Below are 72,089 nucleotides of genomic sequence, written 5' to 3'. Positions count from 1 at the left end.
GGATTGTGTGTGATTGAACAATAGCAATTACTGTTTTTCGGAGGGAATTTTGGTTTTATCCTTTGTGTTGTCAAAGCTGGTACCTCGTTGTTTTTGTTTTGTTCGCGTATGCTTCGTGAAAGTATTCTCATGGGCCCATTTTTCTGGTTGGCCCATTCGACTGTTTTGCCAGGCTAAAATGTCACTTGTTATTTCCATGGGCTTGAGATGGATCAAGGCCCACTCTATGTCACGACGTCGTGTTGATGCTTGTCAGTTTCTCATACATGCGGACGGTTCCATTCTCGAGAAAGACAGGGAAGTTACCTCTTGTTCAATCTTTGAAATTTCTTGCATTTCTTTGCTGTTCTTGTGCTTTATTTCTCTAATTTGCGCTTTCACCCCTCTCGACGGTTATTTGTGTGGCAGTTTTCCTCAAATTATGTTCAAAAGGTTGGTACCAGAAGCAGGATTAACACAACCATTCCTTCTAAGAAAGAGAAAACCACAATAAGGGGAAAGATGTCAAGACAAGGAAGCCTGGACAGGAGAGCAACAGGCACGGTGTCAGGGTACGAGGATTGCGATCCAGTGAACGCGCCGATGGTCAGGCCGGAGGTGCAATCACTGGGTCATCAATTCCTCCTGAGAATCCCTCACTCTTCGCCGCTAGAAGTGCAATGCTCAAGAAAGCCGCTCTCTCAATCACAGACATTACCGGAGAAGTAAGCTCCAGCAGTTCTTCTGAAGTAGGAAGAAAAGATGAAGCGGCTCCTGAAGAAGAAATCCACACTGGAGGATCTCCCATTGAGAGCCCTCACAAGGTTGTACAAGGTAACCCTGAAGCCTCTTTTACCCCTGTTGATAATCCTAGGGACAGTGAAATGTTGGATTCGCTCCTCCATTAACAAGAGCCTTATCCAGTTGATGCCATTGGTGGCATTCTGGGTTTAAGTGGAGATGTCGCGAAAGATGTTCCAACATCTTCTTCTCTGAGGCAAGAGAGGAAGACTGATCAAGTCCAGGATGATGGAGAGGATACTCTTGCCTCTCTGAAAGAGAAGGTTCAGAAAGATGACAATGTTTGCATTGCCACTCTTCTGTCGGAGAAGAGAAAGAAGAAGAAAAAGTCTTTGGAAGAAAGTGCTCCTGATGCTCCCATCCCTGCTAAGAAGAAGAAGAAAGAAAAGGTGGGCATGTTAAAGAAGCGTGTAAAGAAATCGACTAAGACTCATATGTCTCCTATTGACGAGGTCCATGAGGTTGAGGAAGAGGAACCTGTTATTTCTCTTGGTTTAGGAAACAAGAGATCTGTGGAAGGGCAAAAGCTCCCAAAGAATGTCCATGCTGCTCCTATGGACAATGTTTCATTCCATAAGGAAGACAGTGTCCTCAAATGGAGGTATGTGTATCATCGAGGCATCTTTCCTGAAAAGGAATTGTTTACTGAGGCGCTCAAGATTGATGCATCATTGAGCTCCTGCACGATGCTGAGATGCTCAGGACTGTCATAAGCATTGGGGTTTACTATCCGGCTTTGGTGAAGGAATTTATCGTCAATCTCTCCTCATCCTTCGATGCTCCAGACGATGCAGAGTTCAGGAAGGTTTACGTCAGAGGACATTGTTTTGAGATCTCTCCTGATGTCATCAACGAGTATCTTGGTCGAGGGAAGATCATCACTGCCGATCGGGTTCCCTCTCTAGACATCATTGCTCAAGAAATTACCGGTGATGAAACCAAGGTCTGGCCTTCCAAGGGGACTTTGACATCAGCTGATCTCACTGCCAAATACTTCATCCTCTATCGCATCGGCATCGCTAATTGGGCTCCCTCCTTACATGGGTCGAGTATCAAGGCGGATCTGGCTCGCCTAATCTACCAGATAGGTATCCGTTCCTCCTTTGATTTTGGTGATTTTGTGCTTGACCACTTGGCAAAGCATGCCAAGTCGTTTACAGTGAAGCTTTCCATAGGTTTCCCTTCCCTCATCACTGGTATCCTACTCAAGCAAAACAAGAACATCTTGCGAAGTACATATGTGGTGGGCAAAAGACCTGGTGTTCTCAACTTCAGTCACAAATTGTTTGAAGGGAAACATGCTCAAGACCTTGTAAGACCTTCTGTCGCGACATTTGACATCTCAGGGAGCAAACTTCGTTTGGGGACAATGACAGAAGAAGTTCAGAGGAATGTGATGAAAGAACTTTTTGAGGAGATTGAGACTCTTAAAAAGACTATCGAGACTCTCTCCAACCGGAAGTCCAAGTGCGAAGCTCTTGTCCGAGATCTCAGTGCTCCTAATTCAGCTACCGATTCTCAGCCTGGCCACGCCAATGTGTCTGATGTTTCTGATGCTGCTGAAGACTCTTAGGATGCTGACAAGTCTGAAGACGATGAAGAAGGTAATGGCAGTGCCTGGGATGATGTTGGTGACGATGGTGATTCGGCTTAAATCTTTCTCTCTCTCTCTTTGTTCAAGATCTAGTCTGTTTTTTTTCAACTTCTTTTCAGACTTCTTTATGTTTGGCTTGTGCTACAGTTCATCATGTGTTTCAGACTATGTTGTGTTGGTGTGTAAAACTTAAACATCTTTCTTTTGATGGTCTATGTAATGTTGTTTGTTCAAGTTCTCATCCTTTTCAGGCCGTTGTTTGTTCATTCCTCTGTATTGGTCGATCCTTGCCTTTGGTATTATTTTTAGGCAATCAGGGGGAGAGGCGTCATGAAGTCATTTATTTTGACTCTCTTCTTTGGTCATTACGCTTGTTTGAGAACTGTTCCTGGAAGTGCTTGCCTAAAAAAATAGTCAAAGGGAGAGATTGTTGTTACGTTATTTGTTGGCTTTATTTTTTAGTGCAAGTTGTGTGGAAAGATGTTGTCGTTATGCTTCTACTTTTGGTGTGACATCTTTCCTCCTGTGAGCAGACTTTATTTCAGGCAAGTTTCCAGTTTTGACAAATTGCCTCACTGGTGACTTGATTATGAGATATTGCCTCGCTACTGTCTTCATTGTGAGATATCTGCCTCGCTGGTGACTTGATTATGAGATATTCGTATGAAGCTGGGTAAGGAAACCCTAGATTCTCTTCCAGGCTTGTACAGCTACTATATAAGCCATGCGCTTCCTCCTAGCAGCCTTGACGCTTTTGATAAAACACTTAGAGCTCTTAGACGTGCAAGACCGGCGGATTGGGAGGCTTTATGTTTTGTTGATCACAGTGTTTTTCTCTCAAACACTATTCCACAAAGATTGAGTGTATGTGAGTGTTGGTTTTTTGTGTTCACGTGATTGAAGGTTCATGAACAGCTGAAGACTAAAAGTCATCCGAGCACAGTCGGTTGCTCGAAGGGTGGAATTGAGACGGAGCTCAAATTCAGGGGGAGTCCCTGACTAGTTTTTCACTGGTGGTAATAGTCTCTAGGTTTTATGGATTTGTCGATTGTAATCATATATAAACCTTGTGTGTACTATTGACTACAAGATAGTGAAATCCTTTCCATTGGCGGAGTGCCCCCAGACGTAGGTGTGTTTCAATGTATTGGGTAACCATATCATGTTTATTTTATTTACTGCACTGTTTGTTGTTTATCCATAATCTGTGTTCAAGCAAGTTGTCGAACACATTGTCAACACATTGTCTGTGACATCTTGTCTTTATGACTAATCAGAATTTCAATTACTATAATTTAACAAAAGTTATTCATCGCCACAAACAAGAATTGTTCCCGTTCTTAAGGGATTTAAAATCAACCTCTTATAGCTCCTCTCAGTTGTGGCGGTTAAATGACGACGAAGCACACATTTTAGATAATTGAAAATACATTACTAACGATGAAACAAACTCTCAGGATATTCAAGAAGAAGAACCGGAAGCAGTCTGTATGAGTCCACTAATCATGATGGCAAAAAAAGCGTAAAAAAATAGTGGAAGTGCAACCTTCGATTGTATTGAGACCCAAAATAATTCAGAAACGTTTAGCGGTGACTAAAACACCCTACACAACGGAAAAGAAAACGAAGAAAAATAACGAGGAACGGTCTAGTAGCCAACCAAATTTTGACTTGGGAATTTAACCATGTTTATCGGCTGTTTAACATTTTTTTATCTTTATTATCTTTTGTTTTTCAAAGCATTGTGCGATTAGCTTTAATAAATGGTGCTAACACAATATGCTTATGGGTTGGGTCTGTTTTGGAACCTTCTTAGTTTGGTTGATAATTATCTTTTGTAATACAAAGCATAGTGCCATTAGCCTTAAAAAATGGTGCCAAAACAATATGCTTAAGGTTTGGGTCTGTTTGGGAACATTCTTAGTTTAATCCGTTTATAATAGTTTATAGTTATTTGAAATACCCATCATCATCGGTTTCGGTAAGTGTATGTTCCTGTTATAGAATTTGGTTAATAACTGTTAATAAGACATTCAGATAATAATTAGTAATAAATAATAAACTCATTTAACTAGTCTAATTCTCTGATATCTAAAAATGAATTTGTTGTTTCTATTTCGACCTAAACTAATTTTTAAAAACAAGACCTTTTATTTAAAGATTGCAAAATTGTTAAAAATGTAGATGAAAAATTGTTATTAGAAGGTAACGATTAGACATCCATTATCATTGAAGATTAAACAATAACTTATAAAATAACATGAAAAACAATAAAATCAAAATGACCAACCAAACAAATAACAAAGTTTAAAAAATATAATCAAACGACAACTAAACAGCTTTGCAACCCCTTTTGTTGTGATCCGGCTTCCCACAACTTCCACAAATATGGTATTGTTGATCGATATATCTTCATCTTCGGACGACTATTTGCCGCTTTAAAATTGGTGGTGGAATTACTTTGTAGTCATCCAACAAAGTCATTTGACATGTTTTGTGTCCTATTGGAAACACATCTTGTGAATAGATAGCTTCGTAGTTCTTCTGTGTATAGTAATCAGGCACAAAGTCAATTGACTTCAAATTCCTCCGATACAACGCAGCGACCGCATGAGTGCAAGGAAAATCATCTAACTTCCAAACACAACAAGTACATGTTTTGTTCGCAATATCAACAATCTTGTGGAAACTACCCTTGATCACCTCGAACTGGTTATCATTAATGATATTGACCTACAATTCCGGAAACAATTAACAATTAATATGCGTAATTAATAATGATTTCACAAAATTGTCACAGAATTATAGTTACCTCCATTGTTCTTGAATATTCTTCAGAATTGAATAAAGCTCCAAAACCAAGTTCGGTAAGACCTGATGACAACGCCATCTCTTGGAATCAGTGCCCTTTTTCATTGAACCATTTTTTAACTTTACCATGCCAATACAACACTAAACAAGCCACGAGATAGTTGCGAGCTTCTTTTAGGACCGAGTTTAAACATTCGGAAATGTTAGTCATCATAACATTGAATCTCCAACCCGGGAATTGACTTCGAGACCATAAAACATGATTTGCATTCAGGAGATAATTATTATGTTAGAGCTTGTGCGTATAAGCCTTAGCACACTTATAGAACAGTAATTGGATAAAATATTTACAAAACTTTTCTTTAACGTTTGCCCACAAGTGTTACATACAAACAGCATAGGTTACCTCCGGAAATATATTGCGGACAACTTTCGGGATCGATGAATTCCTATCAGAAAAAATTACCAATTCATCTCTAACACCTAACGCAACACGAATGTGAGTCATGAACCAATGCCAAGTTCTGTTATTCTCATAATCAACGATCGCAAATGCCAAAAAAAAAATAAATGATTATCTCCGTCTTCAGTCGTGGCCAAACGCAAAGTCCCATGCGATTTTCCTTTGAGAAAAGTGCCATCAACAGATATTACCGGGCGGACATACTTCCATCCCTGTATAGAAGTACAAATGGCTAAGAAAAAGTATTTGAAATTCCAATTATCATCAGTTTCAGTAAGCGTGTATGTTCCTGTTACACGTGGGTAATAACTGTTAATAATACATTCAGATAATAAAAAGTAATAAACAAAAAAAGATCATTCAAAACCTTCAGATAAAAAAAAAGTAATAACTATTATACCTGGATTTTTTCCCAAAATCATTGATCCCACGGTAGGTAAATGTGAATATGACTTCTCAAAATCACCCCGAAGATCATTCAAAACCTTCGCACGCGTATTCCATGCCTTGAAATAACTAATCTCCGCTTTGAATCGGATACGCATAATCTCCGCCACACCTTGTGGTGTAATCACGTTTTCCATACAACCCGAAGAATCAGGTTTGAGACACTTACTGATCCGGGACGCTAAAGCTTATTTGTGGCGATGAATAATGTTCTTCCCAAAACAAGAATGCACTTTCACAAAATCCCTAATAACCCAGAATTTAGAATTCAAACAAACATTAGCATTTAACTTCCAGGAATAGTTGGAATTAATACATGTGACACTATACCGAGTATTGCTCGATCTCCTGACTCTAAACTGAAATTGTTTCTCATCGCCATAACCAAAATATTTTTACTCATAAACAAATTATTGACATTAAAATCAACGTTCATGGGTAAATATTTCAAAGTCTTGTCATCAACCAAAATAATATCACCGTGAATTTCATCATGATCATAGAATAATGAATTGGCTTTAGACAAACATTGACGATCAAACATCTTCACTGCAAAAAACATGAAACACAAACAACAAACATTAATAAAAAAAAGCCTTAACTAATATACATCACAACAACAAAAAAAGGTAACAAGAACATACCTACCTCGATAAATGAACTACTTGAACCATCCATCGTGAAAAAAACTGAGATGACCTTACTGTTGCGTCTGGCCTTTATTTTTTTTAACGGAAAAAAAGTAAACTTCTGCTTTGAGTTTATTGCTAGTGCTAGTGTGGAAAAATGAAATTAAATGTTCAAAATCTAACTTCTGCGATTATAAAGGAAGAATTCAAAAAGAAACAAAACAAGAACGTGTTGCGATTATGAAGACCGAATTAAAAAAAGGAAACACAAAAATAATGTGTTAACTGAACGTGTGTGTAATCTCTATAAAAAAATCAGTCAAATAACCACGTAATACATTTTCATAAAATCTTAAACGCATTTTAAAATCAATAAAATATACACGTAATACATTTTCATAAAATCTTATAACGCATTTTAAAAAAACCAAATGAAAATCGTTTAAAACAGGAAGGATATAATTGATATTTAAATCTACCAAAATCGATGACATGTAAGCGATATGGCTATTTTTCAAAAAAAAAAAAAAAAAAAAAAAAAAAAAAAAAAAACTCAAACGTGTGACAAGTTGAAATTGATATGTTTTAACTGGCTTATTACGTTAAATCTCTAAAAAAAATTACATAAATTTCTAGTTTTTCATAGAAAAAGAGTGCATTATCACTGAGAAGAAAGGACGGCATTAATGATGATTCTGAAGTTTTATTATGCCTTGATCTTGAAAATGCAAATCAAAAACCAACTCTCGCCGATGAATGGAAAATGTACCAATGGTGGATTTTGGGGGAATTCCACAGTAGTAGGTAGGATTTTTCATCCAGTGCAATGAGTCTATTTTTGAAGCTCTCCTTGCCACAAATTCATAGGATTTAGAATCACTCAATTTCGAGTTCACATGAAGAAGATATGGATTTTTTGAAATTTTGATGAAAAAAAACGTATGAGGGAGATGGAGCGACAAATCACTGTAGCAAAAAAAAAAAAAAAAAAAACCACCAAAAAAAAAACTGTTATTTACTAAGGACAAAATAAAAATTCAAATGGTTTATTCAAATGCCACCTCATCCGTGTGGCCATTTTTTTAATAAGTTTTAAAACATTGACTATATCTCAAACGTGATATTTGAAATGGCCTAATAAGTTAGAAATTTCTTTTTTATATTGTTAAAATGGAAGAAAAATTAACATATAATAGAACTTATGTTGAATGATTTCTAAAATTATAAAGAAATTAAAATTTTTATTATTATATTTTGATTCAGAATATAAAGTGAAAAATTATTCAAATAGAAAATTAGATTATAAAAATAAACTTCAAAAATCTTCTAATCACCAATGTACATCTTATATTTATTTAATAATTGAAATTAATTAATTTTAAAAAAGTTATGCATAAATTGATGAGAAATAGTTGAATTTAATTATATTTAAAATGTGTTTGTGTTTAAGACTATTAAAAGAAAAATATTTGAAAAATTGAAACTAATATTCAACATATATATATATATATATATATATATATATATATATATATATGAAATACCATGTTTAAGATTACATTTAAGCATGTTAAGATAAAAAAAAAACAAATAATAAAGTAAATATAAAAAATAAGAAGAAAAAAAACCGCCGAAAAGGAAATTGAACGAACACATCAAGGTTATAGGTATACCTATGTCAAAGAGAGAAATTTCATTAATTGGACTTAAAAATTAATTAAATATCAAAAGTAGACCTTATTTTTTTTAAATATCCAAAGGTAGACTTCTTGACAATAAAAAAATAACAATAAAAAACAAAAACAAAAATACTCTACTGACTATATAAACCTCTCCTCTCTTAAACCTTTTTCATTTTAACTCTTCAATATTTTCTCTATCTCTCAAATCTTCTCTACTTAAGTGAATTCGTGGAATCATCATAGCTAAGACTACTTACCTAGTTATTTTAAATAAGTTTTTATTGAATAGGATAGAATGTAGGGATAAATACCTTCAAAAATCTAAAGTACATAGCAAAATATCTGGGTTTTAACATTTTTGTACGATGGTATACGAAAGGATATGATGAGATTTAACTTTTTCGTACGATGAAATTGAAACAAATTATTGATGGTGTACGATGTTGTATGATATGGTACGATAGTGTACAATGTGATACGATGCCTTTGATGTACGATGGTGTACGATGTTGTATACGATACTTATGCTAATTTTGCATAGTTTGGCGGTTTTTTACAGTTTTTTCTTGGTTAACGAAACTTGGGAGAAGAAAGAACATTTATGGATGTTCACGAATGCAATTACGCATGCTTAAGAAGTTTCGAAAGAGATAACTTACATAGAGTTACTGGATTTGATATAGCAGAAGATCGATGCAGACAGAGTCACTTTTGACTTAAAACGCGAAATCCCATGCGCAATGGGTACGATTCCGATGGCTCCTGCTGTTTTGAAGGACGATGGTAAAGTTTTATATTATATGAATCACAAAAATTGTAAGAGATTACCACTTTGTCCAACCTTAGAAACGAAACAGATCATGGCGCCAATTACGCATCGAGGAGCATGTAAAGGAAATGATGTGATAGCTGGAGAGTTGTCTCGCAATGAACCGAAGAAGAAACAAAATATTCTTATTATCGAGGACGGACAAAATGATCCTATAATCAATAACGAACACAATGGTGCTGAAAACGAAGTGTATAGGCATGATAAAGATGACTATCACAACAGTGACAAAGATGATGAACTAAGCAATGACGGAGGTGATGAAGACAACAGTGATGGAGGTGATGAACATAATAGTGACGGAGATGATAGAGATAACAATGTTATAGGTGGAGAATTCGAAGAATTCGCGGATCCTGAAGAATATGATGACTTTGTGGAAACTTTTACTGTCAATCGTCGTGTGAGCCTCCGATAATAGGATCACCAATTGGGCCTTATTCATGGAAAGCGCCCGAGTTCACACCATGTTGTGAAGGAAGAACAAAGTCATTATTCAAGTCATTCTTCTACAAGTAATAAGAATCTAATGTGCTTGAATTCGTAAATGAAATATATTAAGTTATTATTTTTTTTAACTAACCATTGAAAATAACAGCTAGCTCAGAAGAAATATATATCGGGCAGCAGTTTGAGAACAAGCATGAATTAAAGAAACATATCCACTTGTACGCTCTAAAACATAATTTCGAATTTAGAGTGAAATCTGTTGGAATAGATCTAGGAATAATACAAGATTTATCGCTTCTAGCAAGTGGCGAAATATAAAAATTTCTTTAAACAAGTAAAAACGATTTTTTACTAACCTAGACAAAGAGCAAGCACGTGTTATTTTAAATCAAAACTATTGAAGAGCAATTACTCGTTTACTAACCTTTACGAAGCTTGATCGTTGAGAAGCTTGTGGAGGTTGAATCGCTCGTCTCCCCACGTAGCTCGCCTTTCTTCGTTCTTCGGGAATTCGAGTAACCACAAAAGTTTCGATCACATGAATCACTCGAGAGAAGAAGGATTTAGTGTGTGGGCACTTTTAAATACGACGACTCAAGAACAAGTCTTAGAGTCGAAGAGCTAAAACAAAATGCTAGGTCAAATGTGGACCTAGGTGCAAAAAACAAAAACGAATAGGGAATTCTAGAGAGAGAGAGAGAGGGGCGGTCATAATGAAGAGAGAGAAAGGCTCTCCATCTCAAAATTGTGTGTTGTGAGTTGTGAATGAGGTGAAATATTTATAGGAGGAGGATTACCTTCAAAAGGTAATTTCCTCTTTTCTATAGAATATCACATATTCATGAGCAAATATTTGCTTCTCCTTCCTCATTTCACACGTCCAAGGCATGCTTCTAGAAGGCCTTGGATTTGTTTCCTCTTTTGCTTGTCCCTTGGTTGGCCGCCCATTTTATTCCCTATAGAGGAAATTTGTTTCCTTTTTTCTTTTGACAAGTATCTTCATACATCAATACACAAAATAAGTCTCTTATTCTCTCTATGTTTGACGGTTTCTTAGGGCTTCTAGAACATGTTTCTAGATATCTGACTTGTTCATGACAACATAAGAAAAGTCCATTAAGAATTTTCACATAAAGTCCATGAAATGAAATTCAAACCTCAAGGCCCAATATTTCTCAATATGGCCGAGTGTTTTAATTCAATTATCATCATATGACAATGCGAAAAAAACTTATTTATTGACATTCATACCATCCCATGTCCAAAAGGACATAAATATCTTTTAGACAATTTTCGTAAAAGTTGCCTAGTTCTTGTTTTGACTTAGCTTCTAGTTTAACTAATCCTACTAGAAATGACTTGTGGCAGTGACCTCATGGATCCAAATGAACAAAGCTTAAGCTAACATACTTGGACTCAAAAGTTCACAAACCTTTTCCAAGTTTAGCTTAATGTCAACTTACTCCACTAAAGAGTTGACACTGAGAATCTCTCGGTTCAAATGAATTTATTTTCTACTCAAGAATTCAACTTAATTTTGATGAGTGGATCCATTGAATATTATCTATGTTTACCATTCATGAATATCATCAGCTAGATGGGATTTACAATATTACCATTTTACCCTTCTAGCTGTTATCTCTTCAACTCCTTTGTCGCTTGTGAATAAGTTAGAAACAATGTATTGAGATGAATCAAGTCACATTGATTCATCCGAAAGAGTCATGACTCAATTTGGACACTGACCAGTTCATTTATTCACATTCCAAGGAACAAAGCATGAGTTAATAATACATTGTATTTCAACAATCTTATACATGAATTCCATATCTATGAGATTTTCACAAAGTTATTCATGACATCTTAATAACTTAGTACTTAACCAATAGGTCATGTCTATATCACATAGTGAATCTAGAACTCTGACTTTCTCAAATGAGAATACGTAAGATATGAAATGACGTGTCTCATTTCAGGATTGAGGTAAGCACGATGCAATTCATACGTAGTGACTTCGAGACATAAGAGGTTAAATGGTTTGTTCTTATTCTGTCTCTAGAAGTGCACTGGTCAATTCAGTACCTTCATAAGATACCTAGAAAAACTATAGAGTCTCCAACTCTCAATGTCCCATAATCAGACATCATAGATTCTCCTAACAATCTTACTGGGACCAATATCCCTTTGACCCTTAGATTGCGAATATATTGTTTTAAGCAAACCATGAAGAGTTTGTTCATACAAATCTATATTTGACTCTTCATTTGTTGTTAGGTTTGTTTAAGGACTAAAGACTATAGTTTATCATAAAGCTTCAAACAAACAAGGAAGAATGAATGAACGTTTCAACTTTTATTAATAATTCAGCAGTTGCAAGCAAGAGTCTTCGCGAGACTTTATTACATCAATAGTACATAAGTAAAGACTACAACTCTTCTTGTGGGCACCATTGAAAACAAAATCTTCTTTGAAAAAAAGATGGTATGTTCTATGCAAAGATGAGAAATGCACGTTGAGGCTGAGGGGTGTCGTGCAGTGGTCTGATATGCGGGAGATTACGTTACGAGAGTAGACACTCGTGTTCGCGTGTCGTTTGAACAGAGGGTCATCGAGGAGCTGTACCATGGGTCATTGCTCACGTATTTAAAGATAAATATTCCATGAGCTCTGTCTGGCAGAGTATTCTATGCATAAGGTCAGGGAAGAAGACAAGATGGGGTGTGAACATATCGTATCTAAAGGGTTGGAGATCCAAAGAGAAGTTATTGGATATGTGCGGGGTACATTAGAACAATCCTATAAGAAGTTACCATCTTGGTTATACACATGTTACAGCAAAAGAATCTTGGTACGTTAATTGACTTTGTGCGAGATGGTGACAAATTCAAGTACGCTTTTTTTTTCCTATTAGGGCATGTCGTAGAGGATTCAAATCACGTCAGTTGGTCATATCATTGGACGATGCATTCTTGAAGACAAAACATGATGGAAAGCTGCTTTGCGCAATTGCAATGGATGCGAATTCACGATTATATCCACTTACATTTGGAGTTATAGATAGCGAGTGTCATACTTCTTGGATTTGGTTTTTGAGAAGATTGCGAGAAGCTATCGGTGAAGACGTACCTGATTTGGCGTTCATATCCGATTAACATGTTAGCATCATACATGGTGTCGAAGTTATGTTCCCTGGTATCCCTCACGGAGCATGTTACCATCATTTACAACTGAATGTCCAACATAAGTATAAGACTGATCATTGTCGCTATGAATTGTACAACACTGCTTACGCCTACAATAAAACAACATTTGAAGCTAATTTAAGACAGTTGAGATGGCAAAGTATCTCGAAGAAATTGGTTTTGATAGGTGGACCAGAGCGTTCTTTCCTGAAAACGGTAAAATTCTACAACTTTGTTTGTCGATTTGTATTTATTTCTTAATTTATAACGTTGTTGATTATATTAAAGTTGCTCTATTTGTATAGGTACGGCCTAATGACAAGCAACAATGCAGAAAGCTTCAACAATAGAACAAGGAATGCTAGAACGTTTCCAATTACAATGTTGCTTGAGTTTTCGATTCACTCTCCAAACTTGGTTTTTCGATCGAGAAGAGATCGCACACAAGTTGAACACAAAATTGACACCAATATGAAAAAGTGATCTCGCAAATCTAAATAATAAGGCACACTATATCAATGCGTATGGACTCGATCTACATGGGTGTCATGTCAAAGACGTAAGATGTGATTTTGTTGTAAACTTGATAGCGAAGACATGCACTTGCGGATTACCACAACAACTAGGCATCCCGTGCGAGCACTCCATTGCATTAGCCCAACATTGTTTTGCATTCAATTCTATTTGAAGGAGACGTGGATTGAAATGTACAAGGAAGTCATATATCTGGTTGGGAATATCGAACAGTGGAACGTCCCGGATGAGATAAAAAAAACATGAAGGTCGCAAAACCACTTGAAATGAAACAAGCCAGTCGATCGAAGAAAAGTAAACAAGGAAGAAGAATAGTCAATTGATACCCATCTCAAGGCGAAAAGTTTGTTATCCATAAAAAATGCGAAAATGTGGTGGTTGAGCATGCAGTTGGAGGGATTGAAAACAGAAGTTTAGAAGAAAAGATTTTTTTAAATTTAAATATTGCTATTTTTATTTTAGAAGTTTAGAAGAATATCATTTGAAGTTTTTTTTTCTTTTTCATAACATTAGAAGAATTGTTTTTTTTTTAGAAGTTAATTTGACCTTTATGTAATTTTTTATTAGAACATTAGAATCTTAGAAGTTTATTTGACCTTTATGTTATTTTTTTTTTTTAAAAACTTTAGAAGAATTGTTAATTTTTTCATAACTTTATAAGTTTAAACATTTATTTACTTTTATTTTTAGATTAGTTTTAAATTTTTTTCATTGTATTAGTTAGAAGAATTGTTAGTTATTTTTAGATATGAAATCGATTGTCAGAAAAAGATTACAAACTAATTTACAAAAATTATATTACAAAATTAGTTCATTCACTAGTATATTACAAAAATTTAGTTCATAGGACAATCTTTCCATAAACTAAGTCGCAGCACCATTTCTTCATGAACGTCCTCATATGGACACTTCGATTCATTGACTAGTATGTGCTCGACATACTTCACTGCAAATATCTTACAACAACCGCTACAAAAAAATAAAAACATACAATTTATTATAAAAAAAATATTGAAACATGTTATGGACTTGTCAAAAAATTTTGACAAGTTACATGTCAACATATTGTGGGACGTTTTGATCGACTACCCATGTGAACGTCCTCATATGGACACTTTGCAGCATCTCAAACGATTTCGTTGACTAGTATGTGCTGGACGTAGTTCACTGCAAACATCCCACAACCACCGCTACAAAAAAATAAAAACATACAAGTTATTGTAAAAAAAATATTGAAACATGTTATGGACTTGTCAAAAAAATTTGACAAGTTACATGTCAACACATTGTGGGACGTTTTGATCGACTACCCATGTGAAAGGATTTAATTCTATTTGGCTGCCGACTAGCTCCCGATATTTCATACGATGCTCGCTAAATAAACCACCCAAGGCCATAACCCTAGGTAGTGCTCGACTCCAATTCTGCACGATTATAAAAACATAAGAATCTTATGAACTATACATGTTAATAAACTTGAAATTCCTAAATACACATGGTAATAAACATGTTAATAACCATAAATATATTTTTATGTACATCCATCAACTCGTTAAAATCCTTCTGATTACCCATCGTCTGGACGAGGTCCTTCTGGCAATCTAGGACGGTAACGGTCCACTCGTCTAAGTCGACCTGGAATGTGAATCAATGAAGGTTTTTGAAGTTGACGACGAATAAGATCTCTCATTCTCCCGTCCATAGCAATATTTGGGAGTCTCTATATCCAGTCATCGAGGTTAACACTGACTTCATATCTCATTCCACAAGCTCGGGCTCCGTCCCTAGTTCGATGAACTTTTTCTTATTCTCCGCTTCCTTCAGGTATCAATTGCACACGTTCTCGACCCATCGAAAATCTATGATTCGGGTGTCTTGACGATATCCGTCGAGTTGTAGCTGGCAAGTCCAAAGCATACATAGAATGGCATCAATATGCTGCGAACTTGTACGAAATAACAAACATATTAATTTACTTTAAAATAAAAGAGAATATGTATTATAACATATAAGTATTCATTTAACGTATCGAATCGTGTAGCTATTTCGTGTACTTTAACAACATGGTGAAAAAAGCAGGATGAGCGTCGCGAGTCTGAGTCAAACCAAAGCCATGAAACGGTCTTCATATTTCGACGTCCGCATCCACTTCACAAAGGGGTTAAACTCCCTATCCTTCGCTTTCTTCAAAAGATTGAACGCAGAGAGACGTTTTTCAAAGTACTTCGACTTCGTCCGATCAATGAATGTGTCCCAATGCATCGTTTTCTGTCGCAATTGTCTCTTTTTCTGTGTCAGAGATTTTTGTGGCTCTCCACGTTTCCTCTTAAGTGATTTCATAGCAGAAGTTGCTTGTCTGGAACATCTCTTGAATGGTGAGGACTCGAAGACGAAGAAGAAGGCTTCGGGGAAGAAACTGGAAGCTTAGTCGAAGACTGCTTCTGTGAAGAAGATGGCTTCGGAGACGAAGATGGCGGCTTAGTTGAAGGCCGCTCATGAGAAAGAGGAGGAGGATGACTAGGCCGACGACGTCGCTCCCCTTCAGCTTGGGTAGTGGGAACCCCCAGGTAAGACTGTAACGTCCGTGAAGAAGACGTTGAGCCTCTTCCACATGCGAATTTGAATGTAAAAGTCGCAAAATATATTTATTAAGAAAGTAATGACTAAGGAAGACTAAGAAATTAAATTGCTATTAAGTATATTTATATCTAGTCCCGCTCGATTCTCTCTATTCTACAGCCATTCGTATTCAAGGCGTGTGAGACCATCCCCTAAGATTTCCTTAGTTCTTCCTACATTTCTCTCGTTATTGCAAACGGATTGGGATTTTCGGGACGAGCGGCCGCTTTGAGAGCGGGATACTCGGGAACTTCGGGACGAGGAAAAGCTTCAGGGCGAGCCGCCGCTTTGGGACGAGAAGCTCTTGGATGAGGAAGATGCAGAGTTTCTGAAATATGTTCTTCGTCTGAGTCTTCGTCAAATCCGAGGACATCGGCCTCCTCTGGACAAAGGCTGTGTTCAATATTACATGTCTGTGTCGCTTCATCTCCCTCGACGTCTATCGGATATAGACATTTGCTTGTCTGTGTCTCGAGGAAAGTGAAAAATTCTTTCTCTGCTGCCCATGGTCTCAGCATTTGAAGAATGCCCAACTACATAACCAAAACAATTAATCATATTTCAAAGTTAGTGACGTAAATATTTTTAAAGTTAAAAGAAGTTACCATTTTTTATTCAACACAGCCTCGATGTCTTTGCCCATAATGACAACGTTGCTGCACCATGAATGCATCCTTGGCACTCGAATACCGTGGCTTAAATCGAATCTCATCCCGATCTCCGACTGGTAAAATTTCTCAAATCGGTCACTAATAACCCCAAATCAAGCAACAAACTTAACTGACACAATTAAGATGAAGAAGGGAAAAAAAGTTCAGAACGATCGAAGACGACGGCGTTAGGATTGTGACTGGAAGAAGTAGAAGAATATTTTTAGGGTGTAGAAGAGACTTTCTAGGGCTACGATGTGATGTCAAAGAAGGTTTTTTAGGGTTGTGATGTGTTGCCAGCAAAGCTACCACGGCAGTCAATGTCGGGTGGTGTTTAGTGATGGTGATCAACGAGAGTCGAGTGTCTTGTTCGAGTGTTTTTTTTCACTGCAATAACTATTCAAGTCTTATATTTTATTTGTTTGTGTTTTGAAATTCTGGTCATTTTTAATTTTTGGAGTATTATCATTACCTCTTTATATTAGCTGTAGTGAAAAAAGGCGATTAACTATAGCTTTATATTCAACTAGAGTCTCATATAGGGGAAAAAAGGTGACCGTAGTCTGTCTTAAGAGAGTCCATAAAAAGGCTAAACCAGAGTTAAAAAAGACTGTATTTGTATCTCATATTTCTGGTAGTGAGCCTCATATACCCAGTAATGAAGGGTATGCAAGTTACCCGTCGACGTGTACTTGGCTTCTTTTTGAGCCACATCCGGCTTTTCTCTCAACTTCTTCAGCAACGCCTCGTGATAGTGCTTCAAACTGACCGAGAGGCTGGAATATGTCTCGGACCACTGATATTCTCCCACGTCATCTTGAAGAAGAACGGCAGGTCTTCGACGATAAACAGAAATTTTGATCGAGAGGCTGGAATATGTCCGTAAAAAACTGCTCAATTGGAGTCCCGATGATTCGATCTTTGATCTTAAGATCGTCAAATCTCTTTCTAACAATCTTTAAGATACTGTTCATACCGTATGTGATACGACCCGGAAAAGGCACGTTGTAAATTAACTTCAAATTGTCCTAAAAAATTAGTCAGAATTGCACTTATCAAACAACATCATATGGTATGGATTAGTATGGCATCGTACGACCAGAATTTTTGAGAAATTTGAAAGTCATCGTACAACATCATATGGCATCGTACAGACCTATGAATTTCATCGTATGGCATCGTATCGTATCGTACGGCATTGTACGTTTCATTAAGTTCATCGTATCCTATCGTATTTCAACCCCAATTTCAAACCCTAACTTTCTAAATTCGACCCAAATTAGCCCAAATCAACACAAATCTTATAAATACTAACTCAGAATTACTATTCTAACTATATCCAATGAGATTTAACAAGAAAATCATTGAAAAACTAACATTTTTCGTTGTTTTGAGAGCTCGGGATTTTAGGCCTCCACCACCGCCGAAATTCAAAGATGTTCCATCATATGCCATCGTATCAAGTCATATTCCGGCATACACCGTCGTACAATATTGTATGGAATCGTACGAGAACTTTTTTTGGGTTGAGAGAGAGAGAGAGAGAGAGAGAAATTTTTTTTTGAAAATATTGGTCAAAGAGACATTTTTGTCCATTTTTTATCTAAAAGTCCATATTTGGATATTTTTAAAAAATGAGGTCTAATTTTGATGTTTAATTAATTTTTAAGTCCAATTAATAAAATTTATCATGTCAAACCTCCTGTGCCATTTCGCCAAATCAATTATTGTTCAATAGTAATACAAGTTTTTATTTTAAACTATTCAAATATATAATAATTGAAAATTAATAAAAAGTTTTTTTTTTCTATTTATTCTTTGGGCTCACCTGACTCAAGTGCCCCCACTATGATTTCCTCTTGTCCGGGAGTTTACAATAGTATTTTTAAACACTGCAAATCCCATAGTTAAATATATCTGAAGTTTTGTATGGCATCGTCTAAAATTGTTTTGCTCATTATGATAGATATATTATTTATTGAATAAAGCAATCGAGTATTTGTTGCAAGTAGTTAATTCTCTGCTTCCTTTTTTAAGGATCTAATCTAAGTATCGTTTTATTAGAAATATAACCTATCAAGTCGAAGTTAATTAAATTAATTATTTAATTAATTTAATTAATTGAACATTTAATTAACTTTGACCTAGTGGGCTACTTTCTTATAAAAATTAAACGTTGGCTATTTTTTTAAAAAAGAGTGGATTATTAGATTATTGGCATATTTGCTCCATAAAGCAATAGTCAGTATTTATCAAGTGTTTCTTTTTCACAATTTAAATTTTATTGCATAACAAAGTTATATTTGGATGGAAGATCCCTCACATAACTCATTACGCGAAAAGTATGATATTTTTATCCAAAAAATTATATCATTCAACAAATTAACTTAATTTAAAAATTATAATAATAATGATATCTTAATCATTCTTTACTCTTTTAAATTTTCTACCTAAGTTTTCTCTTGAGAATTTTTTTAATGTTGATGTGAGAATATATCTCAAAGATGTCTCGATCTTTTGTTGATATAGAACGCTTTATTTAATGTGAACGGCCCTAATATTTTCATCACGAAATCGATCTTGCTTAACAATGAGAATGTACAAAATATAAATATATTGAAAGAATGGCTCTGGGTTCTCAAAATGAGCAATAATAAGTAATATATGGAAAAAAAAAAAAAAAAAAAAAAAAAAGTAAAAGAAATGTTTATAGCGAGCTTTTGATAACCAATACGTGTGTAGACGAACAATTGTACTCGTTTTTCGAATGAGGATATCTATTTATAGGTTGTAGGTTGGTATGTTGATAACTTGGTCTCCTAGGTAGGACTTCGCCACTAAATGGCTTAGCTTGACAATCGCTTGAGGACGGGCTGAGCCGATTAAAGACTTAGCTCGTCCTGAGTACTGCGGACTGACCTTGTGATATGGCCAATCCGCCGATGCTTGTTTGCGATAGATTGAGGTTAATTTGGACTTCAATTCTTTTCTTTGGACATATTTTGAATTGATTTAGGCCCAAAAAGAATTATTGACGTAAGCCGAAGTCCAACAATAACACCACTTAATATCTCTTGAGAATTTTATCGAGCCTCGTTTTTATTAGTTAAAAATAAAGCCTCTACCTATAATTTGGAAGCCTTTTTGTCCCTTTCATTTTTCTTATTCGGAATTGGATGCAACTTGAAATCAACCTGTTGCTGAAGAAGTTCAAATTGAACTTCTAAATTTCAATAAACCATTTTCTTAGGCATCCTTTAAAATAATAATAATGATAGGCATTCTTTCCTCTCTTGAATTTTCTCGCTAAGTTTTCTCTTTAGAAACTGTTTTTTTTTTTCTTTTAACATCAATTGAGAAGTTTTACCGAGCCTGGTTTTCATCAGTGAAAAATAAAACCTCTACCTACAATTTGGAAGCCTCTGTTGTCTCTTTCATTTTTCTTATTCAAGATTCGATGCAACTTGGAACCAACCTTGTAAAAGAAGTTCAAATTGAACTTCTAAACAAGAAATGAGTGCTCAAACCCCAACCTATCAAATTATTCTAACCCGATATTTGACGTTATATTAATGAATTAGAAGGTGCGATACAACCAAACATGATAATGCCTTTGGTAGGTGCTATATTATTTAGGTTTTATTTTTTATTTATTAATCCCTAGTTTTGTAGTTATGATATGCACGAAGGATACCATTTTCCCTGGGTTTATGCAATGGATTATATATCATCACTTCAACGTCATGAATAATAAAAGTTAATACAAAAGATTGTGGAATATTTTTTAGATTACCATTATTATTATTCTTTATAGAGGGGATTTAGCAAAATTGTTTGAGGTACAAGGTTGTGTGTATCTATATTATTTAGTCTCGCTAGTCATATGATTAGCTCAACCGTCTTTAAGGTTGGGAAGAACACAAAATGATGTCAAAAATCCATTAAGTTTGTGATTTTAACTTTTCTGATTATTTTAGAGTTGCATCAAAACTTTTATTCAAATCACTTTTGTCACCTAACGAGGATAGTTGACCTAAAAGCATCTTCAATCTCTCATTTTTTAGAATCATTAAACTTCAAAATAAAGGTTTAATCTCTTCTTCAATGGTGGTGACTCTCAAATTTATCCCTAAAAATTTATCTATATTGCATATTAATTAATCCCTAATATTTAATAATATTGAATTTTATCATACATCCATAAATAATATTAAAACATATATTTTAATAAAACATAGATGAAAAAAAAGACGAAATTGCATACAAATAATAATAAAGCATACTTTAAAAACATAAAATTACTAAAATTTATTTTTTTATTTTGAATGTTAATCCATTTAATATTATATTATTCTTGTACTAGTTTATTTTAATTTAGTATTAATAGTATGTGTTATGTTTTTATTTATTCATCCACTTGCAAAAATATCAAATTATTGAATTAAAAGGACTAAATTATAATATATTTATCATTATGTACTAAAAAAATAAAATATTTTATCCAATTTTGATAAACGGGATCAATTTTAATAAATTATACAAAATATATGACTAGAATATAATAACCTAAAAGTTTTTGAAAATCTAAATAGTTGAGCCTCAACACTATTGAAAACCTCATAATGAGAGTTTAGGGTTGTGTTTGGTAGTTAACTAAAAAAGTTTTTGTTTTCTGTTTTCTAATTTTTATAGTTGTACTGAAAAAGTGTTTTGTAGTTGTTTTCAAAAAGCTGTTTGGTACAGTTTTCATTTTTGTTTTTGAGAAAGTGAAAAAACTAAAAAAAAAAATGTTTGATATAGTTTTCATTTTTGTTTTTGAAAGAATGAAAAGAGAAGATGAGGAGAAAGATGAGAGAAGAGAATAAATTTTTTTTCAAAAACACATTTTATTTGTTTTCAGTTTTCTTTACTTTTTTTCCAAAACAACTTCAAAAATTTTTGAAATTTTTTTCCAAAAACTTAAACCAAACATGTTTTCAATTTTTGTTTTCAATTTTTTCAACTCAAAAACTCGAAAACAGTTTTTGAGAGGAGAACCAAACATGACCTAGAGTTTTCATTAAAAGTCCAAAAACTTTCAAAATGAAGGATTTATAGCTTTCATTGGAGATGCTCTAATATAAAACATTAATATTGCAACAGGCAAAAGAAAATAATATGCATCATTCCAGGAGACACCCCTATTTCTAGAGAATAAATAAAACGTATCGATCCGCTCAATCTTCACTGATCTCTACCAAATTGTACGATTTTTATATTAAAATCCAAAAAAGGATAGTTACAAAGTTTAAAATTGTGCTTGTGATTTTAATCGCTAAATTATAAAATTAGACTTGGTACTAGAAAAAACAAATTTCATTTTGACTAACTTCGATCGTTCAAGTTTTTTTTTTTTCAATCTCAGCTTCAATTTTACTTTCAATTTTTTTTCATTTCATCTTTATTTTTACTTCCGAACGACTTTTAATGACAACTAAAATTCATTTTCGACTTAAAAATAGCTTTTTTTTTGTTATTGTGATTTTTCGTGTTTTATAATATTTTTTTACGCATGTTGAAGTTTATTGAAGAACACAATGATTATCATCAATATCAGGATTCCGTTGAAAAAAAAAACCAAAAAAAAGATTGCACCAGATTCAAATAGAAACGAACGAAATTGCGATAGATTCCGATGAAATTTAATAAATTTTGTTAAATTACAATGCGTTCTTCAACAATTTTAACCTGTTTCACAAATATTTAAATGCACAAATTAATTTACTTTTTATATATTAATTTATTGTGTGTCTGGTGAATTATTATTTTTTTAATAAAATGAAATTTTAACTAGAATTTTAAAATGATCTAAGAGAATGATTAATTGTAACAATTTTTTTAAAAATAAAAAATTGATACACTATTCTTACTATTAGCTTTTGAAAAAAAATTACTATCACATATCATTTCTATAACTATCGACGTGTCTAAAAAATTAATAAGCAAAAGCATACATAAAATTTTAAACTCTAGAAAAGACGCGTAGTAAATCCCACTTGCGACGTGCCCCAATGGTATAAGTACAACACCGAGGATTTTACACTTAGTGCAGCTTTGACAATTTAAATTTTTGAGAAAAAAATAAATCCAAGAATACACATTGCTCCTTATTGTAATGATTAGCACCCATAGTTAATCAAGGTAAAAACTTCGTTGTAGGTACGTAGAAACCAAATGCGGAAGCCTTGGATGACACGTTTCAAATAATTAAATAATAGTGATACGCACATTTGTTGGATAACTAAACTCTTATTTAATCAATGAACACTGTAAATAGAGAGTCAAAATAAGAGCCATGGAGATCTTAAGTAAGTGCACATACACCTCACTGATCTGATCCCATTTAGAAGAACTTAGGGGGCTGCTATGTCCAATCTAGACTTTCCCACTAATCTCTCTCTCTCTCTCTCTCTCTCTCTCTCTCTCTCTCTCTCTCTCTCTCTCTCTCTCTCTCTATAAATAGAGAAGATTTTGTATCATTTGTTTTCATCACAACAGCTTCCTTACTTGTCATATCATACAAGTTACATATAATTTGAGCTCTCTCTATATTGGTGTTTTTCTGTTAGTAAAAAAAATGTTGAGTCTCATTGGCTTCATAGCACTACTGCTCTTTCCTGCATTTTGCACCGCTCATACACCTTCTCGGGCGACCTATTATGGCAGCCCCGACTGTTACGGGACTTCACGTATGTCTCGTTATTATATTCTTTTTTTTTTTTTTTGTGTTTGAAATGTCCACAAAATTCCGCAAAATTTAATTGCACATTGTTTATTTTCTGTGGATGCTAAGAGTACTTTACATTTTTTTTTTTTTAGTACTATATTTGTTTCGTGTGAGGAGTAATAAACGACCTTATAAATCCTTCTTAGTTTTTATTCACTTTCAATGTTGAATTCTTAACTGACATATTCGGGGTGTTAATAAAAATGTCATAAGCTAATTAGTGTTTATTGGACAATAATCAAAGCATGACTATTTTACAAATATGTTGGTCCTTAGATGGAGCTTGTGGATTCGGAGAATTCGGAAGAACAGTCAATGATGGTAGCGTCTCCGGAGTTTCAAGGCTCTACAGAAATGGAACTGGTTGTGGAGCTTGTTATCAGGTACCTATAACTATATAATATCCATAATATTACACACAATATATATATTAGCGAAAAATAATCGTATAATATACCCTAAATAATAAATGTTACTTAGTATTATTGAAAGCGTACATATAAAAATACATTTAACTTTATATATTGTATAATGCCGCGCATAATCAATGAGAAAAAAATTAGTTTATTTATCAACATGTAATCCTTGAGATTATGCTACTTGATTCATGTTGCACTTATAAATTAAGAAACATATATAAAGTTAGTTACAATTTTTTTTAATTGCTAAAGCGTGTTTAAATAAACCCAGGTTCGGTGCACAAACCCACACCTGTGCAACTATGATGGAGTGAAGGTGGTGGTGACGGACTACGGTGAGGGAGACCACACGGACTTTATCCTGAGCCCTCGCGCCTATATGAAATTGGCCCTTCCCAACGTAGCCAACGAGCTCTTTGCCTACGGAGTTGTTGACGTTGAATACCAAAGAGTCTCTTGCCAATATTCCGGCTACAATGTCATGTTCAAAATCCATGACCACAGTAGATTTCCCAATTACTTGTCTTTGGTCGTGATTTACGTCCCGGGTCAAAATGACGTCACGCGTGTCGACTTGTGGCAGGTAATTTTTTTTTAATTTAAAAATATATAAATTTTAGTTTTGAGGTTCTCCTATATAGTTATTAGTTAATTGATCCTTTAACATATAAACAAGTACAGTTATTCAGCTGGAAATGAATAAACAAAGGGAATTATGTAGCTGACATAAACTGAGTGTCTTTCAAAAGGTTAAAAATCTAGAACAACAATCAATGATGTATTAATATTTGTTTAAAAAGAATAAAATACAATAAAAAATAATAATTCACTAGTTAATTAGGAACCAATATTATGTGTTTAGAGGTCATTGCATGCCACCCTCTTTTATAAAATTTAAAATTTTGACCCCTAATTTCTACATTTTAGTCTAAAATTGTATGAATTTGTTGAATAATATTTTTCTTGCACAATTTTACCTGATTGCGAATCATGTCCCCGCCACTGTTTGTGTTATTTTCTAATAAAAGTACTCGATTCAAAACTCAAACATCACATAATTAAATAAGGGTTTATTAGGTATATAATCATATTTACATTTTCATATTGCTATATAGTCAACGTTTCATAAATCTTAGGTAAATAGTCACGTCCATGTATTTACACGTGTAAATTGACGTAAATACCCCACCTTTTTATTTTAATGAAATGGTAAACCATGAATGCCATGTCATCTTTATGATTATTTACCTAAAATTTACGAAACGTTGACTATATAGTAATTTCAAATGTTTTAGTTTGCTAGTTACCTAACTTTTGATTAAATATAATCATGAAAAATGTTGTGTATGATGACGCAGGAGGATTGCAAGGAGTGGATTCCGATGCGCAACGCTTATGGGGCGGTTTGGGATATGCCGAGCCCACCGAAAGGGTCTCTCACACTGAGGTTCCAAGTCTTGGGAAACGGCGGCAACACTTACTGGGCTCAGTCAACCAATGCGATCCCGGAGGATTGGAAAGCTGGGGCTACCTATGACTCCAAAGTTCAGCTCAATTGAATGAATCGTCGTCGAGATACAAAAATAATAAAAAAAATTTAAAATTTTACTTGCTATTTGTTTCTAATGTTCTTTCTATTTCTATTTAGTGGTGTGTTGTTACTTTGAGTGGGGCTTGTATTATAATTCTAGTGTTGTGTGCCTTTTGGGCGTAGTAGCTAATGGTGCTTCTCTTTTCTTATTAAGTAGTGATTTTGTACTTTGATGATCATGAATGATGATAGTAATAAAAGTAATAAGGTTTGTACTTTTTGGATATTTTAATCATAGGATGATGTAGCTAAATAATCAATTTAAAGTTATGAATTTGTAAAATAGTCAAGGTTTGTCTTAATTGAGTGAAGTAACCAAAATGTGCGACAATCTGATTTTTTTTTTTTTTTTTAAATTGACTCTAAGATTAATTTTTTTGAAAGTGATGAATTGCTTATAATAATCGTCAAAAATTTTAATTTTGGCTGTCATAAAAATTTTGAAAATGTAAATTTGACTACTTTACTGAAAAATTGAAACTTTTGCTATTTTATTAATCAATAAATTTCAAAGGACTATTTTGTACCATTTTTCCTTGATAATAAGCTAGCGATAAAGATATTTTGTTACAACGTGTAGAGTCGGATTCAGTGGCTATTGTGAGTCAGCATTTTTCCTTGATAATAAGCTAGCGATAAAGATATTTTGTTACAACGTGTAGAGTCGGATTCAATGGCTATTGTGAGTCAGCAACAACTAAGAAAGTGTTTCACAAGAAAAAAAAAACAAAAAAAAACAAGGACTACTGGTTGCTAACAAGCCAACTAAACTATGTGCAATACTCCATCTTTTGTTTCCACGTATCCAATCTAATTCTTACCTTGTTAGTGTTATAAACTCCTATATTTCAAGTAATAAAAAGTTTAACCACATGTAAAAAAAATAATAATAAATAAATAAAATTCGATCATCAGAGCTTTTCATTGAACTCAAAATCAACTAAAGCTCAGAAAATAAGCTCCAAAATTTAATTTAGTCACATCGATTCTGCTCGGCGAGTTTCATCAGGCTATAGGTCTCATTGTCAGGCCTGGCTCCACCAAGAATCATCCTCGTCAACAGCTCTGGATCGTAAACCCGAGCCTTCACATAGGCCTTGATTAGAGCATTGTAAACGAACGCGTACTTGCTATACTTTGCTTTGGCTAGCCCTTTAAACATTTTCTCCGCGTTTCCAACATCGCCGATCTCAGCAAAAGCGTCCACTATCGACAGACTCGTCTCCAACCACGGAGTCGAATTCCTTATCGCGTTCTTCGTCTTCAATTCCGATCCTTTATCCAAAGTTCTCACGGCCTCTTCGACCAAACCCGCTTTCAGGCAACCCAAAGCAAGGTGTCTGTAAGTTATCCCGTTAGGTTTGCAATCGTGTTTAACGATTTCCCGATAGACCCACGAGGCTTTCTTCACAATCCCGTGCCTGCAATAAAGAGAAATAATGGAATTGAAATGCTCGGTTGAGAACGGTTCTTCCATTCTCGACATCATTTCATGCCAGACCTGTTCTGCTCGATCGAGCTGCCCGACTTTCCCAAACGCTTCCACTGCCACGATATAGCTTTTGGGCCTTAAAAAGGTTGAATCTTTAACGACTTTCCATATTCTCTCGACTTCCTTTGACTTTCCCATTTGGCCGTACAATGTTAAAAGCAGGTCGAGCGTTGAACAGTTATTCCCCGACATGCACTTCTCGATAGCTTCAACGTAGGGTTCGGCGACAGTGTACAATCTCGCGACACTATGAGCGGTGGCTAAAATGCAATAAGATATTTCGTCCGGTTCGACTCCGACCCCTTTCATCTCGCCGAAAACTCTCGCCAACCCATCGAGGTCGTGCTCGTTGGCTTCCATTTTCATGAGGATGTTGTACGTGGAAACGTGCGGAGTAATTTCATCGGCCTTCATTTGGGAGAGAATCTTCGGGACGTACTTTCGACGAGACCGATGAGAATTGAGGATCAGAAGGCGGTTGAAAATCAGGTGCGATATGGGGTGGTTGTATTCGCGCATCTTCTTCATGTATTCAAGTGAAAGCCGGATCGACTTTCTTTCCAAACAAGCGAGTATGAGACTCGTGTAGAGAATTCCGTTTTGGAACTCGGACGGGACACGAAGGAAGAGTTTCTCACCTTGTGAGATCCCGTGAATCTTGACTGTGAATTCCAACAAGTAAGAGTACTCCAATTCCTTTGGTTTGTAAGGTCTCTCCCTGATCACCCATTCCATGACCTGTTATCAAAGATAGATTCAACTATTTAGGCTATGTTTGAAACCCGGATTTGAGGGGAATCAAAATTTGTTTGCAAGTCCAAGTATTTTTTTCGCGGAAAAAAAATGAAATCTCTAATCTTTTGAGATATCTAAAACCTCCTCGTTGCAAATTAGTTACACATTTTTCCTCAAAGTTTCTTTCCCGGGAATTTTTCCGAGTCCAAAACAATGCAAGAGAGTCTAACCTCAAGAGCGCGTCTGTACATTTTGAGCTTCCTGAGACGGTCAATGGTGTCGATAACATTGTCTCTGTGGACCGGAAGACCGTCGCTCATCCAGCTTTGGAAGGCCGATAGAATCGGAACTCCGACTTCCAATTTCTCGATCCTATAAGACAAACAAGGCTTGTAATCTTCTTCTCTCGGACCCAAGGTTTCGTTCCGAAGATCACTGGTGGTATTGCACGACTGGGTGCAGAGACAGGCGAGATCAAATGGGATTTTCGTGGAAGGCAAATACTGCACGCGAAGTGTTTGACGAATTGACTGAACGAGTCTTTGATTGAGCAGATGGGTTATTTTCATCATGTTGAAGGATGGATTGTTTAGCTTAGAATCTGACTTCCATTACTGTCCTCACACGAAGGAAGTTCTACATCTGAAGCAAGCGATGGAAGATTTCATTAAAATTATATTAAACCCGTTTTTTCTAGATGAGCAACTCTAGAGAATCTTGAAACAACGGCAAACTTCCTGTGTATGCCAACTCAAACGGTATAAGATGATGTGTGTGAGTGAGCACTAATATAGTGCCAAGTAAAAGTTCGATATTTTGAACTGAAAGTCGGCAAATCATTTTTCAGAACTCTAAGGTTGTGTTTGGTAGTTAACTCAAAAAGTTTTTGTTTTCTATTTTCTAATTTTTGTAGTTGTACTGAAAAATTATTTTGCAGTTGTTTTCAAAAAGCTGTTTGGTACAGTTTTCATTTTTGTTTTTGAGGAAGTGAAAAAACTGGAAAAAGTGTTTGGTATAGTTTTCATTTTTGTTTTTGAAAGAATGAAAAGAGAAGATGAGGAGAAGGAGGAGAGAAGAGAAGAATTTTTTTTTTCCAAAAACACATTTTATTTGTTTTCAGTTTTCTTTACTCTTTTACGAAACAACTTCAAAATTTTTTGAAATTTTTTTCCAAAAACTTAAACCAAACATGTTTTCAATTTTTGTTTTCAATTTTTTCAACTCAAAAACTAAAAAAGTGTTTTCGAGAGGAATACCAAACACTACCTAAAAGATCTAAAAGAGTATTAAAGGCAATATTAAAGGCAAAGGTATGGCAGAATTTGACCTGAGTCACCTCTAAAACGAAGGTATTCTCTTCTCCACGGAGGTTTCTTCAAAGGCAACGGAAATTCATGTTCATGTTGTGTGTTGGATGTTTCTCCAGCAGTGTTTTTGTTTTTTTTTTTATAACTTTTATCTTATATAGCATTTTATTTTACACTGAAATGTCTACTGTGTCAACTTAGAAGTTATACTTAGAACTACACAACATTTGTAAAATTAATTATTTAACTAAGACCATCTCCAACCGTACTGCATATTTCAATTATACAGACATACAGTAAAATGGAGCTCCAACCGAACTGTAAAACCTAATCCAAAATACAGTTTTAAGGGAAAATGAATAGTATTACGCTATATATATCGTAACACTATTCAATACTTCAAAAATATTTAACTCATTATGTTTTAAACCCACAATTTCATTTATTTATACAAATAGACATGACATGATAAAATATTTTATTTTTGCCCTCGAGATAAAATAAAAAGATAAAAAAAATATGGAAAAAGCAGGCTGAAAAAAAAAAGTAAAATAAAATGGCATTAAAATAGATTAAACATATATTACAAGAAAAATTAAAACATTAAGATTACACAATGAAAAAAAAAATACAATAGATAGATAATAATAGAAAATAACACAATGGGTACATAATACAATAACAAAACATAAATCTAGTAGTTCGGAAGGTTAGTCTCAGCTCCCCCAAGATTAGTAAAGTATTGGGACAGTGAGTCGGAAGTTGTTGTTTGAGATTGTTGTTTTTCGGCTTTCTTTTGTGGAATTCGTGCTTGTTCATCTCGACATATGCACGAATATTGGGATCTTGTATTGAATTTAAATCTCGAAACAACATTATGTTCTCTTCCTTAATTACTCTCAATTCATGACTCTTGGTTTTAATTTCCAAGTGTTGTTGCCTCATTTCACTAGTCTTTCTCATTTGGTTAAGAAGTTTTTTTATATCCTTCTTCAATAGCAATGATGGTGATGGTGGGGATCATATTACCATCTAATTTCATTTTTAGTTTTGCTTTCTTCGTTCTCATCGGTCGCTCAGAAGGAGATGGTTGTCTAGTAGATTCGGGAGTTGGATTTTCTGACTTTGTCGGACAACATGAACCTCGAGATGTTTGTTTGGCACTTGAACATTCATGTTTGGTATATACCGATGATTGGTATATACCAATGATTGGGTCTTGAGAGATCTCCATGTAAACTCGACAAAGGAGTTTATCGTCATCTTGAGAGAAATTAGAAGACCGTCTAGATATTTTTTTAGACATGTTTGGAAAAAGATGGATGAAAATATACCTTGTAGAAGACAATATTCATAGTAAAACGTAGATAACTCAATGAGTAAAGCTTACATATTTCACACTCTCTCATTCTCACTCTCAATGACAAAAGTTTTGCAAGATTCTCACTCTCTCGTCTTCTTGTGAAAGGATTTGATAACTTATTGACAAAATTCTTACAACATTCTCGCTCTCTCGTCCTCTTGTGAAATGATAAGACAACTCAGTGACAAAAGCCTTGCAAGATTCTCACTCTCTCGTCCTCTTTTGCAATGATGTGATAACTCAATGCAACTAAACTTACAAGATTACCATTCTCCCGACATCTTGTGAAATAATGTGATAATTCAATGACAAAAGTCTTACAAGATTCTCACTCTCTCGTCTTCTTGTGAAAGGATTTTTTTTTCATTTGTATTGTTTTACTTTTTTATGAATGTGTTTTTTTGTACTTTTATTTATTTAATAAATATTTGCTTTAGTATATATTTATTTATATTTAAATTATTTATGGACTAATGCAAATATAGAACAATTCCAAATTAAAATGATCTAGTTGAAAACAACAAATAAGTTAAGGGTATAAAAATAAATAAGAGATCAATGGAATATTAAAAGAATTTTATATATGCAGTTGAAAATAGAGTTCGGTTTGAGATGAGGTTCTATTTGATGTAACATTTACTACAAAATACAGTAGAAAATGCAGTACTCGGTTGGAGATGCCCTTGTATGTATGAAAGAAATTACACATTTCGTGAAAACCATTCAACATTATTTATTCTTCATTTTTTTTATAGGGCTCTCTTAATCTCTTGTCTTAAATTGTTGCTGTTTGAAATTCTCTTCGTTTCAATAATTAACATGATCACTCTTCTTCTCATACCATCATGTAAATTCAAAACACATTATTCAATATTCTGAACATTCAAACTTTTATGATTATATTATCACCTTATAGTAAAATATACAATACGTTGAAACTTCTACGATTTTATTATCACCTTATAATAAAACAAGCGGCGGAAAATGATTAATTTCAATAACTAACAATTGTTATAAACTTTATATATGTAAAGATGGCAAGAATTTTTTTTCTTTTTGATAGTTAACTTGAAATTGCTTGAAGTCATGAACAGAACAACTAAAATTATAGGCATATACATTTTTCTAATTTTTCTATCCCCTCAGACCTCAACGTCGCTCTCTATTCTCTTTTTTTTTTCAAGCCCACATTTAAAAACAAATTGAACATCCAACATAACTTACTGTGGCACAGGCTCACGGCCTTCAAACCACATCAAAAGACAAAAGAAAAATGACTTTCTTTTTATGTCGTTTAGAATTTTCTGGGCGATAAACATAACCAAACGCATTTCAGAGAAAAGCATTCATAACCAAACTAATGAAGAAAAAGAGGAGGTTCATTGTTTTATATATTTCTCTACCTGACGTCGCTTATGGATCTTGATATCCGTCAAAGTCAGCCTTTTAAACTTCCTCTTCGGGCTGTTCAAGCGGCTATATAGCCAAATAGAACTTAAGCTTTTGTAAAATAGTCATAGTTTGTCTATAAGCAAACTAGACAAAGTAAGATTAATCTAGGTTGGATTAAATTTAATCCCAACGAACTATAAAGACATAATGTATGGTTTATGACGGCTGGATTAAAATTAATCGAGGCAGGATTAAATTTAATGACAATCTGAAAATCGAGGATCTGAAGTAGAACCAAAACATCTCCTTCTTCGGAGACGCGATTCTTGCGTCCTCGACGCTCGCGATGTTCCCGATCGCTCCGACGGCGGCGGCGAAACCGGATCGCTGCGGGAGAAGACTCGACGGTCTTAGGGCGCCTTCTTCGAAGACGATTCTCCGACCAACGTCGTCACCGGAGGCGGCGATGACGGAGACGGAGAGGGCGGCGAGATCGCGGAGGGAGTGGTGGTCGAGGAGGACGAAGCCGATTCCGCCGATGAGGACGAAGTCGATTCCCCGGCGGCGAGAGTGAAGCCGATTCCGTCGATGAGGACGAAGCCAATTCAATCATCTGGTTAAAGTTTTTGAGAGATGGCTATTTTACCAAACAAATGAAACTATGGCTATTTCGCAAAAGCAATAGTTTGAGATTGGCTAGTTCATACCATTTTCCTAAAAATGGTATGAAATAGTCAATTCAAACTATGATTTTTGCAAAATAGCCATAATTTCATTAGGTATAGCAAAATAGCCAATTGAGAGTACTACGACTTTTAATCCTGCCTCGATAAATTTTAATCCAGCCTTCATAAAGCTTACATTCTGTCTTTATAGTTCGTTGGGATTAAATTTAATCCAACCTAGATTAATCATATTTTGGCTAGTTTGCATATAGTTGACAAACTATGGTTATTTTACAAAAGCTTAAGTTCTATTTGGCTATATAGCCGTTTCACCCCTTTTTATTTTGCATCTCTCTCTCTCTCTCTCTCTCTCTCTCTCTCTCTCTCTCTCTCTCTCTCTCTCTCTCTCACAATTTTGTTGATTAAATCGATTTCACATGCTAAAATGTGGGCAATTTTCGGTCTATGAGTTTTTTTTCATTAATGGTTTTTTTTTTTAATGAACGCTTATGTGACGCAAGTTTAGCTTTTAGTTTTTTCATATTTTTCTTCTAGATATGAGCCTATGTTATTTCTTGGAGCCATGTTTTTATTACTTGATTCATTGTTGAATTGATTATGTGGTCACCTAAGGCCATCTCCAACCGATCACTCTATTACTCACTCTATTTTTCATTCTATTTTTCTGTAAACAGTGATTTCTCTCCAACCGAACTCTATTTTCCACTCTATTTTTCCCCATTTTATTTCCTATTTATACTTATACCCCTATATTTTTTATTATTATTACTAATTAGATAACTTAGAAGAATTATGATAATGAGTAAAATATTACTCTATAAATTAATTATAATTATAAATATAAATACATAATAAAAATCACAACACAAATAATAAAATACAACACAATACAATTAAAATAAAAATTACAACACAACTCAATTAAAATAAAGTAAAACAAACTACAACACAACAAATAAAAGTAACTTTAACACAAACAATTATGACTCGGAATTATAATACTCTTCCCACAAGTGCTCAATCAATGCATTCCGAAGTGCGATGTGTGCATCTTTATCTCTTATTTGTCTATAACGATTAACGAATTGCTCAAATCTTGTGCCATCATCCCCCACCATTTCAACATTCGCCGGTGGTGTTTCTCCCGCAACTCCTATTGGAGCACTAAGATCTCGTTCATCTTCAATTATCATGTTATGCATAATTATGCATGCAGTCATTATATCTTGTAAGACGTCTTTTCTCCAAAATCGTGTCGGTCCCGCAACAATTTCAAATCGTTGTTGGAGAACCCCGAATGCACGTTCTACGTCTTTTTTGCACGCTTCTTGCTTCATTGCAAAATACTTTTTTTTGCCACGTGGCTCTCGAATAGTTTGCACGATGGTTGACCATTTTTGATATATACTATCAGCCAAATAGTAACCCATATTATACTCTATTCCTTGTATGACATAATGGGCAGGAGGAGCGATACCTTGAGTGAGATTGGAAAATAAATGGGAAGAATCTAGCACATTGATATAATTATTGCTCCCTGGCATTCCAAAATAGGCATGCCATATCCAAAGATCATAATCTGCTACAGCTTCAAGTATAATAGTAGGCTTTCCACCGCGACCCGTGTATTGGCCGGCCCATCCAGTGGGACAATTTTTCCACTTCCAGTGCATACAATCTAAACTTCCTAACATTCCTGGAAAACCACGCTGTTGACCAACATGCAGAAGTCTAGCAATATCATTGGTTGTTGGTGATCTTAAATATTGCTCAGAAAATACCTCAACGATTGCCCGACAGAACTTCTTCATGCTTTCAATCGCCGTTGACTCTCCTATTTTGACGTACTCGTCTGTGGCATCTGCCGGAACACCGTATGCCAGCATCCGAAATGCAGCTGTTATCTTTTGAAGGGGTGACAAACCAAGTGATTGAGAAAGCTACAAGGAAGATGCATGCATGCATTCGACAAATTGAGAATAGACACCCAAGCGGTGCTTCAACTGAAGATATTGTGAGTATTATAGTTTATTATTTTCTCACGATTAGATTTTTACTTAACCATTGTTTTATCAACTTTCAGATGGATCAAGCTAAAGTATTGCTTTCACAAGATGAAAAATTCAAGAAAGGTTGGAAGTTTGATCATGTGTGGAACATTATTAAGAATTTTTAAAAATTCCAAGATGGAGCCTCAAGTGCAAGACAAACATCTCGAGGTTCATCTTGCCCACAAGAGTCAGAAAATTCAACTCCTGAATCTGCTAGACAACCATCTCCTCCTGAGCGGCCGATTGGGGTGAAGAAAGCCAAATTAAAAAAAAAAAGTGGATGATGGAATAATGTCTAGAATTAGTGGTATTAAGGAAGGAAATAAAGAACTTCTTGAGCAATTGAAGAAGACAAGTGTTATCAGGCAACGCCACTTGGAATTGAAAGAAATCAAGGAAGAAAATAAAATATTGTTCCGGGATTTAAGTTCAATACCAGATCCACAGGTTTGGACATATGTTCAAGCCGAACAAGCGAAAATTATGCAAAAGAGGCTTGAACAACAACAATCCCATGCACCACCTCCGACTTCTGATTCATATTCTCAATATTTTACCGGTCTCGGGGGATCCGGCACCAATCTTCCAGAATATTAGTTTATCTATTGTTATTTTATTTTGTTGCATCGTGTTTTTAATGTCTTTTGAGTTTTCTTGTTGACTTTCTTCTAAATTGCTAATGTAATTGTGTTTGGTATTAGTTTATTATGACCGTTTTAATATTATAATTTTCTTGCAATGTGCAAATATCATTGTTGTATTTTAAAATATTGTTGTCTTTTAAATTATGCACAATAATAAATTTTATATAAATTAAATAATTTTAGGGGTAAATATTAAGTAATTATATACAATTTGGGCATTTGGGTAAATTTTAAAACCTAAAAGAGAAAAAAAAAATATTGCGTTTAAACAGTGCAGCGCTACAAATAGCGCTGCACTGTTGGGAAATAACTTCCCAGGCTATATTAGCGTGGGTTATGCCGCTCGAGTGGAGCACTAGCGTTATAATTAAGGAACGCATAGCGCTCCACTGGAGAAGCCCTAAGGTCATCTCCAACCGATCACTCTATTTCTCACTCTATTTTTAAGTAAACAGTGATTTCTCTCCGACCGAACTCTATTTTCCACTCTATTTTTCACTCTATTTTTTCCCCTTTATTTCATATTTATACTTATACCCTTATATTTTTTTTATTATTATTACTAATTAGATAACTTAGAAGAATTATGATAATGAGTAAAATATTACTCTATAAATTAATTATAATTATAACTATAAATACACATTAAATAAAATAAAATTTTATTTAATAAAAATCACAACACAAAAAAAAAAATACAACACAATACAATTAAAATAAAAAAAAATTACAACACAACTCAATTAAAATAAAGTAAAACAAACTACAACACAACAAATAAATTAACTTTAACACAAACAATTATGACTCGGAATTAGAATAGTCTTCCCACAAGTGCTCAATCAATGCATTCCGAAGTGCGATGTGTGCATCTTTATCTCTTATTTGTCTATAACGATTAACGAATTGCTCAAATCTTGTGCCATCATCCCCCACCATTTCAACATTCGCTGGTGGTGTTTCTCTCGCAACTCCTATTGGAGCACTAAGATCTCGTTCATCTTCAATTATCATGTTATGCATAATTATGCATGCAGTCATTATATCTTGTAAGACGTCTTTTCTCCAAAATCGTGTCGGTCCCGCAACAATTTCAAATCGTTGTTGGAGAACCCCGAATGCACGTTCTACATCTTTTCTGCACGCTTCTTGCTTCATTGCAAAATACTTTTTTTTTCCACGTGGCTCTCGGATAGTTTGCACGATGGTTGACCATTTTTGATATATACTATCAGCCAAATAGTAACCCATATTATACTCTATTCCTTGTATGACATAATGGGCAGGAGGAGCGATACCTTGAGTGAGATTGGAAAATAAATGGGAAGAATCTAGCACATTGATATCATTATTGCTCCCTGGCATACCAAAAATAAGCATGCCATATCCAAAGATCATAATCTGCTATAGCTTCAAGTATAATAGTAGGCTTTCCACCGCGACCCGTGTATTGGCCGGCCCATCCAGTGGGACAATTTTTCCATTTCCAGTGCATACAATCTAAACTTCCTAACATTCCTGGAAAACCACGTTGTTGACCAACATGCAGAAGTCTAGCAATATCATTGGTTGTTGGTGATCTTAAATATTGCTCAGAAAATACCTCAATGATTGTCCGACAAAACTTCTTCATGCTTTCAATCGCCGTTGACTCTCCTATTTTGACGTACTCGTCTGTGGCATCTGCCGGAACACCGTATGCCAGCATCTGAAATGCAGCTGTTATCTTTTGAAGGGGTGACAAACCAAGTGATTGAGAAAGCTACAAGGAAGATGCATGCATGCATTCGACAAATTGAGAATAGACACCCAAGCGGTGCTTCAACTGAAGATATTGTGAGTATTATAGTTTATTATTTTCTCACGATTAGATTTTTACTTAACCATTGTTTTATCAACTTTCAGATGGATCAAGCTAAAGTATTGCTTTCACAAGATGAAAAATTCAAGAAAGGTTGGAAGTTTGATCATGTGTGGAACATTATTAAGAATTTTGAAAAATTCCAAGATGGAGCCTCAAGTGCAAGACAGACATCTCGAGGTTCATCTTGCCCACAAGAGTCAGAAAATCCAACTCCTGAATCTGCTAGACATCCATCTCCTCCTGAGCGGCCGATTGGGGTGAAGAAAGCCAAATTAAAAAAAAATGTGGATGATGGAATAATGTCTAGAATTAGTGGTATTGAGGAAGGAAATAAAGAACTTCTTGAGCAATTGAAGAAGACAAGTGTTATCAGGCAACGCCACTTGGAATTGAAAGAAATCAAGGAAGAAAATAAAATATTGTTCCGGGATTTAAGTTCAATACAAGATCCACAGGTTCGGACATATGTTCAAGCCGAACAAGCGAAAATTATGCAAAAGAGGCTTGAACAACAACAATCCCATGCACCACCTCCGACTTCTGATTCATATTCTCAATATTTTACCGGTCTCGGGGGATCCGGCACCAATCTTCCAGAATATTAGTTTATCTATTGTAATTTTATTTTGTTGTATTGTGTTTTTTATGTCTTTTGAGTTTTCTTGTTGATTGTCTTCCAAATTGCTAATGTAATTGTGTTTGATATTAGTTTATTATGACCGTTTTAATATTATAATTTTCTTGCAATGTGCAAATATCATTGTTGTATTTTAAAATATTGTTGTCTTTCAAATTATACAAAATAATAAATTTTATATAAATTAAATAATTTTAGGGATAAATATTAAATAATTATATGAAATTTGGGCATTTAGGCAAATTTTAAAACTTACAAAAAAAAATAATAATAAAGTGGCTTAACAGTGCAGCGCTACAAATAGCGCTGCACTGTTGTCAAAATACATCTCACGCTATTATAGCGTGGGGAATGAAGGTCCAGTGGAGCACTTGCGCCAAAATAGGCAGCGCATAGCGCTCCACTGGAGATGGTCTAAGAGCAGTGTCCTACGCTATAAAGTAAACATGGCTCTTTTTTTTTTTGAAGAACAAAATTAAACATTTTTAGACAGGATAAAAATAGTGGGGTCGACTTATTACCTGTTTTGCAGATATTAAAATGAAGACGAATGCAAGAAGGTTTGAAGACATTCGAAAGCAAGAAAATCGGTGAAATGCAGGGGAAGCTATAGCACATTTTAGGGAAGAAAATAATTCCACAAATATCTAGATCATTCCTTCTGGAGATCTCGAGAGGAGACTTCGATAGTGTAGAATGGTCGAAATAATATTCTTGAAAGAATATAGAGATGGCATTTAAAAAAAAAACCTTTCAAAAAAATTTGAGAATTGGGACACGAAAAGTCAATTTGGAAGTCAGTTGTAATATTATATAATACAATGGGTATTTTGTTTACCGTAGAAGAAACAGTATCATGAGTCTATGAACAGTGAAAACGTACTCTCCTTTTTATATATAGAGATCTCATATATATATATATATATATAATATATATATATATAATAACAATAATGATAATAATAATATACAATACTCTGAACATTTGAAACTTTTATAATTTTATCATCACCTTATAGTAAAATAATATTATTTGAAATTAAAAATTCAATTGATTTATATTAATATTTAGCTCGGAATAACCATGCCACAATGAATTTGCATATGCATGTGATTTTACCAGTTTCATTTAAGAAATTTTATCTCAATATATTAAATACAAACGATAATATAACAACTAGAAATGGCTATATATTATAGTACAAATACAAATATATTGAACTACATATAACCAAAATCCCATATTATCTTATACCTCATATATTTCTCTCAATAAATTCCATTTTTCGATATGCACACAAAATATGGACTCATATATTTCTCTCAATAAATTCTATTTTTCGATATGCACACAAAATATCCCATCTGATATCTGTCTGTTTCCACAATTATTAGAGGTAATAACGATATAAATATCTAACATTTTTGTGTTTTCATACTTATATACCCTTTTTTATGCGGCATAGATCTTTTAGTTGCACTGATACAATCAAGATCGTTATCATGTAACAAATAATTTAAATTGGGGGCATGAATACTTAAGGTAGTGTTTGGTAGTTAACTCAAAAAGTTTTTTGTTTTCTGTTTTCTAATTTTTGTAGTTGTATTGAAAAACTGTTTTATAGTTGTTTTCAAAAAACTGTTTGGTACAGTTTTCATTTTTGTTTTTGAGAAATTGAAAAAACTGGAAAAACTGTTTGGTACACTTTTCTCTTTTTTTTTTGAAAAAATGAAAAGTGGAAACTGTTTGGTACATGGAAACAATTTCTTAACTACAATTTTTTTTTTAAACATAAATTTAACTACACAAAATATAAAGATGACATTATTGTTTAGATTGAATACAAAATTTTTTTGGTCATCATAAATATGAAATCATTGTACATATTCATCCCACATAGCTTCAGCAATAACATCTCTAAACTGGGAATGTGCACGTCGAGCTTGTGTAGTTGCGCTTATGTACGACGGTCCACCATATTCTGACGCACCTTGACCTCCGACTCCTTCAGAACTTTGGCCTTCAATGTCCTCCGGAGGATCATCTTGATTCCATGTTGTAAACAAAGGGTCGTCGTTTGTGTACATTTTTATTAAATTATGCAATACAAAGCATGCCATAATTATACGAATTTGTTTTTCTAACGGATAACGTGACATATTCTTTAAAATAGGGAACCGAGCTTTTACGACGCCAAAACATCTCTCTATCACGTTCCGTAAAGACGAGTGCCTGTAATTAAAAAGTTCTTGGGGTCTACGCATTTGCCTGTCCTGTCTGAACTCGGATAGGTGGTATCGTACGGTGCGATACGGTCCCAAAAAACCTGGCTCATTAGGATATCCACTATCCACTACGTAGTACTGTCCTCCTTGTGGTATTAAAAAAGATGGATCGTTAGACAGTAATACCTCACGTAGTATTCGTGAATCGGACGCTGAACCTTCCCATCCGGCATTTACATACGTAAATCGCATGTCAAATGTACAAGCAGCCATGACATTCGTCGTACATATTCCTTTCCGTCCTCGATAATTCTGTTGTTGCGCAGCGGGGACGATGACAGCAATATGAGTACCGTCAATAGCGCCGATGCAATCCTTTATAAAATAATAGAACAAAACTTAGTTTGATAATTAATATAACTTACGTTAGAGATAAAATAAATTCATTAAACTTACTTTAAACCATGGCCAGTATTTTGGGTTGTTGACAATCTCCGGGGGTGTGGTTGTATAACCGGGATGCTTTATGACGTTGGGTGTCAAATGAGTTATGGCATCAAGGACATATCCAAAATGTCTGCTGACGGTCTCACCAGAGTGATTGAATCGGTCTTGAACGACTCTATTCCGGTCCGAATGTGCGAGAACTTTCATGAACATCATGAAAGACTCTTCTGCTGATATGTGACCGGGCGGGAGGAATTGCCGAATCAGTCCAACGATTGCTATGAATGGGTCCTTGGACATGCGACACATCTCAAACAAGGGCGCTCCGTTGGGATTACTTAACATAGCATACACGTACTCACTTCCACTTTCCGTGGTCGTTCGCCGGGGTTGGCGTTCAATTCTCCGTGATTCTTCGGCATCTCGTTCCCGCCTTATTTGTTCACGCCGCCGTCTGTGACGACGAAGCATGGCGTCTACCGCACGCTGTTCGTCACCATCTGAATCCATGGTCTTAGAAATAATGACCCTACAAAATAAACTGAAGTTACGCAACAAAATAGCTTTCATTAGTGAGTTACTCAATTTCCACATTTTTTTATTTATTTTTCCCGTTCAGAAACCTAGAAAATACGTCTTAAAAATAGAAAAGTAAATGACACTACGCATAATTGTGGCGAGCACTAGTTCTCCAATACTATACAACACAAGGAATGTAAACCCAAAGCATTATGAAACTAGCTAACTACGGCTAACTAGGGCATGAAACTAGCTAACTAGGGCTAATCAAAATTTGCTCCTCCCCTTGGCATTTTGCAAAGCAATATGAAAGAATTATTGACCACTTTTTAAAGAGAGACTTCTAAAAACACACGCAACGTAAATAAAACTCAATCCGAAATAACACATTCCACATAAAACACAATCACGTAAAACACAATCCACATAACACATTTCACATAAAACACACTCAACGTGAATAAAACTCAATCCGAAATAAAACTCAACGTAAATAAAAGTCAACGTAAATAAAACTCAACGTAAATAAAACTCCATCCGAAGTAAAAGTAAACGCAAATAAAACGGAAAGCAAATAAAACTTAATCGTAGTTTATGCCTTGCACAAACGGTAACACCGCGTCGTCCGGGAGTGACATGAAAAGAACGCGCAAGTCCTTCTTATTCACAAGATCCATCATGAATCCGCTGTATTGTCTCAGCGTAAGCGAATCTCGAAAACTTGTAACCTTAGCCCCACACAGTTTCAGACGCTCGTTGTCTGAAGTAATCGAGTCCGCCTGACTAGACGCTCTCCGTGCTTCTTTCTCGTCCATAAAAGAAATCAACTGCTGACTTGTGAAGCGCTCAGTTTCATTTTGGGATTCAACTGCCTCTTCCCACCTGGTTTTACTACTACTCGAGGATTTCCTCTTGCGTGCCGTAGATTTTTTCTCCGTTTGTTTCTCGACCTCCCGGGCTTCATCAGATGAGCCCCCTCCCTCTTCCCCATCACGCGCACTTCCCGCAGCCGATACGCACGGATTCTTTTCCCGAGCGCTTATTGCAGCCTGGCCGATGGCGGCTACCTGGCTTGGTCCCATCGCTAACGCACCGGTTGCGGACTTACCAGCGAATATTTCCTTCAGTTTGTCGTAGTGCGGCAATCCCTTTTTCTTGAACCTTTTTGAATCTGGATATTTCTGCAAATAATTAAAAGCAAGCAATCAGAATTATTATCACAAAACAGTCAAAATGAATCACACAGCCAAAACAGGTCACACGGCCAAAACAGGTCACACGGCCAAATAACACACGGCCAAAACAGGTCACACGGCCAAATAACACACGGCCAAAACAGGTCACACGGCCAAATAACACACGGCCAAAACAGGTCACATGGCCAAATAACACACGGCCAAAACAGGTCACACGGCCAAAACAGGTCACACGGGGCTAACAAGACAAAATGAATTATTATCAAATCAACCATCTCAGTTTTTGAGGCTCAGAATTTTTATCAAATCAACCATCTCAGTTTTTTAGGCTCAGAATTATTATCACAAAACAGTCAAAAGGAATCAAACAGCCAAAACAGGTCATACGGCCAAAACAGGTCACACGGCCAAATAACACACGGCCAAAACAGGTCACACGGCCAAAACAGGTCACACGGCCAAAACAGGTCACACGGGGCTAACAAGACAAAATGAATTATTATCAAATCAACCATCTCAGTTTTTGAGGCTCAGAATTTTTATCAAATCAACCATCTCAGTTTTTGAGGCTCAGAATTATTATCACAAAACAGTCAAAAGGAATCAAACAGCCAAAACAGGTCACACGGCCAAAACAGGTCACACGGCCAAATAACACACGGCCAAAACAGGTCACACGGGGCTAACAAGACAAAATGAATTATTATCAAATCAACCATCTCAGTTTTTGAGGCTCAGAATTTTTATCAAATCAACCATCTCAGTTTTTGAGGCTCAGAATTATTATCACAAAACAGTCAAAAGGAATCAAACAGCCAAAACAGGTCACACGGCCAAAACAGGTCACACGGCCAAATAACACACGGCCAAAACAGGTCACACGGCCAAAACAGGTCACACGGGGCTAACAAGACAAAATGAATTATTATCAAATCAACCATCTCAGTTTTTGAGGCTCAGAATTTTTATCAAATCAACCATCTCAGTTTTTGAGGCTCAGAATTTTTATCAAATCAACCATCTCAGTTTTTGAGGCTCAGAATTATTATCACAAAACAATCAAAATGAATCACACAGCCAAAACAGGTCACACGGCCAAATAACACACGGCCAAAACAGGTCACACGGCCAAAACAGGTCACACGGCCAAAACAAGTCACACAGCCAAATGTATTTCCAAACCAAACCTCACCAATTCCCAAATTCATCATAGCCTCTCCTAATTCGAGCAACAAATCCAAAAATGATACCTATATCTAATTCACACAATTTCAAACAATATTACACACCGGCTGATTCTTAAATACACAGATATAAAACAAATAAATACAAATATAAACTAAATACACAAAAAAAAAAAGCAACATACCTGTATATACGTATCCCAAACTTCGTCATCGGCAGTCACTGTATTCGTGTCCGTATCCCATCCAAAACCAGTGGCTTCCGTAAGTCCTTGGAAGATCTTAGTAGTAGTTTTAAGTCGATGCCACTTTTGCTTCAATTTATCAACCTTATAGGCGTTACCAAACGTACCGACCATTTCCAGCTCAATTTTCATCCAAGATCGTTTGTCAAATTGAGCTGGTCCCATGCGGCGTTGGACTTCTTCATGACAAAGGTCAATGAACTTAGCCAAAGCCGCGTCCGGCCAATGAGCGCCGTCACCCATTTTTTCACAGAACTGAACCATATAAACATAGTATAACAAAAGACGAAAAAAAAATTCACTACCTAGCTATCAGAAAAATACACAACTTCATACTGAAAATACTTCAGACCAACAATTCATGTGCATATCAAACCTAACTTGAAATCAGAACATAGAAAGCCAATATCAAAACATGCGTTTTTGGGATTTCATTCGGATCGTACATGATAAATAAATTACATTTAAAGTAAGCATGTGATTACTTGCAACAAAAATCTTAAAAGAATAATTCAGGCTATGTTTCACGACAAATAAGGCAGTCTGCAAATTATTTTTAATTCTCAAACACACCCCGACCAAACTTTTCTCCAGTTTCTCAGTAACCAAACACAAAGTCAAGCTCATACAAACACCCAAGGCCCTAGCTCTCAGATTCAAGAACACAAATCCCCAATTTTGGGTTTCACTTTCGATTTGTCTTTATTCTAGCACGCTTACATATCACAAATAAAATCATAGCCACAGCCGAACTAACAACAGAACAAAACAACAGCCCAACCCAAACAGATCTATTACCTAAACACAGTTTACTCAAAGAATACATCACAACTACGACAACATGAACAAAAAAATTTGAAATCCACTCACCGATTCAACAGATCCAAGAAAGCCTCGGCGAATCCACAGCAACCGCGCAACCGTAAATAGATCTACAACAAACCCGAAAACAAAAAGAAACGAGAATAAAACATAAATCCTTCTGCTGGTTTCTACAAAACATGCAGCCGAAAACGAAGAAAATTGACTAAATAACAATACAAAGAACGAAGAAAAAAGTCTCACCAAATTGCAGACACCAAAGAACGAACGGAGAAGAAGACCGAGAAGACACACCGACAACTCTCCGGCGACTCTCTCTCTCTCTCTCTCTCGCTTTCGCTCTCGCTCTCGCTCTCGCTCTCGCTCTCGCTCTCTCAGATCTGCTCTCAAAATACTCAGATCTGCTCTCTCGCTCTAGCTCTCGCTCTCGCTCGCTCTCTCTTCTCTCTCTCTTCTGCGTTTTTCTTTTTCTCTCGCTCTCGCTCTCGCTCGCTGATCTGCTCTCTCGCTCTAGCTCTCGCTCTCGCTCGCTCTCTCTTCTCTCTCTCTTCTGCGTTTTTCTTTTTCTCTCGCTCGCTCTCTCTTCTCTCTCTCTTCTGCGTTTCTTTTTTTTTATGTTGCTCGACAATAATGACAGAGGACAGAGTACTACACGCGACAAAAAAGTGAAAAAATTTTCGGAAAACACCTCTAGCCTGTTTTCAATTTCCTTCACCCGGTTTTCAAAACATTTTCCAAATTTTTTAAAAAGTTTTCCCGAATATTTTAACCAAACACTGATTCCCCTTTTTTTCCCTATTTTTTTCACTCAAAAACTGGAAAACTCTTTTTGAGTTACGTACCAAACATAGCCTAATATTTTCGTGTTTCATAGTTATATATTTATTCTTTTTTTCGGCGGCATAAATACTGAATATTAACTTTACATTGAGTTAAAAATAAAGACAAGCCCAAACTCGATCAAGTTCCGCCACATTGTCGGTGTTGGTGGCTTGATTGGAGGATGACTCATCGACGTTAAGAATGTCATCTCAACTAGTTCATCATTATTTTCATCTTCGGATAAGCCTCGCCCAATGGATTTCATCGATTTCAATGAAGAGAGCAGAACATGATGATTTTTCATCTGAGTCGGTCTCCGTTTTGGCCGCGGCAACGGTGATGACGAAGAACGATCTAGATACGTAAATTAAAGTGAAACTTAAACCTTGATCTCACTACGCCATGTGACTGATCGATTAATCAACAATTTAACGCCAGGGATCTTTGTGTACGGATAAGTGGAGAAACTTGTTTAAAAAATTTAGAACCCCGACACAAACATTGGCTTTGGTAGATACAGTACAACTAAAAACTAACAGTATGAACTTATGCCGTCCAAAAAAATGAATATATGAGTATGAAATCACAAAAATATATCAAGTATTAATGCCACCATTTTTGAATTATTTGTTATATTTGAGTCAAAGAAGTTTGGGCAATAATGATGTAATTAAAAGATAATATTAGGTATTTCTACATCAAATGATAAAAGAATCCGTACATATGAAAACAAAAACAAAAAACAATTAAGTATTTATACTGCAATTTTCTTTAATGATTATTTTATATTTTTAGCAAGAATGTTTTGCCGGATGAATTATTCGCTTTTATTTTTTAATAAAAATAAACTAGGGACTGTTTTATCAATACTAGTAAAAGCCAAGAATTAGAAGCAAAATACAAAGTCAAGAAAGAGCAAGGGAAAGCTAGACAACGGATTGCATGCAAACCATCAAGCTAGTCCAAACTTTGAACCGGTCTTTGTCTCATCATTGCATAACAGAAAAAATGAGTGATAAAATAAAGAGAAATTATCTCAAATACTACCATTTTATAAGATTTTTCTCATTTCCATCTAAAACCATAATTTTGATAAAAAATACTAGTGGACCCAATACACAAATACTATTTTACCCTCTCTCCATTATTTTCTTTCTTTCTCTTTTTTCTCTTTCTCTCATTCTCTTCGATCTCTCTCCTCTTTCAGACTCTTCTTTATTACTCGTCCAAGAGAAGAAAAAAAAATTAACAAACCTAAAATCTACAACGTTCGACGACGAGGCAAAATCAGAAATCAACTGCGCTTGCCGATGGTTCGAGTTCAAGGATGAGCTTTGTCGGCAAGCCGTGATTCTAGCGGAGGAAGGTTCTACTTTCGTCGGAGAGCTACAATAACAATTCCGAACCCGAGCCCGAACCAGATGAGGGGGTTGAGAGCCTCATCTCCTCAGGAAGGTTCTGCGGAGACGAATAAGAGCAAAGGAAAGAGGCTGTGGAAGAAGATGAAGTATCAGCTAGTGGAGTACCAAAATGTTGCTTAATGTTGTCTGATTTTTTTTGCTCATTTCTGAATGTCTAGTGATTGATTGATTTCAGAGTAAATTTGTCCTTCCATTCTAAAGAATCTGTGTATGTATAATGGTGATTGAATTTGAAGAATATAAAGAAGAATAAATTCGTATAACTGTGATGGTGATTGAATCGAAAGAACACAAAGAAAGACACTAAAAAAAGGATAGACGATCCAAAGTCTTAATACAATGCTCTGTTTAGTGTGTTGCCTTTGTAAATAATTCACTCAAACTTATTATTATATTGATGCTATTTGTGTTTGAGAAAGAAAAAATGAGTTAGCATCTATTTTTGAAATGAGACAAGTTTCGATTGTCATTTGTAAATGGGACAAGCTTCAATAAGTTTTTTGAAGTAAGAATATTTCTCGTTGATGATTAGAGAAAAATGCCAATTGTTAACAATTATTTCAACAATTGAAATTATGTCAACAAATCATGTCAATTGTTGACATATATGTGACAATTGTTTGACATCTATGTCAACAAATTATGTCAATTGTTGACATATATCAATTGTTGAGATCTATGTCAACAAATTATGTCAGTTATTGACATTTATGTCAACAAATCAACCAACTTTCCAGTGTTGTCAATTGTTGACATATATATGTATATAAAGAAAAAAAAATCTTGACACAAACGAGACTAAAAAAAAATTAGAAAGAAAGTAAAAAAAAAATGGTAGAAATAGATAAAAATTATTCTCTCTCCTCATTTTACTAGTATTTTTGTCCAAATTATGTTTTTGGTGGAAAATGAGAAAAGAGTTATGAGATAGTAGTAATTGAGACAATTTCTTTAAGATAAATCATCACTCTCATCCATCGAGTTTCAAAAGCATTTCTAGAAGAAAATGCTCGCAACTCCAACAGACTAGGGTCAATAACGAGGTCGAGGTTGAGACATGGTTGTGGCCAAAGACGCAATCGAGAGGATTATTTTCATAATTTGTCTAAAAAAAACTACTACCACCGTTAAAAGAAGAATCGATATGAAAGGTATCTGTTCTCGTAGAAAATGAAAAGATATCAAATTTTTCCGAGAAAATTGAATCTACTTGTTAGAAGTGTGGCATTTTTTTTTTCGAAAGACTCATGGCCAAATTCACACTCTCATGGCCAAATTTACCTAAAGAAGAATCGATATGAAAGGTATCCGTTCTCTGAACTACTCTCATGGCCTTGGGTTGGGCTTTTTACAGCTCGGCCTGACTTGAGGGCCCTTTTCGAAACAGGTTGTGCCACCCCAGAATCTCTAAAAAAAATAGGCCTGGCGGGTTAAGCCCATGGGGCGACCCAGCCCAATCGACAACACAGGATTTCTATAAGGCATCCGTCTACGTCTACATTTTTCAGATACATTCTCATCCACAATTGACATTTCCGTAAAAACTAAACCACCAAGGAACAACATAATTTTTATTACCCTTGACTGCATTAGTGTCTACTCTTTTCGTCAACATACATTATAATTTTCCAGCTCCAGATTTCTAAGTATGTAACATGTCTTGGTCAGCCGAATTGAGAAGCTGCCAAGACAAACAAAATGACTACAACTAACATGTGATGTCCTGATTATTCGGTTAGCTTCCGTAAACTAGAGCAAACTAAGACCCATCTTTACACGTGATTTCATATCAAAATCAGGGCAAACGTACCTCACTCAGTACAATCTGCCAGTACATTCATCAGAGCCACAGAAGCAGCTCTTCTTCTTGATGTTCCCATTCGAATCCCGAACCTGGTCCACAGTGTAGTTGTAATGATAAGTCAGCTCTCGCATCGCCGGAATGTTCTCGGCCGCGAAAAGCATAATCCGCGGAATCCTCGAGTCGTCGTGGTCGTACAGCACGTTCTGCGCATACAGATTCGGCGTACAGCTGTGGTTGATGAACCGCCCGACGTTGCCGAACTTAACCGCATCGATCGTGAAACACCCGTCCCTCGTGGGCTGGCTGGGGCCCGCTTCGTCTGGCCCGTCTTCCCAGAATGTGTTGTCGTTGTAGTTGTTGCCGATGTCGAAGAGGTACTCGTCGTTCCCGGTGCGCTCATCGGCCTCCTTCTCGCTCAGAAGCTCGCCCAAGTACTCGCACACGAACCCACCCGAGGGAATGAAGTTGAGGGACCTCACTCCCCAACCCATCCTCTCCGTCTTGAAGATCTCGAGCTGGTACTTGATCCCGTGCTGGCTCACCCGGTTCGGGCACGAAGCCGAGCACCGGCAATTCGGGCCGCACTCGAACACCAGGGCTTTGACTTCCACGATCGCTCCGTTGTGGTTGAACGGGATTTCGCCGCCGTTCTTCACCGCGCACGCGCACTTCGACGAGTCCGAGCACTTCCCGTTGCAGCCACACCCGTTCGGGAGCCTCGGCTCGTACCAGTCGGGGAATATCATCTTCGTGATGTACGTGAAGCTCGGAGGCTTCTCGTCGTTGACGGTGTTCACCGCACATATCGGGATCACCTCCTTCCCGTAGGAGATATCTTCGACGCAGATCCCGGTGCGCGATTTGTTCTTTTTTCTCTTCTTCGCTTCCTTCCAAGCGAGCTCGGGCTGGTCTGGGATCCTTGTGAGTCGGAATTGGTAAACGAGCTTCCCATGCGAGCCCACGTCCTGCCAATACTTCTCCACCAAGTAGAGCCCGTCGTAGACGTAAGTCTTGAATTTCGCGTCCGCGGACTCGGATCCGCGGATGACCCGAACGGGGGTTTTCTCATCCACGCTGTTCTTCAAGGAGAGGTTTCCCCGTTCGAGCTTCTGATCTTCGGGCTCTTTGCCCTCTTTGCCCGCTTGCATAACATTCCCTCCTTGGCCGGAGTACACCAAGGTGTCCGAGCTTTCTAAGTCGTCGGAATATCCGCCGGAAGCGACAACGCTCGTTGCGACAATCTTCCCTCTATATTTCATGTAATCAATCCCGGCTTGGGTCTGCCGATGGAGACCGATGATGTTAAGCTCCGCCCTGTATTGAAACTCGTCGCCAATTTCGACTCCCGGGACGGATCCCAAGATTTTGGATTCTTGGTTCACCAGCTTACCTACATCTTTGACGTAGGTTGCGGCTTTCATGTCGATTCGTTTGATTTTATCCTTTGACTTGGAATTTTCGGCCTCCTGCACGAGCCTCCTGAAATGGGTATGGTAAAGCCGCAATGCCTCCTTCACTTTACTTCGATCGCTATTGCCGCTTGAAGTACTTGGGTGGAGAGGCGGGATATAGAATTTCGAAGGACGTGACACTTTAGCCACGCCAAGATCTTTTTCCTTCTTCCTATGTTTAACTGATTTATCCTTTTCCACAACCATCGGCTGACCTTTGCCTGGACTGGTTTCTTTTTTAGAAGAAATCTTCTTTAAAGACATTTCTCTGACGACGTTTTCATCAATCTTTTTTCTGGCCGTCATCTTAGTCTTTTTTCCATATACGAAACTAGTCGTATAGGGGGTTTTCTCTATTCTTTCAACCATGCCATCAGGTGGCTTCGAGCTCAAAGCACTCTTCTCTTGTTTCTGAGGACAGCTTGGCGAAGCCTTCAAATCTTGCACAACGACTCTACCCGACGCAGGTTTAGAGCTCTCAAAATCTACTCGCTCAACCTGGTCACGATTTCCACATGGGTCTGATTGCTTTTCTATAACACTCCTTACCTTGGAGTGAATACCCTTTTTCGTACCCAACTCGTCTCCTGAACCTCGAAAGCCATCGCCGCCTTTCGCAGCTTCATGGTCCCACCAGATGAGCTCATCTTCGAAAGGAGGTTCACAAAGCTTCTCCTTTTCTTCAACGTCCATTTCCGTTCCTGACCCATCTTCCACTGCAACATTTTTACCTTTAGACTGAATCGTCTCCTCGTCTCCATTACGAGCACGCCCTTCCAATTTTCTCTTGTGAGAATCTCCATCAAGATTGGAATCTACCGTTTTCTTCAGATCAACAATTCCCGTTTCCACTACGCGCTTTTTATCCAATACCATGTTGGAATTCCCTTTACCCGAACCTTCAGACTTCTTCGAAGCAACCTCTTCCGGGGACTCCTTAAGCCGTGCATCGCCGAGAGTTCTCTTTCTAACAGTCTTCATTGCCACTGTTGTAGGTTTTTCATCCACACCTAATTTAGCCGTCTCTTTGCCTTTCGTCGGCGAAGCAAGCGATTCCACGGACTTTTTATCTTGGAGAACGTCTTTATTTATTTTAGATGCACCATTTTCCATGGTCATGTCTGGGGTTTTTCCTTTCATTCCAGCATCAGATTTTTTAGGCTGAACCACAGTCTTAGTTACTTCAACACCACTCATCTCCGACCTTTCGGTCGCTCCATCTCGAACATCCTCCATTTTGTGCCTATCATCAGTATCCAATACATGTGTTGAAGCTTTTTCACCATTCACCTCAGGCTCAGGCTTTTCCGGGACAAGAACATCCGTTACGGGAGAAGCGCAGGCATTCGCCGACCCCGCCTCGATGAGCCGAGGCACATATCTTCCACAGTTCGGAGGGAAATCCCGAACAGCCGAAACTTTCCTCCGAGGAGGGTAATTTCTAAGGCGCTTCACGAAGCCATTGCCATTGGAAGCATCAACAGACCCGTTCGACGGCAGGAAAAAATTTCCGTCCGCCAAAAACGGAATGTCCTCATCTCTCAAAGTAGCAGCGACGACCAATTGCAAATCTTCCGACAAACCCGGGTGAGTTCCGTTACTCTCGTGCCCGTTGGCAACCACCGGGTCTGGATCTTTGGTCGGTCCCAAGATAGTGCGTTGAACAAATCGTCCGCAACCGGGTGGGAAGTCACGAACGGCTGAAACTTTACGCCTCTTGAACTTGGGCTGGACACAATCGGTGTGAGAGGACTCACCATTTTCCAGCACCGATTTTCCGAGTCTTATGTTGGAGTAAGTACCATTAGCCAACGGTATTCTTCCTGAGGGTTCTGGGGGCAGCATTGTCCCGTCAAACCCTAGAAACCCAAAAGCCAAAGTGACCAATAATCAAATTCTGAGTCAAATAAACATTGGACAATATTATCGCATTACTAACGACGGTTGTAACTTTATAACCCATCGAGGAAAATCATAAAATTCCACAGCCAAAAAGAGTACAAACTCACAAGAAAGAAGAACAGACTGTAACGAAATACAACCCTAATTTTTATGCACAAGCCCCGTCTTATCGCATTCGGAGTCAAATAAACATTGGACAATAACGATGGTTGTAACTTCATAACACATAAAAGGAAAAACATAAAATTCACAAGAAAGAAGAACAGGCTGTATCGAAATACAACCTTATTTTTTTTATACACAAGCGTCATATCAGAGGCCAATTAAAAATGGAAAGGTCTCAATGAACATATAATGATCAATTACCGATTCAAAAAGACTGCAGAAGATTCTCGGTACTGTTTCTGGGCAACGAAACAGGACTTATGACAGATGAACCGACTTGAATAAATTAATTCATTAACAAACAATGTAACAATTCACACAAGCCAAATTCCACACGAAATATAATAGAAGAATTTGCTTTATAACGGAATCGCAGAAATTAAAAAAAAAAAAAAAAAAAAAAGATATATATGAAAATGAAAAACTCTGTACCTTGCTTTCATCCAGGGAATTCACGTCGTTGGATAGACGATGCCCAGTAGTGGCACTATGATCACTAGAGAAAAAATCAGAGCGAAGAGAAGAGTGAGAAGTGAGAGAGCGAGAGAGAGGTGAGTCGTGTCTCTCTGTGCGAAAGCGTGAATTATGAGAGAGCTGAGGAAAAGAAAAACATAAAATGGCAAAAAATTGGGAATACGGTTTCTCGAAACGACAACGTGTCATGTGTGATCCATAATATATTTTATTATTTTTTATTAATGCAATGTTCATTTTTCTTTTCTTTTTCGGAAACTTGGCAGCGATATCGAAGATTTTCAGATTTTCTTGCGTGAAAAAGAGGTAGTACGGTAGGAGATCCAGATTATGCTAGAATAGGAAGTAAGTTTTCCTTTCACGTTATTATTGTTTTCTATACATATTCCTTAAAAAAGTTATGGTTTTGAAAACGCGTTTGAAAGATACATAACTTTAAGGATGACAATCTTTGTAATTGAATTATTCGAATATCAAATATAACTAATTCAAATCTAATATCCTCTTAGATATCTATTCTTTATAACTTTTAGATAAATCATTTAACTTTTAGCATAAGAAAATACAACTTGACCATATGTTTCTCTCGTTTTTATATTAATCGTAATAATAACAAGAAAATAAAACAAATTTACAATTATTTGTCAAAACATTAGTTAGCCAATGAAAATATGAAGATGATTCATAGATAGAAAAAAATATATATATACACATATATAAATAATACTTATTGTTGACACGAAGAACCACTACTAATGATTGAATTTGAACTACAATATTAATAATCAGCTTTATTTCTCTCAAATTATATACACTTATGGATCAAGTTTACCGAAACAGAAAATCTTTAGTAATATAATTTTCATCTGTGTCTATAGAGATGTGAGAGCTATACTAAGTGAAGGTGTGATTGAGTGTACATCCTCAGTATGGCAAACTCGCTGCCAAACTCTCGCTAAAACTGAATGAATTGCTTAAAATTTAACAACCTCATGGGCTACCATAACTAAGCCCGCTGCTTAACCCTTATGTCTTCAAGCTCATCTTATATCCTGATCATCTAAACGCTCCCATCAAATATAATAGCACTATACAGCCAATCTAATATTCCAGACTTGCACATATCTTTTTCGCCTACTTTCAAATATCATAGTTCTCTATAGTCAAAACATAATATAATTTTAATATTCCCTCACAGTAGAAGGATTGATTATACATACATATCCCTAGATATATACCTGCTCTTAACCACAAATTTAGTATTAATTCTCAATTACCCTTACTTTCTTTTGCAGAAGCTCTAAACCAATCGCTGGTCAATCACCCATTCATGCTGGTTTCCTGGATTATAGTTATAAACTATCGGTAATTAGAATTTATATATTATTTTGTAACTTTTCCATTTACTCATTTATAAGGACTCCTAATTTACCAGATTACTTCGTGGACGTCTAATTTCCTTCGTGAATTTCAGTCTGCCCAATCCAAACGCTCTTCTTCGGTTAGCTTGCCGAGCGGTCCCTACCCCAAACAGGACCGCTCTCAAGCAAGATGGGTGCCCCCAAGTTGCGACCTCTACAAGCTCAACATCGACCCCTCAATTCCAAAATCTTCTAACTTTGTTGGAGTTGGAGCTGTTTTTCGCAACTCTTCTGGATTGGTCATGGCTGCATTGGCTCAAAATCTCCCAAGCAAATTCACGGTCAAAGAAGCTGAAGCTCTCGCTCTCCGCTACAGCTTATCTTGGGCTTTGGACGTGTTTCTGCCTATCCACTTTGTGGAGTCAGATGCTAAGACGGTGGTGCAAGCTTTGGAGAGGAAATCTTCTTTCATGATTGAGTTTGATTCCATTTTGTCTGATGTATCTAGTTTATTGTCTAACTTTCCAGGAGTAAAGTTGTCTCACATCTATTGGGAAGCCAACATAGTAGCCCATGAGTTAGCAACTTACGCTCTTTACATAGATGATAAACTCGTTTGGTTGGAGGATTTTCCTCTTTCGATAGAGTCTGTAATTAATCAAGAATGTTTGTGATTAATAATAGATTTCTATTTTTCAAAAAAAAAAGAACCACACTAAAAACAATCTCAACTAATTCGTGGTTGAAACTGTCGATGTAGATTTATTTGAGACGGGCCTCAAAAGTCTGTGATGAGATTAAATCCAATTTCGAAACAATGAATATTAATACGTAAATAGGAAATAAACGAAGATCAAATGATAGCTCTGGACTTTTTTATTGAACGGACTTGTTTGATCAATACAATTGCAAATGATAAAAATAATAACTATAATTTGGCCAAAACGTGCCTTAAAAGGTGTTTTAATTATTAATCTCGTTTCCGAGCCTCAACAATCACGAAGAAAAAAATATAAATATTTCGGTGTTTGATTCGATTAAATTTATTTGTGGATCTCAGAAAGGCTTCATGTAAGAAATGAATATCAAATCCGTAATAATAAATATAAAAATAGAACGAAAAAGGTAATTGTCTTTATTAAATATCTTATCCCAAATAGCAAATACATTGGTCGAGCTCGACTGATTATGAACACAATCGACGAGCTCCGGAATACAATTAGAGAAAGAGAGAGAGTAAGCGATAATAGGTCAAAGTCATGTGCAAATTCTCTCTGAACTAGAGAATGTATACTACGACGAGATGCGAAATCCTCGAAGACACATGTTAGTGATTTCTTCCTTCATCGCCTCTTCTTCTGCCACGTTGCTTACACATTTGAATGGACTCGGTAGAAATTGTTAAATCTCCGGGTATTAAGGTGAGATTACTTCTCATGTGCTGACTTCGACTTCGTCACAACCTTGGCGGTTACGTTTTGAGTTCGTTAATGGACTTGGGCCGGGCCCTAGTAATTTATTATATTTGTACGACAATAATTAATAAAAATCAATTAATAATTGTCGTTAATTGTTTTTTTTTAAATTACTTCATTGAAACGGGCTTTGGTGAGTATTGGGCTTTCGCGGCCCAATGTCAATTTATCCAATGGAGCCGAACTCTACTCCACATTAATCATATATTTATAGTCGAGGAACACTATTACAAATTTCATTTTCTGATGCGGAAGGGTATCCGGTGCGACATGTCGCACCTAAATGTCACACCTAAATGGGCATTGGGTGCGACATGTCGCATCGGATACCTTTTTAGAAAACCAAAAATTTCGCTCATTTTAAGTGGCATCGGGTGCGACATGTCACACCGAAAAGTGTCGCACCTAATATGTTACACTTTTAGGTGTGACATGTCGCACCCGAAGCCTTTAGCGACGGACTTTTGGATGCAACAATGTCGCACCTAAAGTCACATCCGAAGAACTTTCGGGTGCGACATTTTTGGCATCGATTGTGACTTTCGTCGCACCCGATGCCTATATTTGTAGTAGTGAAAGCAGTTGGCGAGCTATGATCTTCTCGGTTACACGTCATCAGCCGGATGAGGGAGAGCTCGTCATTATCCAAATGGACACTTGTCACTAGATGCCTGGTCTTGTGCGAGGCCGTTACGAGGTGAATGTCGTTATGGCTACACATTGTCCGGGTCTTCAGAAGTAAGGTTATGGTATCTGACGAAGTCGAGTTGGCTTACATTGCTTCGAGGGTCAGTTCGTGATTACGTGCATCGAGCTGATCAAACTCGACCTAACTCCAAAGATTAATCAAATTTATGGGTTTGGATCCAATTACAACTATATCGGGCCCAAATTTTTGCGTATTAATGGAGGACGAAGTCCAACATCAACACTTATAAACTAAAATATTTATATATATTGAAAAATAGAAGATAAAAAAATGAGAGTTACCATGTGACAACATAAAATAAAAGATGATAAAATAATTAGTAAAGGAATAGAAGAAAAAAAAAAACCAAAAAAAAAAACAGAAAAAAAAAATTGAGAGTTAACATAACATAGAAAATTATGAAAATAATATAGCCCTCGTCAATATTAAATATTAATGTGCTTGGGGGTATATATAAATTTAAAGTATAAAAACTATATTGCTTTATAAATAAGAATATGTATCGATTTTAAATAAAATAAATATTAATTATGAAAATCCTCCTAAATTTTACACGTTTAATATAATGCCCCTTGATCTTTGAAACGTGATAAACTTCTACTTTCAATATTTTAAAAGTGTCCATTTTAACCATTTTGTATAATTTCAACAGTTTTTCAACACGTGAGAGTGTCATGTAAAATAAAAAAAAATTAAGGGCATATGGATAAAATATATATAAATCAAATTAACATGTTAAGAAAATAAATATAGTTACACTTGAGAAAAAAAAATGTTGATATGGAAGAATACATCTTGGAAGAATACATCTCCCACAGATGAATATATTAAACATGTTTAAATTTGTATAGCTTCTTGACACATATCTAAATTTGAATAACTTGTCGACTTTTAATAATAATTCCAAAATTGTATTTATTATAGTTGTTGAATACTTGAGGCCTGCAGTAAAACACAATAAAAGGTCTATCGACTTTTGTTATGCGACTATTTAGCTATTTTTAAATTTGATTTTAACAAAATAGTTCAATTTTTCAAAAATGAAACAGAACAGCTCAAATTAAAAAAAAAAAAAAAAAAAAAAAACAAAACTCTCCACCTACCACACACACATTTATTCTTCTTCCCTTCTCTTACACACATTCAACGTCAGAATCGACGCCGACACTCGCCTCCTCTTCACTCTGGCGAGCACAGCGTTGCTCAAGAAAACGTTCACCGCTAGAGAGATCACGCTCTTGAAACCCGTATGGACCCACTCCCGATCTTCTTCCCAGCCATTCTACACCATCTTCCACCGCATCAATGTCGGAGTGGTTTTGGATCTCGAACCTTCCCGCTCCAACGATCACGCTCTCTCCATCGCCGGAGCCGTACAATCCGCAAAACTCGTCATCCGCACGAACTCACACCTCTAGTCCTTCTCAGGCGGCGACGTCCCTTCAATCTGCTCCGCCGTCGTCAAGGCCGTTCGAGACCTCACTGGCTACGACCTGTTGAATTCCATTTTAAAGCCAACTGGTAAGTGAAGAGGCTCAAGTGATATATAAACACATGTCCATTCACACACACAACCAATGTGGGACTTTCCCAATTCAATACTTCCTCTCATGCGTAGCGTGACCAAGCCGAGTAACAATCCCCCTCACGCTTCTCGTGGGCCGGGCCAAATTCAAGTTGTGTGAATGAATAAGACTCTGAGACCATGTTGAATTACATCTTAAAACCAATTGGTACTAAGTGGAGATGCTCAACTAATATATAAACACATGTCCATTCACACACACAACCCATATGGGACTTTCCCACTTCAATACAACCGAGTCATGGTCTACCGACTCCACAATGACGAACACGGCGAGATCGTTTTCGAATCTCTCTGCCGCGACCTGGAACCCTACCTCGGCCTCCGCTCAGAATTTATGACGAAGCTGATCTCGGTCGTCGCTTCAGTAGATATAGGGAGTCACAAGCCGGTTTCTCCAACGCGAAACCTTAATTTTTTTTTTTTTCGGAATCATCATGATTGGGCTAGGGCTTGGCGGTCTCTAGATCGTCGTCGTCGATCTCTGTGGCCAATATCATCGTCGATCTTCACCACCACCATCATCGCTGTCTTCTTCTTCTTCTTATTATTATTATTATTATTATTATTATTATTATTATTATTATTATTATTATGGTTTATCGAACAGTGGATTAAAAATTTTAAAAGCAGAATTATAAATTTTGACACTTCATTGTCTTCTCATTACAAATGACTAGATTTCAAATATTTTGTTACATGTATAGATGGTAGGCTAAATATTTTGAAGGCACGATTAAAAAACTTCTTTGTGTGGTTTGAAATTGAATTAGACTTTGTTGCCTGTTTAGGTGAGGGATTATGTATTTTAAAGGCACGATTAATTTTTTTGAAATTATGTACCTTGACTGAGATCATGTAATTTTTTTTTTATTTTTTTTATTTTTTTGGTGTTTTGAAACTGGATTAAAATTTTGGATGCTTAGATTAATTAGTTTGAAAATAATTAAGGGTATATTAGTATTTTATATTATAAATGGCTAAAAATGCACTAACTTATGAAACATTGACTATTTTGCTAAACATTTAGTTTGAATTGGTTATTTTGTACCATAATTCCATTTTTTTATGTTGACCAATAGCACATAATAGTGTCATTGAACGATTCACAAACCTCTGTAATTGAAATCCTTGGACTGGTGTCCACTAAATCCATACATGAGAAACTCCTTAAGCTCCAAAGTTACAAATTGATGGTTTTTCGAAGATACAAATAATCAAATGTTCGATGACTCTGTAATTGAAAGTTCTTGAATGGGCATTGTTGATGTCGATATCGGTTGCTTAACAATCACGAAACTATAGATTATATTTAGTGTATCGTTTTATTTATATTTATCTGAATCTCAAGAATTCGCCATATAAGAACTGAATAAAACTGATTTATAACGAAATAATTAGGAAAAAGAAACGAACTAAAACAAAAGACGTGCGACAAAGATGATTTTAATTGAGTACGAGGTCAAAAGAGAACAATTGAGACTGAGTTCGACTAATTGACTAGCTCAACTAAGATCGAGTACTAATAATAATAATAATAATAATAATAATAATAATAATAATAATAATAATAATAATAATATTGATGTCCTCCTTTCTGTTAGCTCAATTCCATTTATAGTCGAGATCGTTGCTTTCATGTCATCGATCTTGAGGATACGTGGTCGGACTGAAATGGTTGGAAGAGTTGCATTTGTGCTATCTTGTGCTGGTAGTGACGAGAAGATCGGCTGAGGACCGCTTCTTCCGGCCACTGACAATGCGAAAACTTAAACCCGGTCCATAAAAAAGAGAAGACGCCTTGAACGCGTTGGGCTTTGGCTTACGATAAGGTGATCCCATTTGGACGAGCAGGGCCCTAATTGAGCTGAACTCAATCATTTCTCATGATTGATTGGGCTCGAGCCAATTTAAACATTTTTAATGGGGAGGTGAAATCCCACACCCATAGGCACCCCATAATTATTTTTCATATTCAACTATATGCAAAATAAACGAGGGACCGAATGGGACCAATGAGGCTGGAGTAAAACATTCGCCTTCTTGTCTGCGAAGGTAAGAATGGCATTGCGATCGTCGGAGAGGGAGAACCTATGTCATCAATTCGCTGATTCCGGCTCCATTCATTACACGTAAGACACTAGGACACCATAGAAGCTCAAGAGCTCCACACGAACATATCGAGGTCTCCCGGATGGTTGTTACTGTCGGTGGCATCAAAGTAGGAAATGGAATTAGTGAAGTTGGAGCCCAGAGAAGGCTGAAGTCCTTGCTATAAAATTGTCTTTTAGAAGCCGAAAGCTTTAAGAAGCAATAAGTCGCTTCTAATTAAAAAAAAAGTCTATTTTTCATTACCGAAATTTATTAAAAAATACATCTCAATATGATATGAAATTCCTCAAGCTTTAAACTAATCCGCAAACAATTCTCTTATGAAATATATACTAAGTTAATTTATAGAGTAAATTTAAACTAATCACTAAAAAAATACGAGACCAAAGCAAATCTAAAAACATATCCCGTTAATTTTCTAACGTATAGAATATCTACAACAATACATCATATACGATATTCATACTTAATTTCAAGTTAAATTGGTCGTAATATTGGCTTAATTCCATGTGGAAGTAGTGATATCTCGAGATAAGGGGTACACAATAGGGGAAAAAATATAGAAAAGAAAGTATAAACTAAACTATTAAGCCAAAAAAAAAAGTACATTAAAATAATAGGCTTTAAAAAGAAACATTAAATTGTAGGCTTTAAAAAATCTAGAAAAGAAAGTATCAACGAAATTATAGTCTTTTAACATATTTTTTTTTAAATTAGCCAATTAAAAGTCCATAATTACTTTTGATATATATATATATATATATATATATATATATATATATATATATATAAGTCTATAATTACTTGTAGATGAATCAGGTGGGATAAACAAAACTCATACACAATTGTTTTAATACTGATTTTGTGTTCAAAGTCCCAAAAATAAAAAATTGGGGAGCTCGATGAAAATTGCGACAGAAATATTAATATGAAAATTTGAAAAAGTGGAGTTCACGTATATTTCAGTGGCGATACACATAAATTGTGATAGAAATAATATTGTGCAATTTAAAAAATACATATTAAATATTTTAGTACTAAAAATATGCTTATAATAAGAAATTACATTATGCATATAATATTTTATCAATATGCTAAATACATAAATTATAATTACATACGTAAATGTGCTATATAAACAAGTTAAACTTGGGTTTCATAATTTTGAAAGGCCACAATAGTTGTAACAGTTAAGAAACCCTACGTCCAAAACTCATAACGTAAAACTATCAAAAGTAAACTTAGCACATGAGCTTTGCAAAACCTAACTTAAAACTCATCACCGATTCACGCAATTTCGACGCAAATTCCCTGGAAAATGGACAAAAGTATTAGTAATTTTCATGTTTTTGACCAAAATCAACAAAACCCATAATTAAGACAATTTTATTAGCTGGCCCAATGTAAAACATCTCTTTTTATCCTTTTTTTTTTCATTTTTATGTCTGTCATGTTTCTTCTCTCTTTCTCTCCTAAGAAAAAAAAAATCAATTCCCTTAAAAAAAACCCCAAGTCACGATCTCCCTCTGCAAATATCTCTGCCGAGTCGCTGCCTCCGTTCCCGAGGGGAGCTTCGTGTACAACTACGCCGGCGAGCTCGTAACCACGTTGGAGGCCAGAGACCTATTCCGACTCCTACAGCCTTTGAATCTAAAAGAGAATTAAGTGGACTGAAGAGCAATATTTTACTGAAGAGCAATATTTATTTTTTACTCATGTTAGAAGCACAAGCTAATGCCAAACAGGGCAGGTGGAAAAGAGCAATTTCTAATTTCTTATTTTTTAACTAAGCCACTTAAACATTGACGTTTGCTATCTAGCCAATATTTGATAAATAATAAAAAAAATAATAATAGCCACAATAGTGACATGGACATGACGTGGCTTAATTTGTAACGTTTTTTCTTTCTGATTTGCCTTTTTATATTAGCTGTAGTACAATATATATTCGGCATTTTTTTTTTCAAATTCAAATTTTATTTTCGGCAATATTTTGGTTCGGCATATTATTGATTTGGAAGTTCATCAATACATTAAATTCGGCATGTTAGTTTAAAATTTGAAGCTTATATTCTGGTCTTACCAATTTTTCAATTTGAATTCTATATATTCGGCTGTAAAATTAAAATAATATTTTCGGTAGTTTGTTTCATTGAATTAGTCTGTCAACATTCCATATTTTTCGTATTTAGTTATTTGATTACCTGGATTTTAGTGTTCAATGGAGTAAAATATGTGATCTGTTAAATCTTTGCTAATCACGTGCAAAGCTTAAATTTTTTTGTTGAGTTTATACTTTATTTGCGTCTTTTTTCGCTTTGTTAGACTTAGCACCATGTTTGGTTGCTTTTCCAAGGATATTGAACTTCTGTTTTTAAAGTTTTTCCATTAATACTACTTATTTCAAGTTTTTAAGCTTTTCAATAATCACTGCTTATTTCAAGCACAGTTTTTCTGTTTTTCTTTCATTTACTTGCTTCATGGGAGTCAGAGACTCGACCAATGCAGTCGGCTCTACGACTCTAGGCGGGTCTCATTATTATTTGATTTGATTATAAAAAAACAACAAAAAAGAAAAAAACAGGAAGTGGGGGATAAGTAGTTCGATGGATAGGCGGAAGGCGTTGCTGCAGGAGCTGATGGGGGCGGCCAAAGACATGTTGCGAAACACGGAGGGGGCTGTTCGGTGTTTCATAATGGCTCGGCCGCTGTAACCCAAGGCAGGCCGAGCGTGATTTCCCACGAGCCCCTCGAAGGAATCTCCGGGATCGCAAAGCTCTTTCGAGATCCTCAATTCGCTCGGGATCGTCTCTTTTGCTTTCCGTGGCCACAATCTCGTACTCGAAATACAGGTAAATCTATGAAGGGCTTGGCTTCATTTTTTTTTTATTTGTTGACCAGGGAAATAAGATGAATTCCGATGATTTGGACTAATTTTACCAAAAACAAATCTAATTTCCGATGAGTTCCGATGAATTCAGATGAAATTCATCGGAAATTATAAAAAATTTGAGGTTTAATTGACTAAAATGGTATTTTTGTTCGAATTTTGATCAAAATTTCAATTTTGAATATTTTTCAACTAAAAAAATCTAATCTTAATATTTTCTCAATTTTGAAGTCTACGATGAAATTTCTCTTTCTAATATATCACATTGATAACTCTAACACATGTTAAGAGTCATTTGCTCCAAAAAATTTACCATGTCTCCGTCGGATTCTTTCTAGCATCCTCCTTACACATCCCAAAGATGCAAAAATTAAGCAAAATTGCAGTGAAGTCTGATAAAGCAAATTTTGTAAAAATTAGTCATCAATGCCCAACGAAAACGATGATTGGCTGCTTGGTTGGGCATCTGAAATTTTTTTGGCATTTTTTTTCTGTGATGTATGGTGTTTTGGTTGCTGCAGATTGCTGACCAGCTCTCTCCGGCCGTTCATTGACAGGAGGTTCCGTAATATGAAATGGTAAATAACTTTAAATTTATTTCACATATATTTTTGCTTTATAAATCATAAAAAATTTCTTCATTATTAATCAAACCATTTACAATTTTTAATATTTACATATTCGAAAAAAAAAACAAAAAACAAAACAAAACAAAACAAAAAACTGAGATCGAGTTTGCATGTTTTGAAAATTCAATAAATCCTTGGTTTACATATAGCAATAAATAGTAATAATAAACTCCAAAAACTTGTTTTGTCATACTCGCAAATTGTTAATCTATCGATTTACTAACATAAATTGTAAAAAAAAAACTCCCAGCACCGATAAAAAAAAACATCAAATTTTCAGAGATAAAAAATGGGGAATAGTCTGCTATTATGCATATAGGAAATTTACGATCTTTACCTTTGTTGTCGATTTTTAGAAATCGAAAATGGTTTTTTTCTTTCTTTTTCTCTCACGGTAGTCTTTCGGTTTTTTTTTTTATTTTTTTTTTATTTTTTTATTTTTTGAAATGACAATGGAGTAATGGTCATCGTGTAATGCAATCTCATTCCTTGATTTACGTGATAACCCATACCTACAAAGATTTGAATATTTAAGAAAATAAAAATAAAAATAAAACGTTGGCGGGATATTCTTGTCACTTTTTACCCGTAAAGAGATAGACATGACTAATTACCTAAAATTTATTAAATATTGACTATTAAGGTAAATGTAAAGTTCAAAGTGGCTATTTTGCAACTAGACCTTCCTCCCAAATTTCGCACATGTGATAGCTCGAACACTCCTTGTCTGATCAACATACTATACCACACAACGCAACGTAAGCAATACAACGACAACATTAATAAACACAATCAAACAACCAAGCATACAAGAGCATACACAATCTTTACGGAACTTACCAACCTTTGATTAACTCGCAAAGGATTCTGTTTACACTCTCAAGCAAGGACACCACACTCTCCGGTGACTCATGCTATGCAAAGCAATATAAATAGTATGGACGATTGACATCCCACAATCGCCCATTTACAAATAATCGTTTTGTAACCGTCGCTGCTAACATGGCACGAGCACAAATACAAAGACTTGCTACCACTTGCCCACCGAATGCCTTCGGCGAGTCCCATCTGGTACTAATCGTCTGCACATATCCGTCTAAGTGAAAACTGTTGCAAACTGCTAGTAACCGCCTCTACTTGTCATACGCATGCGCGCTCGCTCAAATCCCTACCTAAGTCGAGTGCGCGTCAATGTGCTTCCTGCCTTCCAACATTTGGACATCACGTGGCACTCAGCCCTCGCCTTGCACGTCTTTGTCTGGTCGTGCTGAACCCGTCGCACTTGCCTCGGTCAACTGACTCTCCCGGTTATTCGCCGTCTCGTCCAAGACTTTGCTGCCCGTGCAGCTTAGACTGGGCCAACAAGCACACTTTTGCCCCGTAATGTGTTGGTGGCCATGCCAATCTTCTAATGTGGTAACAAACCACCCCCACCAGATGAACTCGACGTCCTCGTCGGACTCGTCGCATCGAATGCCTGGATCTGCTGCTCCAACTGCCAAAGGGATGTCGCCTTCTCCCAAGTGGCATCGGCCGCTCCATTGCCCTTCCACTGAAGCAGGTACTCGGCTCTCATGTTCTTCTTACTCTGACTCAAGACCCGATGGTCAAGCATTTTCTCTATCTCCTTGTCGAAATGTTACCGTACGGTCGGTAGATGTTTCTTCACCTTGCCGCAATCCGCCTGTACATCCGTCTGGTAAGGCTTCAAGAAGCTTACATGGAACGTCAGATGAATCTTCAATATGTCCGGCGACATGAGTCGGTAAGCTACCTTGCCAACTCGCTTGACCATATGAAATGGTCCATCATACTTCGATACCAGCCCCTTACCCTCTTATCTACGATTTTCTTCCAAATTTGTGGCTTTAATTTTAACTCTAGCGACCGACGTTGTTTGTCTGCATACTTCTTCATTCGTCGTGCAATCTTTGCCAGCCTATCTCTTGCTTGTTCCGACAACTCAAACTTGTCTCTCAAGAATCTATACGTTGTTGGGCAACTTCCTTGGGACTTCTGTTTTTCCACTTCATGCAGCGCGAGAGGACACTGACCCATGACTATCTTCGATGGAGTCACTTCCGTGCTCGATGAGAGATGCACATTGTAGCAAAATTGTGCGCTATCATGCAAATCCATCCAGTTCCTCTGACTAGCTGACACATAGTTCCTCAAGTATTCCTCCAACAATGAGTTGAGTCATTCAATTTGACTGTCAGTTTGCGGGTGGTTCGCCATGCTGAACTTTAACTCTGAACCCATCAGATTGAATAACGTCGTCCAGAACTTACCTGTTAACCGACTATCTCTTTCACTCATAATATCCTTAGGCAAACTGAAATACTTGATCGCATGTTTGAACACCAACTCGGCTGCCACATCTGCCATTCACTGATGAGGAGCCGCAATGAATATCGCGTACTTTGAGAAGCGATCTACCACCACCAAGATCGATCTCATTCCATTAACCAATGGAAAACCAACTATAAAATCCATCGAAATGGACTGCAAAGGCTTCTCTGGGACCGGTAGAGGCTGCAAAAACCTTGCTTATGCCTTCCTTTCCATCTTGTCTAGTCGGCACACTAGACACGTCCGAACAAAGCTCTCGACATCTTCACCCATCTTTGGCAAAAAGTAAGATCTCGCCAACAATGCCAACATTCTCTCGACACCGGGATGTCCTGCCCACACATGATCATGTGTCTCGCATATCAACTTTCTGCGCAAGTCTGCACCTGATGGCACATATAGCCGACTACCCTTTGCACAAATGAGGCCATCCTCGACTCAATATCTCTGAATTAGGCCTTGGACTACCTCTTCTTTTAGCTTCACATAGGCACAGTCGAGCATGATTGCTCCATCACCCATTCGAGGAAATTTGACTTTCCCGAAGACAACCCATCAACATATGCTTCAACTTCCTTTCGACTAAGAGCATCCGCGACTAGATTCTATTTGCGCGCCTTATGTATCCACTCGAAATCAAACTCAGCCATGAACTCTTTCCATCTTGCTTATTTCGGAATGAGCTTCTTCTGTGTATTAAAGTAGGTGTTGGCTACATTATCCGTCATGACCGTGAACTTGGGCCTAAGAACGCAGTGCCTCAACACATCTAGGCAGTGCACCGCAACCGTCATTTTCTTCTCATGGACTGAATACCTTTGCTCGGAATCTTTCAGTTTCCTACTTTCAAAGGCCAAAGGATGCCCATCTTGCACCAATATTTCGTCAACTGCACAATCTGAGGCATCCGTGTGGATTTCAAATGGCAAGTCAAAGTTCGGAAGTTAGTAACGGTTCCGCCGACACTGTTACTTTCAACTTTAAAAGGCAAGTTGGCAATCAACTACACCAATTTGTAATCTTTCTTCGGCAAGTCAGTCAGAGGATTCACCTTTCTCGAAATGAAATTGTTGTAGTAGTTTGCATGACCCAAGAATGACATTAACCCCGGCACCTTCTTAGGTGTTGGCCAATCCATGATCGCCCGTACCTTCTTCTCATCCATGCGAATTTACCCTCGGCTCATCTAAAAAGGTTTTGGCTTAGGATCCTTGACTTAGGCGGGGATCTGAGCGAGTGCGCATGCGCATGACAAGTGGATGCGGTTACCAGCGGTTGACAGCAGTTTTCACTTTGATGGATATGTACGGATGGTTAGTGCTAGGTGGGCACTCGTTGAAGGCATTCAGTGGGCAAGTGGCAGCAAGTCTTTGTATTTATGGTAACTGCCCGTGCATATGTTGACAGCGACGGTTACTAGACAGTTTATAAGTGGGCGGTTGTAGGATGTCAATCGTCCATACTATTTATATTGCTTTGCACGACATGAGTCAACATAAAGTTTGGTGTCCTTGCTTGATAGTGGAAACAGATTCCTTTGTGAGTTAATCAAAAGGATTGGTGGGTTTCCGTAAAGATTGTGTGTTCTCTTGTATGCTTGGTTGTTTGATTGTGTTTATTATTGTTGCCGTTGTATTGCTTATTTGCGTTGTGTCGGATAGTTGGCCGATCGGACAGGGAGTGTTCTATCCATCACATGCACAAAATTTGGGAGGAAATATTGTCCCTATGACAATTGGTATTAGAGTCTTAACTGGCTTTCATGGTGGCGACGGCGCAGGCGTAAACGATTAACGGTCTAAGGGACAGCCTGTCCAAGTTGGAAAGAATTTTCGGGATTGATGATCCTTGGGAGAATGAAGATGGAAGTCTCTCGATCCAGATAACGGCCAATGGCGAGTCGTTGGATTCTCTCAATTGGGCTCACACCGAGTGGGTGAAGACGGTGGAGACTCAGTTCTTGTTGCTATGCGATAAGTTAAGAACTTCAAGTGAGGCGGCGAAGAATATGAGGAATGAGATTGTGCTATTGAAGATGGCATTGGCAAACCCTTAACAGTCGGAACGTGGTGATGGCAGATCGACATCAAAAGTCAGAGTCCCGGAGCCTAAATTATTCGAAGGTCCCCGTAACGCTAAGGAATTTGAGAATTTCCTTTAGGACATGGAACAGTATTCCAAGGTTATTCGTGTTTCAGAAGCCGAACAGGTGATCGTGACAAGCATGTACCTGGCCGAGGATGTTAAGTTGTAGTGGCAATCAAGGTTGGATAATGACATGAATTTGGGAAGGCCGCTCAAACAGACGTGGGAGACATTGAAAAAGGTTTTGAAGGATGAATTCCTACCTTGCAACACGGCCTGGTTGGCGAGGGAGTCCCTGAAGAAACTACGTCACAATTCGACGATGCGCAAGTACGTCAAGGAGTTTAGCTCTTTGATGCTCGACATCAAGAATATGTCTGGTGATGACAAGTTGTTCAACTTCATGTCTGGATTGCAGCTTTGGGCGTAGACTGAGTTGCGAAGGCAAGTAGTGAAGGATTTGCCCTCGGCAATGGCGGTTGTAGATGGTCTAGTCGACTTCAAGCAGTTGATTGACCTGTCCAAGGATGGAAAGAAAGGAAAATAGAAGAAGATTTAGAAATCTTGCAAGGAATGGAAGAAGAATGACTGGTCAAAGAAAGATAAACACAAGTTGAAGGATTGTGCTTTGAATGTCAATAAGAAGAAGGACCAGCAAGGTTGCTTCGTATGCAACGGTCCTCACTTGGCCCGGGAGTGCCCGGACAAGGAAAGGCTAAATGTCTTATTGCTGGGTGAAAATAATGGTACAAGGAATGATCAGTCGTCTCGGATGAATCACATCCAGTTGCTTAATGCAATCGATCAGGAAAAGAGTCCCTTCAAGGAACTTTTGTACATTGCTATATGGATCGATGGGAAACAGTGAAGACGATGGTTGATTCAAGAGCCACCAAAAGTTTTCTTGGCTCAACGGGAAGCCAGCAAATTGGGCTTGATTGTTACCACTAGTTCTTGTCGGCTAAAGGTAGTCAATTCAGAAGCGAAATCGGTTGTTGGATCAGCGCAAGCGATGATGAAAATGGGCGTATGTCACGAAAAATGCAACACCGTGAAGTTGCATCACCGTGAAGTTGCATCTAGTGGCACCACCGTGAAGTTGCATTTTTCGTGACATACGCCCATTTTCAAAATAGCTTACGCTGATCCAAAGACCGATTTCGCTTTTGAATTGACTACCTTTAGCCGACAAGAACTAGTGGTAACAATCAAGCCCAATTTGCTGGCTTCCCGTTGACCCAAGAAAACTTTTGGTGGCTCTTGAATCTACCATCGTATTCACTGTTTCCCATCGATCCATATAGCAATTACAAAAGTCCCTTGAACGGAGTCTTTTCCTGATCGATTGCATTAAGCAACTGGATGTGATTCATCCGAGACGACTGATCATTCCTTGTACCATTATTTTCGTCCAGCAATAAGACATTTAGCATTTCCTTGTCCGGGCACTCCCGGGCCAAGTGAGGACCGTTGCATATGAAGCAACCTTGCTGGTCCTTCTTATTGACATTCAAAGCACAGTCCCTCAACTTGTGTTTATCTTTCTTTGACCGGTCATTCTTCTTCCATTCCTTGCAAGATTTCTCAATCTTCTTCTATTTTCCTTTCTTTCCATCCTTGGACAGGTCAATCGACTGCTTGAAGTTGACTAGACCATCTGCAGCCGCCATTGCCGAGGGCAAATCCTTCACTACTTGCCTTCGCAACTCAGTCTACGCCCAAAGCTGCAATCCAGACATGAAGTTGAACAACTTGTCATCACCAGACATATTCTTGATGTCGAGCATCAAAGAGCTAAACTCCTTGACGTACTCGCGCATCGTCGAATTGTGACGTAGTTTCTTCAGGGACTCCCTCGCCAACCAGGCCGTGTTGCAAGGTAGGAATTCATCCTTCAAAACCTTTTTCAATGTCTCCCACGTCTCTATGAGCGGCCTTCCCAAACTCATGTCATTATCCAACCTTGATTGCCACTACAACTTAACATCCTCGGCCAGGTACATGCTTGTCACGATCACCTGTTTGGCTTTTGAAACACAAATAACCTTGGAATACTATTCCATGTCCTAAAGGAAATTCTCAAATTCCTTAGCGTTACGGGGACCTTCGAATGACTTAGGCTCCAGGACTCTGCCTTTTGACGTCGATTTGCCATCACCACGGTCCGACTATTGAGGGTTTGCCAATACCGTCTTCAATAGCACAATCTCATTCCTCATATTCTTCGCCGCCTCACTTGAAGTTCATAACTGATCGCATAGCAACAAGAACTGAGTCTCCACCGTCTTCATCCACTCGGTGTAAGCCTAATTGAGAGAATCCAACGACTTGCCATTGACCGTTGTCTGGATCGAGAGACTTCCATCTTCATTCTCCCAAGGATCATCAATCCCGACAATTCTTTCCAACTTGGACATGTTGTCCCTTAGACTGTTAATCGTTTACGCCTGCGCCGTCGCCACCATGAAAGCCAGTTAAGACTCTAATACCAATTGTTATAGGGACTATTTCCTCCCAAATTTTGTGCATGTGATGGCTAGAACACTCCATGTCCGATCAGCCAACTATCCCACACAATGCAAGTAAGCAATATAACGACAACAATAATAAACACAATCAAACAACCAAGCATACAAGAGAACACACAATCTTTACGGAAACCCACCAATCCTTTTGATTAACTCACAAAGGAATCTGTTTCCACTATCAAGCAAGGACACCACACTTTATATTGACTCATGTCGTGCAAAGCAATATAAATTAGGAATGGCAACGGGTACGGGTTTTAGCGGGTACATCAATACCGGTACCCGTACCCGCCTATTAAAATACCCGTTAACCCGTACCCGTTAACCCGGTTTTCCCAACGGGGCGGGTAACGGGTATACCCGCCGGGTGACGGGTGCAAAATTACGCACCCGCTAACCCGTAAACCCGTTTAAAAAAAATAAAAAAATAATTTTTAATAAGAATCAAAACAACAACCTACTCATTATGATGTAATCTAATGTTTTCTTAAAAAAAATATCTAGTTTTTTTTCATAAAAATAATTAACGGGCGGGTTAGCGGGTTAACGGGCGGGTTTAACATTTTCGCTACCCGACCCGTACCCGCTAAAATACTAACGGGTAATACCTGTTAGCCCATTAACTCATTTTGAACGGGTATTACCCGACCCGTTAAGACCGGATAAAGGACGGGCTAACGGGTTTCGGGTAAAAATGCCATCCCTAATATAAATAGTATGAACGATTGACATCCTACAACCGCCCATTTACACACTGTCTAGTAACCGTCGCTGTCAACATGGCACAGATAGTTACCATAAATACAAAGACTTGCTGCCACTTGCTCACTGAATGCCTTCAACGAGTGCCCACCTAGCATTAACCATCCGTACATATCCATCTAAGTGAAAACTGCTGCCAACCGCTGGTAACCGCATCCACTTGTCATGCGCATGCACGCTCGCTCAGATCCCCACCTAAGTCAAGGAGCCTAAGCCCACACCTTCTTAGGTGAGCCAAGGGCAAATTCGCATAGATGAGAGGAAGCTACGGGCGATCATGGATTGGCCAACACCTAAGAAGGTGTCGGGGTTAATGTCATTCTTGGGTCATGCAAACCAAGGATTAAAATCTCGCATCTCGCGGCCGTACCGCACTTTTTTTTTTTAGGGTATCTCGTCTCGTACCGTGGTATCTCGTACCGTGTGGTATACCGCATTTCGCGGGATATACCGCAAAAAAAGGGTATTCCGCGGGGTATTTGAACAACTTTTTAATTATGATTTTGTATAAGTTTAGGATACACAATCTATATAAATTTTTAAAATAAAGTTTTCAAAATTTCAGACATGAAATTCTATGTAGAGTACAAATCAATACACATGTAATATAGAGTTCTCAAGCAATGTCACACTAAATAAAGAAAACAAATAATTATACACATAATAGAGATTTCTCACACAAAAAAAGTAGAGTTCACAGTCATTGTTGCTACTCGTAGGTAGAGTGTCGGGGGCCCTGAAATGTATGAGGTTGTTGGTCTTGCATCAGGCAATACTCATACCAAGTCATCATGTGAGCATATGTAGTCATATAAGTCTCCACGTGACGATCGTAATTATACTGATCTAATGCAACATAAATGGAGTATTTTGGGAAACCTGGTCGGTAACGAATACGAGGTTGGGGCTCATGTGGTTGGTAAAAATCCCTTAAAATGGGGGGAGAGACAGGGATGACGGGGACTGGCACGGGCACGGGGACTATCATCGGATACTCAGGATAACTGTAAGACCCGTCATGCGGCTCAATTGGATGCGAGGATTCTGAGTCCTCCGGTGTAATCGAGAACCCACCGAAAAACTGTGACAATTGATCAACATCTTTGCTAGTATAAGAGAATGACATTGCATCAGACAAACCTCCGTACGTATTGCCTCCATATCCTGACTCAAAAAAGGCTGGATTCATGCGGTCGTATTCATCGTCCGTTTGTGGTACGCTATATCCACCACCGCTGCCGAATTGAGGATCGTATCCACCACCGCTGTTGTATTGCCCGCCACGTTCTTCACCACCACCACCACC

General features: G+C 36.8%; 4 protein-coding genes and 1 pseudogene across 4 annotated transcripts; 3 read left to right on the top strand and 2 right to left on the bottom strand.

Moving 5' to 3' along the window:
• Positions 1-23,188: 23,188 nt before the first annotated feature.
• On the top strand, positions 23,189-25,661 carry EXLB1 (expansin-like B1). The gene is made up of 4 exons (XM_089607120.1): positions 23,189-23,398; positions 23,713-23,819; positions 24,127-24,438; positions 25,214-25,661. Exons 1-4 carry the CDS (start codon positions 23,287-23,289, stop codon positions 25,412-25,414), a joined length of 732 nt encoding a protein of 243 aa, XP_089463246.1. The 5' UTR covers positions 23,189-23,286; the 3' UTR covers positions 25,415-25,661.
• Positions 25,662-25,994: 333 nt separating this feature from the next.
• Positions 25,995-29,110, bottom strand: LOC149404651 (Tetratricopeptide repeat (TPR)-like superfamily protein). Its single transcript, XM_089602223.1, has 3 exons — positions 29,001-29,110; positions 27,904-28,315; positions 25,995-27,676 (listed from the first exon to the last, which is right to left on the bottom strand). Exons 2-3 carry the CDS (start codon positions 28,243-28,245, stop codon positions 26,420-26,422), a joined length of 1,599 nt encoding a protein of 532 aa, XP_089458349.1. The 5' UTR covers positions 28,246-28,315; positions 29,001-29,110; the 3' UTR covers positions 25,995-26,419.
• Positions 29,111-36,829: 7,719 nt separating this feature from the next.
• On the top strand, positions 36,830-37,585 carry LOC149404650 (uncharacterized). Its single transcript, XM_089607619.1, has 2 exons — positions 36,830-36,952; positions 37,022-37,585. The coding sequence occupies exons 1-2, from the start codon at positions 36,830-36,832 to the stop codon at positions 37,583-37,585; spliced, it is 687 nt and encodes a 228-aa protein (XP_089463745.1).
• Positions 37,586-48,056: 10,471 nt separating this feature from the next.
• On the bottom strand, positions 48,057-52,469 carry LOC149404649 (uncharacterized). The gene is made up of 2 exons (XM_089604565.1): positions 52,254-52,469; positions 48,057-51,613 (listed from the first exon to the last, which is right to left on the bottom strand). The coding sequence occupies exon 2, from the start codon at positions 51,597-51,599 to the stop codon at positions 48,315-48,317; it is 3,285 nt and encodes a 1,094-aa protein (XP_089460691.1). The 5' UTR covers positions 51,600-51,613; positions 52,254-52,469; the 3' UTR covers positions 48,057-48,314.
• Positions 52,470-55,798: 3,329 nt separating this feature from the next.
• LOC149404648 (phytochrome B pseudogene) lies at positions 55,799-57,258 on the top strand (annotated as a pseudogene).
• Positions 57,259-72,089: the final 14,831 nt, after the last annotated feature.

The sequence above is a fragment of the Urtica dioica genome, chromosome 2 (genome assembly GCF_054948205.1).
Source record: "Urtica dioica subsp. dioica isolate 48M chromosome 2, U.dioica_male_clone48M_v1_H2, whole genome shotgun sequence".
NCBI classification, from domain to species: domain Eukaryota; kingdom Viridiplantae; phylum Streptophyta; class Magnoliopsida; order Rosales; family Urticaceae; genus Urtica; species Urtica dioica.
The sequence above is the reverse complement of the archived record's forward strand: the minus strand, read 5'-3'. Positions and strand labels throughout refer to the sequence as shown.

Excerpts from the sequence above, each read along its gene's own strand:
- LOC149404649 (XM_089604565.1), bottom strand. The coding sequence starts at position 51,599 with ATGCTGCCCCCAGAACCCTCAGGAAGAATACCGTTGGCTAATGGTACT.
- EXLB1 (XM_089607120.1), top strand. The coding sequence starts at position 23,287 with ATGTTGAGTCTCATTGGCTTCATAGCACTACTGCTCTTTCCTGCATTT. Across the intron at positions 23,820-24,126 it reads GTTGTGGAGCTTGTTATCAG|GTTCGGTGCACAAACCCACA; the intron begins GTACCTATAACT and ends AAATAAACCCAG. Across the intron at positions 24,439-25,213 it reads CGCGTGTCGACTTGTGGCAG|GAGGATTGCAAGGAGTGGAT; the intron begins GTAATTTTTTTT and ends ATGATGACGCAG.
- LOC149404651 (XM_089602223.1), bottom strand. The coding sequence starts at position 28,245 with ATGATGAAAATAACCCATCTGCTCAATCAAAGACTCGTTCAGTCAATT. Across the intron at positions 27,677-27,903 it reads TGTACAGACGCGCTCTTGAG|GTCATGGAATGGGTGATCAG; the intron begins GTTAGACTCTCT and ends CTTTGATAACAG.
- LOC149404650 (XM_089607619.1), top strand. The coding sequence starts at position 36,830 with ATGCAGCTGTTATCTTTTGAAGGGGTGACAAACCAAGTGATTGAGAAA. Across the intron at positions 36,953-37,021 it reads GTGCTTCAACTGAAGATATT|ATGGATCAAGCTAAAGTATT; the intron begins GTGAGTATTATA and ends ATCAACTTTCAG.